At 43.6% G+C, this 72,089-nt stretch overlaps 2 protein-coding genes, 2 long non-coding RNA genes and 1 pseudogene across 10 annotated transcripts; 3 read left to right on the forward strand and 2 right to left on the reverse strand.

Annotated features, from left to right (window-relative positions):
- The first annotated feature begins 6,220 nt into the window (after positions 1–6,220).
- LOC124672112 (purple acid phosphatase 22-like) lies at positions 6,221–7,815 on the forward strand. Its single transcript, XM_047208395.1, has 4 exons — positions 6,221–6,665; positions 6,757–7,340; positions 7,422–7,510; positions 7,584–7,815. Exons 1-4 carry the CDS (start codon positions 6,221–6,223, stop codon positions 7,813–7,815), a joined length of 1,350 nt encoding a protein of 449 aa, XP_047064351.1.
- A 9,989-nt stretch (positions 7,816–17,804) lies between these two features.
- On the reverse strand, positions 17,805–26,126 carry LOC124677721. Of its 4 annotated transcripts, none has more exons than XR_006994209.1 (9): positions 26,052–26,126; positions 25,676–25,768; positions 25,291–25,566; positions 23,975–24,022; positions 22,220–22,329; positions 19,913–20,262; positions 19,251–19,304; positions 17,945–18,139; positions 17,805–17,836 (listed from the first exon to the last, which is right to left on the reverse strand). It is a non-coding gene; the product is annotated as an uncharacterized LOC124677721 (long non-coding RNA). The 4 variants fall into 4 exon arrangements; XR_006994208.1 differs by having other exon boundaries at positions 23,975–24,057; XR_006994210.1 differs by having other exon boundaries at positions 19,251–19,336; positions 23,975–24,057.
- Positions 26,127–29,099: 2,973 nt separating this feature from the next.
- LOC124672113 (purple acid phosphatase 22-like) lies at positions 29,100–30,146 on the forward strand. Its single transcript, XM_047208396.1, has 3 exons — positions 29,100–29,645; positions 29,751–29,839; positions 29,915–30,146. The coding sequence occupies exons 1-3, from the start codon at positions 29,100–29,102 to the stop codon at positions 30,144–30,146; spliced, it is 867 nt and encodes a 288-aa protein (XP_047064352.1).
- Positions 30,147–37,069: 6,923 nt separating this feature from the next.
- On the reverse strand, positions 37,070–48,361 carry LOC124669205. Of its 4 annotated transcripts, XR_006992060.1 has the most exons (11): positions 48,312–48,361; positions 46,188–46,249; positions 42,946–43,296; positions 42,287–42,371; positions 40,991–41,214; positions 40,825–40,880; positions 40,159–40,457; positions 39,985–40,066; positions 38,336–38,617; positions 37,680–37,746; positions 37,070–37,420 (listed from the first exon to the last, which is right to left on the reverse strand). It is a non-coding gene; the product is annotated as an uncharacterized LOC124669205 (long non-coding RNA). The 4 variants fall into 4 exon arrangements; XR_006992063.1 differs by lacking the exon at positions 40,159–40,457 and having other exon boundaries at positions 38,336–38,614; positions 41,011–41,214; XR_006992061.1 differs by lacking the exon at positions 40,159–40,457 and having other exon boundaries at positions 38,336–38,614.
- Positions 48,362–51,991: 3,630 nt separating this feature from the next.
- LOC124672114 lies at positions 51,992–52,930 on the forward strand (annotated as a pseudogene).
- Positions 52,931–72,089: the final 19,159 nt, after the last annotated feature.

Consider the following 72,089-nt stretch of genomic DNA (forward strand, 5'->3'; position numbering starts at 1 on the left):
GACCGGAGCTCTGCTCCCGAAAGGACTAAAGCCATCCGTACTTAGACCAAATCTTAAGTTCCTTGCATCATCCGAAAATGACTTGAACTCTCTGTCGATTTTTCTCCACTCGCGACCCGTCGGCGGGGTGTCTCGAAGCATCACATCTTTCTTACGGTCCTCTTTGTGCCATCGCAACAACTTGGCATGCTCTTTGTTCCGGAACAAACGTTTCAACCGTGGTATTATAGGAGCATACCACATCACCTTCGCAGGAACCCTCTTCCCGGGGGTGGACTCACCCTCAACATCGCCGTGGTCATCTCGCCCGATCTTATACCTCAATGCACTACATACCGGGCATGCATTCAAATTCTCGTACTCCCCGCGGTAGAGGATGCAGTCATTGATGCATGCATGTATCTTCTCGCACCTCTAATCCTAGAGGGCAGACAACCTTCTTTGCTTCGTACGTGCTAGAGGGCAACACGTTCTCCCCCGGAAGCATCTTCTTTATTATTTTCAGCAACTTTTCAAATCCCTTGTCGAAGTACCATTCTCTCGCCTTCCATCGCAGCAATTCCAGCGTGGTACCCAGCTTTTTCTGACCATTTTCGCAATTTGGGTACAACAGTTTGTTGTGATCCTCTAACATTTTCTCCAACTTCAACCTCTCCTTTTCATTTCCGCAGTTCATCTTCGCATCAAGAATGGCCCGACCTAAATCGTCATCCGGGTCATCAAAAATCGGCTCATCGAAAATGAGCTCTTCTTCAGCCTTCGTCTTCCCCCATTCTACTACCACCGTCTTCGGTGAATAAGGGATAGTTGTCACTATCCTCTTCTTCTTCGTTGTCTTCCAATATAACCCCTCTTTCTCCGTGCTTGGTCCAACAATTATAGCTGGGCATGAAACCATTCTCCAGCGAGGTGGACGTGAAGGGTCTTCGAGGTAGAGTAATCCTTCATATTCTTACAGGAACTACATGGACAATACATGAAACCATTCGACCGCCTGTTTGCCTCAGCCACGTTGAGAAAATAATGCATGCCGGTAATGAACTCGGGATGGCACCGGTCACCGTACATCCATTGTCGACTCATCTGCATTTTATATGTATATCAAAAATCATTAAGTACACAACATCATGGATATATGAGTGACCAACTTAATTAATATTCAAGTTCATCACATAAAACTAAGTTTTTTTTATAAAAAAGAAGAGGCTCACCGAGGTTGTACGGTGCCGGCTAGGGGACGACGCTAGCGATCGACGGCGGTGAGGACGGGGATGATACTAATTAAAACCTACAAAATATACCATAATTTCAGCTCAAATTGATTATAAAAAAAGTAAAATCCCTAACTTAGGCATTTCATCAAACACCTTGCTAGCACTAGAAAAATAGTACGAGTTAAACTACCAAAGAAATGAGCTAAATTAGGAACGCCGGAAGAAAGGATGATATTGCTAACCCTTGGATAGATGGAGGTCGTTAATCTTGTTAAAATGGTGGAGAAAAATAAAGATTATTGGAGTGTGAGAGGTGGAGAAAAATTTAGAGTGTGAGGAAGAAGAGAAAAATGAGAGCCACAGCAGGGGGCTCGGGCGATCCGGGCGATTTGATATGGCTGGGTACCCTTTGGTACCGGTTCGTGTTACGAACCGGTACCAAAGGTCCAGCCCGGGCCCCACCACGCGTCTGAATTTTGGCCGAAGACCTTTCGTACCGGTTCCTAACACGAACCGGTACGAAAGCCCCTCCCAAACCGGTACCAAAGCTCCTCGCCCACCTGAGCCCTCAAACCGGTACAAATGGCCCCTTTAGTACCGGTTCGTAAGGGAACCGGTACCAATGGCTTAGATGGATGAGAGGTTTTCTACTAGTGTTAGACGTGTCGGAGACGCTATATATCCATTGGGGCACTTAGAAAAGTGCCACAATAAGTATATGTCTATTAGAGTATTTGGAGAAGTGCAACAAAAAATATATAATTAGGGTCATTTTGCTGAAGTGCCCCTAATTAGTACCTATTAGCCGCACTTTGATATGTAGCTCGCAAGCCGGGGACTCGTGGAGGCGTCACGTACACGTGTATAAAATAATAGAATCAGCCTTGGCGTGCGTATTCTTCTCGATGTGGATGATGGGTAAGAGAAGCTACAATAGGATCCCACGCTCAGGTGTGATGAAAGAAGAGAAAGTCAATACACGTGTAAAAAAAAGTCTTAGTGAAATGGCTCTGGCAATCTCACTTTATAATAACATTACAGAAAAAAAAATCTAAGACTTAAACTCAAGACCCTGAGCACTCATATTGTATCAAGCTTCAATGCTTCATGCACTGGTCAAACCAACTAAAATTCTGAAGTGACGAAATAGGTTTTAGTCACGTTCTAGGTTTTACTCCTTTTTTTTTACTTCACGTCTAGGTTTTAGTTAAATTTAAACTTTGTCAAAATCTAGCAAACATTTATGGTAGAATTTTACAAAATTTGACTTTAACTAAACCCAGAACGCAAAGCAATTGTGAATGGAGGGAGTAGCACATGTGTATCTTGTGATACTGTCTGAAAAATTAAAATCTAGTCACTTGAACATACATAAATATTTGCTTTTTTTTACCCACGTGCGTATCTTTTGATACTGTCACTTGAACATGCATAAATATTTCCTTTTTTTACCCATCGTGCGTATCTTGTGGTACTGTCACTTCAACATACATAAATATCAACCTAGAACGCAAAGTCTTATTTATTATGCTGTAATTTATCTTGTCTTGGGAGTGATATTTTGGGAGTTACATCAAGCATCTCTCTACTTATTTAATGACATGCCATGTCACGCAAATTACTCTCATCGTTCTAAAATAAGTGTCTCAATTTTTTCAAGATATAGATGTATCCGCAACTAAAACAAGTCTAGTTTAGATACATCCACATCTAGATAAAATTAATTCACTTATTTTAACACGGAATAAGTAGTAGATATTACTAGCTGTGTTACTTCCAATACAACTAGAGTTAACGTTGCGCCGCCGCCGAGCTCAAAAGGACTTCACTCGTTCGACTTCACTCGTTCGTCGCGCACATGCACGTATGCACGGGCTAGCTGGATATCGACTGGTCCTTGTTAATCTGAAGCGATCGGCCATGATGCATCTGAGGAAAAGAAGCCAAAATGATTGGATACAGTTTGGGTGGAGAATTAATTGGGAAGCAGGACGTACATGGAGCCGCGCGCGAGCCGGATGATGGCGCGGTTGAAACAGCTGCTCCTGCGTAATTAGGCTCTTGCCTCTTTCTTCTCCCGCTCGATCGACGCCAGGAGCTCAGGACGTCGAGGAAGGACGAACGCAGGGGACAAAAGAAAGGCGATGGGAACGTTGCCGCACACACGTGCATGTGCAGAGATGTGCTATCTATGGGCCAAGGCGTGCTATCTACCTTTCGGTCGGCTCTAGTAGAAGGCTTGGTCGCGCATCTGAGCTGTGAGCTGCAAATCAGAATAACAGATGGGATGGCAGTGGACAGGCGACCAAAAACACGGGAATGGGATAGCCAAGAAAATGGAAATTTTGAACCATGAATGCGTATGCATGACATCTGATCAAAGGTCCAACACAACAGAACGGAGGAAGCTGGGAACAGCCAACATGACCTCCTCATATGTTGACCAGTGCAGCTTCTTGGAAAGTATCCCTCTCCGCCCACTCCAACCGTGTACCTGCATCCATAAAGAGATCTCTATTCTCCATGCCGAGGAGTATAACAATATTATATTTCTTACCAAATACATGAAGCACAGAGCTCCTCCTATTTCCTAGGAAACCAACCAAATGCCATCTGGCAGAAGACAACGACGCCGCTCCACAAAGAGACGGTGAACACGTGATGCAAAATTGGGCATGTTTGGAGATATGAAGACCTCTTCAATAATTCTTCGTAGTCAAATGAGACATTACCAATATCCTAGGTTCTAGTCCTACTGACATCCTCGCTACACTTGAAAGGATACCCCATTTGGCTCATTGTGACATGTTGCCATCTTATGGGAAGTTGAAACTTGATGGACGCTTATTTCAATCACTTATGAAGCTCCCTATGGTCTTCAGGGGAGAATGGATGTTGAATCTGAAGAATGGCCTTTGACTAACATCACTTATGGTTGTTGTTATGTTAAAGTACGGCATTTTCTATTCTAATTACTATCTTGTGAGCTTGTTATTTTTTGCTTGCTATCCTAATAACTTTCTATGTTGTCTGCCATCACTTTCTGAATATTGTATATGAGACTACGTAATTTGTTATGAAGATTATGCATGAGACTTGAATTTTTTATATCATCTTTGCGATGAAGATTATGCCTTGCAGTTGTTAATGTGTTGTGTTGATATATTTTGTAAGACTTTGTTGCTAGTACGCATTGTTTTCAAACCTTTTGCTTGCTTTTTTGTGGAATTATTATTGCTTGTATGGCATTTTATTTACTCAAGTATTAAACATGTTGGACACAATCCATTTTAAAGCATATACAACAAAATATAACAATCTGGTCTTATGATTCACCATCCAAACTAGAATATTGCTAATTGTGGCACCGCTTGATTCCAAGTTACGAAAACATGAACATCCAAACACATGAATTGACATTCAACGTCAATATCATTATTATCCAGTGACAGATGGCATTGTATCCACAACTGCAAAATATGAATACTAGTCAGTCATTGAATAAAAAAAATACATAAGTGCTATTCGGCTATGGACTCGAGTATGTTCTTGCACAACCAAGAACACAAAGAGTGTCTCACATCCTACACTAGTAGTCTTAATGAATATTGTTGGGAAGAGCACTATATTTTTCAATCCACACAATGGTTGAGTTTGGTGCTCGATGATGTGAGGTGATGGGATAAAATTTGAGGCGGTTTCAATACTATAGCATGTGTCATGTTGTAACTACTCATAATTTTGTATTTAAAACATATTATATAATTGTACCACATGTCATGTTCCAATCTCAATCTTCCTGACTTTTGTTCCTCATAGAAGAGTGTAGACTGCGGGATATGATATCTACACCTCTTTTTTCAGTATTATTTCAAGTGTTTAAATATCAGTGTTGTACCGCATAGAGAAACATTATAGATTGATATTTGTAGAATTATCCTATTATACCTGTAGGTGATATATGGATGAATTGGTAAATCAAACATTTTTCATACTTGAATTAAATGGAAATGCCACGAGGAACATGTGAAGATCATCAACATGTAAATTCCTTGGTTAGCACTTCAAGCTTCTCCAGGTCATTTATGGAGTCCTCGAAGATTAGATCATGTGGTAAGAGTTCGCTTTTGGCCGAGCGCATTGGTTCTTCAGACCATGGTAGCCGGACGCCAGATTAATCATGCACTCTCTCCATTCCATAATAAGTGTTCTGACACTTACTATGGATCAGATGAAGTATATGGTTTTGTAAAAGCTCTAGTTTTCTTCAATGGCAAAACACTTGCCTTTTTCAAAAAAGACAACAACTTCTGTGAAAAAAAAGGTAAGCACATACAAATACTGAGCCCACTAGAGCCCAAAAAAACAGCCAGTAATATGGGCTCATATTAATCACACCTTCAGAAGCCCAAGACGTCCAAAGCCAGTTATTTGCTCGGAGGCCCAGCTTTGTGAGTGTTTTTCCATTTTATTGTTCTAACCCTCAAAAAAAATTATATTGTTCTAAAACAGAGCGTTCTCCATTATTCTGTCCAGTCATTAAAAATTTACAACTCAAATTAGTTATGCATACATGATGTGCATTCTTATTTTCTTTTTTCGTAGAGAAACGTATGAGTTCCTGATTTTTTTTTCTTTTTTGTGAATCAGAGTTCCTGATTTTGTCTCGCGAGAAGTAGCATGTCCTGCACTTTCTGTATCGCTAGGTCGTCGCACCGCACCGAGACACGCGAACGCTTGAAGCGAGGGTCAGGTGGGTGGGTCGGCCGGAGAAGTCCCCGCTAAGCAAAGCGTGCCGTGGATCCATGTTTCAGCACCGCCCTGCGGCTTGCTACGACGCTTCAGGCGATCGAAAGCCTGCACGAATACGCAGGTTCCCGTTCCTTGACGCCATTGCCACCCCATCGCCGCTGCCAATGCCATCCCCACCCTATATGGTCCATGCACAACAATGTCGAGTCGATCCTCCCAGCTAGATTAGCTTGCACGTACTTGTGCACGACGCGATGCGGTCGAAGAAGACACCCGCGCGTATCGCATTTCTCCTGCTCGTCGGTACGCTGGTCGTCTCTGTCGCCGCCGGCTCCGAGTATGTCCGGCCTCCGCCGGGCCGGGTCATCCTCACGGAGAACAGCCAACCCCCCTCGCACCCACAGCAGGTCCATGTATCGCTTGTCGGGGCGAACCACATGAGAGTCTCATGGGTCACGGACGCCAAGCACGGGCACTCCGTGGTGGACTACGGCAGGGCCTCCGGGAACTACACCTCGTCGGCCACCGGTGAGCACACCTCCTACCGCTACTTCCTCTACTCTTCCGGCAAGATCCACCACGTCACTATCGGCCCGCTGGATCCCGATACCGTGTACTTCTACCGGTGCGGCATGGTCGGCGACGAGTTCGCGCTCAAGACCCCGCCCGCCGCTCTCCCCATCGAGCTCGCCGTCGCAGGTACATACTACATCCACCCACCGAGGATTGTAAAATGGTTGCACGCTGCCTTGGCCGTCCGATCTTGAAAATGGACGATGTGGTTTTGCAGGGGACCTCGGGCAGACGGAGTGGACGGCGTCGACGCTGGCACACGTGAGCAAGACGGACTACGACGTGCTGCTGGTGCCGGGCGACCTGGCCTACGCCGACACGCAGCAGCCGCTGTGGGACATGTTCGGGCGGTTCGTGCAGAAGCACGCAAGCCGGCGGCCGTGGATGGTGACCGAGGGGAACCATGAGGTGGAGGCCGGGATGCCGGTGCTCCCGGGCGCGCCGGACCCGTTCTTGGCCTACACCGCGCGCTGGCGGATGCCGCACGAGGAGAGCGGCTCGCCCTCCGCGCTCTACTACTCCTTCGACGCGGCCGGCGGCGCCGTCCACGTCGTCATGCTGGGATCCTACGCCGGGTTCAACTCCACCTCGGAGCAGTACGGGTGGCTGGCGCGCGACCTCGCCCGGGTGGACCGCCGCGCCACCCCCTGGCTCGTCGTGCTGCTGCACGCCCCCTGGTACAACACCAACGCGGCGCACGCGGGCGAGGGCGAGGCCATGAGGAAGGCCATGGAGAAGCTCCTATACGACGCCCGCGTCGACGTCGTCTTCTCCGGCCACGTACACGCATACGAGCGCTTCGTGAGTTGCCTCGTTTTCTTCTCGACCACATGAGAGTGTGATGCGCGTCTTGATGTCTCTTGGCATGTTTCACTGTTGCAGACCAGGGCCTACAATAACGAGGCGAACCCGTGTGGGCCGGTGTACATAACCATCGGCGACGGCGGGAACAGAGAAGGGCTTGCCTTCGAGTAAGCAAATTTACATATGAGCAGAACCATTCCGAGATCATGTCCTGATTTTTCTCGTGGTGTCCGCACGCAGCTTTCAGAAGAACCACAAGCTGGCGCGGCTCTCGCTGATGAGGGAAGCGAGCTTCGGGCATGGCCGTCTGAGCGTCGTGAACGCCACCACCGCGCGCTGGGCGTGGCACCGCAACGACGACGTCGACTCCATCATCCGCGACGACCTCTGGATCGAGAGCCTTGCCGCCAACGCCGCGTGCCGGCCGCAGGCCATCAACCTCGCCCATGACTCTTGGAGCGATGAGTTGTAGGCTTGTGACAAACCTTTCTGAATCCGTGGTGCGTAGGAGCACTACTGACGTGCATGGCCGACTACCATTAGCCGTGGACCTGCGCTTAATTTGGCGGTGAAAATATATCTGACAAGGATGCAGAGATGCGCGTACGTTTTGCTTGTTAAGGCTAAAGAGGAAGATTACAGTACTAGAAATCCTTCAGAGGCTTAGAGTTTTCAAGCCTCCCAGCATGTGCCAACTTTCACCATAAAAGTAGACTTTGTTTCGTCGCAGTAAAAAACCTTCCGTTTTTTGCTTCATTGAAGCAAAAAAACGGTTCAACTAAAAATAGAAGGAGAATTGCTGAGGATCCATTCAGACTGCTTCCTCGCAGCAAAAAAAACTTCCACTTTTGCTTCATTGAAGAAAAAAAAACAATTCATCAAGAAATGGAAAAGAATAAGACCAGCTGAGATGAAGCTCGCCTCAGACTCGCTGAAGACCTTGCCGGAGACTTGTAGCAAAAAATTTGTGCTATTGAAGCAATGCCGACCTTGTCGGAGACCTCGCTAGAGGCCTTGTAAAAACAATTGTACTAAAGTAGCAAAACCGCATAGCATTTGCAACCAAACAATTATACTATTGTAGCATCGTCGATTAGAAACCGGAGACCTCGCCGGAGACTCAACATAGACTTAGCAGCAAACAGTTTGTAGTAAAGTAGCAAAGCAGTAGAACAATTGTAGCACATGTATTATAGTATTGGAGCATCACCGAGTCCGACGAGCAACACCGTTGTCCATGACCGTCAATAAAACCAACTCCGACGAGTAGCATCGCCATCCATGGCTGGCTGCATTACCCACTATGGCTGGTAGCATCGTTGTCCATGGCTACTAACGTCGTCTGTAACCAGTTGCAACATCTTGACTCGAGCAAGTAGCACCACCGCCCAACACTTTGAGCACTGGCTTTCATCGCTAGCAGTACCAGCGACCACTGGAAGTAACATTATCGCTCTTTGCTTGAAGCGTCATGATTTCGGTTGGCAGCACCACCGCCTACGGCCGGTAGCGTCATCGTCCATCATTTGCAGCATTGCTGGCCATCGTTGGTAGCACCATGGACCAGCGCTTGCAGCATCTTCCGACTTTGACTCGCCGGAGCACCGCTACTCCTTGCATCCTGAGCCTATGCATCGTTGGGCAGCGACCGATGTTGTTCCGACGGAGGACCTTGCGGAGGTCACGGAAACGGCCATGGTGGCGCGGAAAAACATGTGGCGACGAGCAGGACCTGACCATGGCGGATCGCAGGACCTGGCGTTGGGGAGAGCACCGACGATTCTCCTTGTCGCGGCTACGCTGCAGGGTGCCTCAGCGATACCAGCAGCGGTTGCACGGTGGGGCGCCTTGGCGAGACGGGGGCAGCTCTAGGTCTCGGAGAACACATGGCTCACGTTAATAGTCCATGTGGCAGGTTGAGGAGGAAGTTCGGGGGCGGCGGCCGTCGGAAAAAGGGCAGACCAGGGCACGGACGCGCCTGCGGAGGAGCTAGCCGGGGGTAGGCCCATCGGGAAAGAGTCTGGCGGCAACGCAGTGTGGTGCGCGGTGGTGTGCTGGTGTTCGCTAGCGACGATAATCCCATGAAACGATAACGCCATAGTGGTGGGCCTCCATCCATAGTTGCCTGTCTTCGTGGGACGCGTGTCGCACATATGAGCCGGAGGTTGCGATCGCTCGTGCCTCCGAAGGATAAGAAGCCTTTCCCTTTGGTTATGGCCGAGTATGCGAGGAAGAGACAAGCTTCACATATAATCTAAAGGAGAGAGATGACATCACTAATTTTTCCCACATTCGTGTCAACTCATCGAAGAAAAAATCATACATAGACTAAAACACAATAACAGATGGGTCACAAACCATGAAGATAAGAATACAATCATACAAAGCCATTTCTCATAGGTTATGAAAAACCACTCCAAGAACCACTGATTTAATTTGGGCCAATGTACATTCTGGTTCCGGAGTGCAATCTTTCCGAGCTTGACGGTGACTTCATGGAGGAGGAGGTCAATTGAGCCATCTTTGGGTCTCCAAGTGACAAAAGCCCTGGCCCCAATGGATTTATCAGGGCCTTCTACAAGGCATGTTGGAGCATAGTGAAGCCGGAGATCATGCATGTTTTTCAAAATTTCCAAGGTGTCTCGAACCTTTATTGGATAACCTCCGTGAATATTGCTCTAATTCCAAAAGAAAAGATGGGGCCGAAGACATTTTGGATTTTAGGCCTATAAGCCTCATTCATGCCATCGCCAAATATATTGCCAGGATGATGACCTCTCATCTCTCACCTCATATGGGCTCCCATGTGTCTAATGCTCAAAAATTGCCTTCATCGAGAAGATGAGCATTCAGGTCAACTACAATATGTGAGAAACCTTGCTCCAGGATTCTATCTCTCCAAAACACCTTGCCTCCTATTCAAGCTTGATATCAAAATGCGTTTGATTCGGTAAGATGGGACTATCTTATGGATCTATTCCAACATTCATGCTTCCCAAGGAAATTTTGTGATTGGGTTTGGACGCTTCTATCAACTTCGACCTCGAGAGTTCTACTAAATGGAGTGCATGTCTCCTCAACTGGTTAGTCGGGCTACTGTGTTACCTGTGGGGGTGGAGGTTGGGCCTCCGGCGCCTACAGTGGGTGCTCAGCAGGTGGCCGGGGTGGTGATACTTTGCTAACGTATTTATAATTTTTGATACTCCATGCTTGTTTTACACCAATTTCTACATGTTTTGTTTACACTTCGTTGAACTTTTATACATTTGCCGGCACTAACCTATTGACAAGATGCCACAGTGCCAGTTCCCTGTTTTCTGCTATTTCGTATTTCAGAAAAGTTGTACAGGAAATATTCTCGGAATTGGACGAAACAAAAGCCGAAGTTCCTATTTTACTGTAACGAAGACGGAGTCCGGAGGAGAGACGAAGTGGTACCACGAGGCGGCCACACCAGGCCATGGCGCGGCCCAGGCCCTGGCCGCGCCATGGGGTGGTGTGGGCCCCCCACGCACCCACCAACCTTGCCCTTCCGCCTATTTATTCAAGATCTCGGGGAAAACCTAAATACCCGAGCCTCCATCTACGAAAAGTTCCATCGCGGCCGCCATCGCCGACCCTAGCTCGGGAGGATTCTGAAGCTCTTCCCGGCACCCTACCGGAGAGGGAGATTGTCACCGGAGGCCTCTACATCGCCATACCCGCCTCCGAAGTGATGCACGAGTAGTTCATCTCTGGATTACGGGTCCATAGCAGTATCTAGATGGTTGTCTTATCCAATTTATGCTTCATGTTTAGATCTTTCGAGCTGCCTATCATGATCAAGATCATCTTTACGTAATGCTACATACGGTGTTTGCTGGGATCCGATGAATATTGAATACTATGTTGAGATCGATTATATACTTGCAATATGTTATTTGTGATCTTGCATGCTCTCTGTTGCTAGTAGATGCTTTGGCCAAGTATATGCTTGTGACTCCAGAGGGAGTATTTATGCTCGATAGTGGGTTCATGCCTCTAGTAACCGGTGGAAAGAGCAATTGGCAAAAAGTGTGATGCCCAACTAAACTTGATGGGCTTGAAATTTTGCATCTCGAAAAATTCGCCACCGCCCCAATGTAGTATGGCGATGTTTTTGACTATGGATATATGATAATTGTAGACCTGCAATTTTTTTGTTGTACCACTCAGTTAGGTGTAATATTCATGAAAATCCGTGAGTGTTATGCCAACGACTTGCACAGTACAACATGCAGTGGTGACCTTACATCGCAGAGTAGCGTTGACATAACTACATCACTTTTTCATCAAGCATCCAATATCTCGTTCTTCATAGCGACCTACTTACGTTCCATGTGACCTCATCCGGACATGACTGAATCAGGCGAGCTCTAGTTCGGTTCTCATCTTCAAGGATATCATCTTCCAGCACAGACCAATACATATAATAAGGTACACATTATGAAAGTGTTTCTCATGTACGCATAAGATATTTATTTAGGTTCACACGACTCACCTAGATCATCAACATCCATAACGATGAAGTCAAGGCATTATGGATGAGTTATTAATGATATGGTGGGTTCCCTGTGTTTTCTAAGAAGTGTTAGGGAGTGATTAACTTTCAGTTAAAAGGCAATATGGATCCTGCCCGACCTCCCGAGTCGCCTCCCCCAGGCGGCTCCGGAGGATCCCTCCTTCCTCAACCCTAAGAGCCCCAACTCTCCTCCCTCTTCTGGTCGACGTTGCCGCCGGCGCTGGCGGTGATGGCGGCGCCTATCCGTCCGGTGCGGTGGCAGCACAGAACCAACATTGAGTGAAGGGTAAATAAAATTTAACAAAAGAAGGAACCTTACCTGACTGGACGCAGTAGATTGCGCCCCTCGCTATTTCGCCCCCATTGCCGGAGTCGCGAACGCATCACTGGCACTGTCCTCCTCCGTGAAATCGAGGACTCCATTATCCCCGGACCTACCAGACACCAGGAAGTCGTCACCTCCCCGCTCCATTGGTCTATGTTGATCTAGTATGTGTTGTCATGGGCAGGCTTGGTCCATTTAGCTAAGATGCTGGAGGTAAGGGAAAGTACCGCCCAGTAGCTGCAGGGAGTTGCGCCGTGGAGAACTAACCTTACGATATCAATCCAAATGTTGATGGCGTTGCTGGACTGCAGCTTTGACAGAATAAGAACAAGATCCGCCCGCTGCAGATCATTCATACACGCCTTGATCTCGTCTCATCTCGTCGAGAAGAACGGAGTGGCTGCTCTCCTCGCCTCGCCGACGCCAAAGTCCAAAGTCACAAGTCACGCGATAGCCGACGTGCGGCTGCGTGACAATGGCCTAGTACTTGTAGAGGAGCGACAGGTCTAAGGTTGCTGAAGAGGTTTGAAATTTCGAGAGAATTAAGAGAGATGTGGCGGGAAACAAGATTAATTTCGGTGGGTTCTATTGACATGGCTAGATGCCTTGTGAGACCAAACGACAAGCATGGAAAAGAGGCAAGTCTAGTTAATACGGGGAGGATTCCTATCACGCTTCTGGGATTGATTTGCTATCAATCACGAGACCCTAAAATCCATAGCATCCTATCCGGGGATTTCTAGGATGTGGATCGTGGGAATCCTAAGAGCCCCTCTGCAAACCAAGTAGCCTTCCACTCACTTCTTAATTTGATTGTTCCATCCAATGGTATGGAGTGCGCCTGGAACACATGGGCGGAGCTTCTTGGCTGTACTGGTGTGCTATACATAATCCTGAAAGTTTGACTGTTTATCTTTCTACACCCATTATTTGAAACTTGGCTCCGGCAATGGGCTGAATTGGTATCTCCGTGATTTTTTAGAGCTTCGATTCCTTATGACAATGAATTTTTATCATTCACAAGTGAAGTGTTGCTTCTGGAAAAGAAAAAAAAGTTGTAGAGATCTATGGCTTAAAGCAGCATGTTCGGTGGATACATTGTTTCATGCTTTTCCTAAATACTGATAGGTAGATTGATGATTTCCTTCTGCTTTCCCTAAAGAAATTAGCATTGTGGTGGCTCAAACGTGCATCACATGAAAACTAGCTGACGGTAGTAATGAATGGATGATAATGAATACCTGATCATTTTTACATAAACAATGACGAAAAATGCACATCTGAACCCAAGATCATCGCAAATAATATCAAAAATTCAGATTTTTTTACGACGAACGTGAGGATGTGTTCTAAACTGCAAGTAATATTGTGCTGAGAAATGACAATAGTTCATTGTACAAATATTTCAGAATTCCTTGATTTTATTCGCTACTTTTTCTGAAACTTTTATTGGAGCAGGAGCATGAGTTCGGGAGCAGAAAAACCTTGTCCAAACAATGAATTATAGAGGTTAATGAGCAAAAACTGTAGTTAATCAATTAGATATAAACGAGGGAGATCAGGATTTTCTTCAAAAAAATAGGGTAACTAATTAATCAGCTAGAGGATGATCGGCCTGACCTTTGATGTTTTTCGGACATCCAGATTACACAAGCAATATACATCAGAAAACACTGGAGTGCACACATCACAACTCATTTGACATTCAGTCGTACAATCAACCTCAACCAAAGGAATAATTAAACAAAAATAGTGTAATACCGAACAACAAACATCAATGAAAGTTGGGACAGTTACGTACAACCAAGGTTTAAAATAGCGTGCTAAATGAAATAGCGTCGGTCTCCTTCAAACGCTATGGACGCTATATCGTGTTAATTGCGTGCTATATTTCAAATAGCGTTTTGAAAAAAATATCAAATATAGTCTAAAAATAAAGAATTTCGCTAAAAAGGTTGGATATTTAGTCCAAAAATAACTGAACCATACATATATAACCACACACAACAAATAGATCTCCAATATTTCAGAAGGCTAACATCAGTACCACAAGGCAATAACATAGTATAAATTCTTTATTAAGAATCATCAGCATTAGCGATATTAAGTTCTAATCTAGAAAAGAAATCAACATATTGTAGTTCATTACCACCGAAAAGTGAAAGCAACTTAGCTTGAAAAAAATAGTGCGCTGACGCTATGAAGTTTTAGCACGATATATCATACTATTTCACAAATAGCGTCATAGCGAGCAAAAATACTAAAATTTAGCGTTGACCCTCTAAATATGCTATTGCGTGGTATTAGCGGAGAAATAGCGCGCTATTTTAAACCTTGCGTACAACACAATCATGCCGGGTTACAAGATGCTCTCAAATCTCAAAGCTCGGTTGCAACCATAAATATCGCAGAGATAAATAAGATAGAAAGAAAGCTGCAGCTGCTTAGAGATTGTTCAACGACCAAGCCGTATATATGAAGATGTCCATTGTCCCACGAGTCTTCAAGCTGCCATCCGAGTAAGATGCACCAAGCTGCAGCTGCTACCCTGCCTGCCATCTAGTCCTCGTCACCATCCTTGCACAAGAAGCTATCTTGGTCAGTTCTAGAGCACATCTAGCAAGAATAAATAGATTTCAATGAGGGTTTTGACTAAACAACCCACACGACACAACCAGAGCATTACTCACTGGTTTTCTGTCCATTACAAAAAGGAAAAACAACAATAGCAAATATGATTTCTTTTGGACAAGCCATGTGTCACTTCATGTTCTACTACTAGGTATATGATGATGGAGAAGAACATACTATCTACAGGTCACAACTGCTACCCTGGCTGCCCATCTAGTCCTCCTCATCATCCTTGCACAAGAACAAAGCATCATGGTCTTCTCTAGATCACATCTGGCAAGAACAATTATCTTTTGAGGAGGGTTTCGACTAAGCAACCCACACGACACAATCATCATTACTCACTGGCTTAGTGTCCATTACAAAGAGGAAAGAATAGCAAATATGACTTCTTTGGGCCAGGTCATGTTACCCATGTGCTACTAGGTATAGGATGATGGAGAAGAACATATGAGCCAGTTATTAGTGAGAGACAAAACAACATTCAGATTACCCAATTTTTCTCACTTTTATTTACCAGATAACAGCAGCAAGACCACCAGCATACATAATGCAGCCTCGGCTGGTATAAAGTGGATACAGAGCATAATAGCATGATGATCTAGCTTTAATATATATAATATGAACGTTCTATGCAGCAGCCTGCCACTCTGGATTGTACATGAAGATAGCTTCATATCTCAACTAAAAGACAATTACACCATATCAAAGTTTGAATTTCATTGAGCCCTATCATTAGGATATAATAATGCAAACAGAGAAGTTGCCAATGTACAATAATGCAAATGCTATACTGGAATTCACAATTCACCCTATTCTAATAAAATTATAATCTAAACCACCACACACGATGAGCTTAACCGAAATAGTGTTGGTTGCTCACTATGTTTCTCACCATAATTGTTATTAGTGCAAGGAAGTATAGGTTGCACTCCCACACGATCTGATCCCACACAACACAGAAGGAAGCAACCAAAAACGTATCTAAACTCACAGGCTGCCGGCCGGCTGGATCCAGCGAAAGAGAAAGTGATCAGGAACTGATATGATTCTAAATTTTATTATAAGAAAGAATTACTAAAGCTAGAAAACAATTTCCAATTCTGACGGGAATCAGGGAGCAAGTACGCAACATATTCCTTCAAAGTTGACCCGATGCACTATGAAGAGAAAAACCAAGTATCCTCATGACACATATGTGCTCTCACAATCAGACGCCATCTTAATCTATCTATTTGCTACTCTCTTTCAGAGACGGTCTATTCTAGATTTGTTCTAACATTTAGACATGAAACTGGAACATGCACATCGTACTTTCTTCAGAAAACATAGAGATGGCACACAAGAAATTCTCGAAGTCGATGTATCATTCCATACTACCTGGCATATTTTTTAAGGAATAATAGATGTAACTATTTGCAAAATTAGTTTAACACAGAGAACTAGTTCGTGTCATATACGATCATGTCTACAAGCAGTATAAAAACTTTCCAGAGTTGCATCACATCTAACACTTGTCATCCATAAACAAACTACTAGTTGAAATAGGATAATATCAAATTCAAAGCATGCATATGGCATCAAGCAAATAAGCTCTGACGGGAGACACCTAAGCAAGCACTTTTCCAATACCACGTACACAATTTGAATCTACTGTGGTTTCATTGTCAAATGGAAAAAAGTGACTTCTCAACTAATTTGGAAAACATGACGCTCATTATTCGGATCAACTATGCAGAGTAGGAAACAAAAGTAATAACACAGTGAACAAGCAAGTAGAAAGAAGTATCTTTCTAGCACTACCAGCCCACTAATCCCAAGGTGTTTCACATCCAACACACAAGCAATATGAAAGCCATCATAAGTAAGATCCTCATGACACAGTGTGTTCCTCTAAACCCATCCCCATCCACCGATTAGCATCATCGCCTCCACATGCACAAAAAAGACAACACTTCACCTGAGAGTTCATCTATTTCCCATGACATTCTCTGGGACATCATCTTCTTTTTGATGGGATCCACCTTCGGGTTTGCTTCGTGCTAGGCCAAGTTGGCAGGGTAGCTCATCACTCAATTTGAAGAGAACAAAAAGTCAGCTTACTGTAAGAAAGTCTGTATATCTGAAGCGAGCAAAGCATCTGTATATCTGACACACCACAGTCATATCACAATTCTTTACACACCACAGTATATCTGTAAGTTGAAAATTCATTCAAAATTCTGTACCGAGAACATCACATATTCCATTCCATTCATACTCATGAGCAGACAACACAAAGAATCAATCATGCCCATTAAAAAAGATAGCATCTAGTTCCCAATTCACAACAAATAAACAAAAACTCGCCCTAGTCCACTTGGCTAATGTCCCAACAACAAAAATATATATCAGAGAAGGTAACTTGCAACTACCACTCTAGTCCACTTGGTTAAAGTCCAAACAAGTAGCTCAACAGCAGATAGGTAACCAATTTGATAAATTTACAACACAAATAAAGGTAAACACCAAATCATCCATCATGAGAACGATACGTTGCAAAGTGGTTCACAACGTGTATCAGACTATGTGCACCTCATAGATGCAGCACAATCATTCTAGTTACAGTGCAAAACATTTTAACAACACCTATAGATTATTGGGCTGGGCTGCAGTAGTGGCTTCGAGATGTATGATGCAACACAATCATTCTAGTTCATGTTTTTCACAACATTTAGTTAAACTAATCCACACCTTCCATGATTCGGCTCAATTTCGCACTTAAATACGCCTAATGACCACTCTAGTCTACATCCAGACTTTGCAAAGAGATCACACTACTCATAAGCACATACATTCAACACTTCTTGTCCAGCACCAGGACTTGACCAAAAAGGCTAACTACAGCAAGGAATAGTAGGACAAAATAAACATGGGAACTTTTTCGGTTGAAAACTGTACCATCATGAAGAGCTGCCATAAACTAAGGTCGCTGAATGCCACCATCCGGTAAGGGTCCTGTTCAACAAAGAAAGATGACAGTTAGTTGTATAAACTATGTTTCTCCACTACGAAGTGGGTTATAGGGAACACACGCAACAAAGGAAGATAGGCAGTACGAATTACATTGTGGATGTCATCTATACTGGCCCCCATTCCTCGAGGGAATCCCCTGGAAGATGCACCTCTAGTTGAGCGACTTGATTGCTCCTTCTTTAGTGATTGCGCTCCTGGACAACACCGCCGCGGGAGAGGACTTGATCACTGGAAACTTCTCATCCAGCTCGTGTCCATGCGTTTGAGCAGCCTCGTCACCATCATCTGCACCAGAAAATCGTTCAACTCGATCAGATGGTTATTTAAAGAGAAATGCAAGTTAAAAATAAAATCAAAACTGAGCATAGGAAACAAGTTCACTACTGCACAACGCATACACAGGACCATGATTCCTATGCACGGATATAGCGGATAAATCTATAGTTAAACAGAAAGCGCTACTACCATAAGGAATATCTAAATTTAACCGGCACCATATTTCTATATACACACAGCGGTGTTAGCAACACTCATATCATGTCAAGCGCTAGCAATAGAATCAAACAGTCCATAATCCTAAACATCAACCCAAGAATGACCAAATCCATATTCGATGTCATCTCACAAGGGAATAAGTAGCTAAATAAAGCAGACATGGCAAAGCGGTAACATGAATGAAATTGCCATGATAAGGGCCGACTTCTCAAATTTTGGTCTTGTACACACCATGCATCAGTAGAGCTTGCAAACTAATTCACCTCCCCTGAGACTTTCAAGATGAACACGGCGTATGGTGAATACCACTTGAGATTCCAGCCACTAGTATAGTTCCTACTTAGTTGGAAAGATAAAATATATGCCAAACAATACAAAAACGAATTGATGCAAATTATTCATGTCAGCACAATTTCGTAAATTATGTACACTTATACGGTCATTTTAGTTTTAATAATTTGCATAGGTATTTCAGTTTCATCTATTATGGTGGTAAACAAATCTGAGAGCATTTTTTTGCATCTCGGTCTGAGTCAATATCTAACTAATGTGTGGTCATCTACAAGACATGAAAAGGCGCCAATAAGAAAAAAAAGAACATGTAAGAGGGAGAAGGAACAAATAATTCTAAGCATCGCAAGAGAGTGGCCAATAATAAAGGAGTTCAAACTTTTAATCTTGACCATCCAAAAATAATAATTCTAGGAGTTGATAGTTTTACATGCAATGACAGAAGGTTATCCATACTAGCTACTTATTTTATTTGTTCGAGGAGAGGAACCACCCATGTATGATGAAACCATGCATGAACGTATGATGCCAAAACAATGCAACAGATTTCGACAGTAGCTTTGGATGAAACCATGTTATGATGCCGAATTGCAGATGATGATCAACTGACCTCGCTTCGGAACGCCTGCTGGCACTGCCCGGATTGATCTTCTCGCATACAAGTCTGCCAGTGAGGAGGCCATAGAACACAATAAGCTGCATTGGCAGTAATTAAAAGGTTTGTAATAGGCTCAATCAGAGCAGAAAGTTTCAACCAAACCATGGTTAGGTACCATTAAAAGGCTATTCGTTCTGATATGCAACCTCAGCAGAACTGTAGTCAAAATATGATTCCAATATTATCAAAACATGGTCCCAATGAATCCAAAACATGAAAAAGCAGACACTAGTATTTCACAAATTAAGCAAGCATGGGCTCATTGTAGTTACAACATTGCAAGCTAGTTCTAGAAACGACACCGAATCGGGACAAAATACACAAATTGATATGATTGCATTAAAATTCGATAGTGCTTGTAATAGCAACTGAAAACAAATTATGTTCGAACCAAAAACCATATTGATCTCTGCATGTGATACAACACATTAATTCGAAATGTGTAGAATAATATACCAAAGCGTTTCCAATACAAAATCATAATCATACAGCGACACCACTGAGTCCTAAATAAGTAGATCATCGACTCTTTGGCCAGATCACAGAAGCACCAGTTTTATGACTGAGGTACACAGAGCATGTAGAGGAGAAAGAAGAGGAACCTGATGACTCACCTAGAGCATGGAGACCTAGAAGAAGGCCGCTGCTGCCATAGCTGCGCCATGGTGAACTCGCCTCCATCGCATGGCAGCGAGGGCGGAGGAAGTAGTCGAAACCATGGCTACCTACTGGCCATCTCCATCTTTACTACTCCATTGCTGCTGCATCAGGGCCTCATCTATTTCTCCCCTTAATGGATGCGCCATGGAAATATGCTCCTCTGTGTACTGCTCCAGCGACTACCACTGGTTGAAGAAGCTCAGCTCGTACGGTGTCGCGGCAGGGCTTGCGTCCTCAGCACTCCACAATGACAGTGCCATGATGGCGCTTGATCTGATCTTCTTAGTTGGACAGAGGATAAATGCTGGAAAAATATAATGGGTATGAGAAAACAGAGGAAACATGATTTTCGTTACCAGGACAGGATAAGTAAACGAATAATAGTAATAAATAGTAATGGAACAAATGCGAGAAGAATATGTTATAATCAGTTAACAGAGAAGTGCACAAACGACTACAACATTTCATTACAAAAGTGCACGTGAGGCATTCTCATCCAATTTATAGTTTGCCTTGGCAAAACACGACATTTGCCAACCTCAATAACTACTTAACAAACCCAAATACTTCATTTATGGCACAAAGTAACAAGCTAGGTCTATTTCTTTATAATATCAGTCCAACAGCAACTAAAACAGTTGTACAATGTAAAAGAAGGATGCTTTAATGTTAAATTCATCAATCTATCGTTAATTGTTTCTGTGAATCATGTTTTAACAACATAGATAGTACTCTCTCCGATTCATATTATTTAATGCTAAAATGGATGTATCTACAACTAAAATGTGTCTAGATACATCTATGTTAGCATCAAGTAATATGGATCGGAGGGAGTAATTAATTTCCTCATGGGATATCACTATCATGTTTTTTCACTTACATTAATCACATCAAGAACAAAAACCAGAATAAAAATCACCATTACGCTGCATAATGCAGCCTCAGCTGATATAAAGTGGATAGAGAGCCTAATAGCATGATCAAAACTTTAACATGTAGTACCATTTTATGAAGCATCCTGGCACTCTGAATGAAGCTAGAGAACTAAAGACAGATTCATATTTGAACTAAATGGATATGTACCATCGGACCATCTCAAATTTTGGAATTTCATTGAGCATAACATTAGTATATAATGCAAAAGCCTCATTTTTTATTTTGAAGTATTTGAATTAGAACCCGGATCATGAGTAAAGAGAGCGTATCTTTAGATAAAAACTGAAGTGAAGGCAGGGCGTAGTGGTAACGCTGCGGGGTCTACCTTGGCGGTCCCTGGTTCGACTCCCTAACACGCGCAGTAGTCACAGTACTATTTTTATTACTTTGCTCAAATTCAGTAATAATTTGACAAAATGATGTAAAAATGAAGTGCTGGGGGAGTTCGAACTCGCGATGTCAAGGCGCTGCACTAGAGAGCTAACTCACCACCATTGAGTTACATGTTCTTCAATGTATAAATACAGCTTAAGCGCGGAGTGCTTCAGACAAAATTTGATTTTTCAATTTGCTTGGTAACCGATCAGGATTTCTCGGTTACCGCGGTAACCGGGAATCCCGAGCCCTCTTGGGTTTTTTTTTTATTCGGGAACCAAAACCTTGATCTTGATCACCAAATATAATTAATGAACTAAACTAAAAATGTGCTGAATGTTCATTATGTAAAGCAGCACTTGTTTCAGAGCAAGGACCACCTTAATGGCACTGAAAACCACCTAAAGCACACATCACTCAAAGTTTCTATTCTTGGCTTTTAATGGGTGGAAGACAAACTAACAAATGGCCTTGCAAATTGTGATGTGCCTGCTGTTTGCACTATCCAACTTCACACAGATGATTTCCTGGTGGAAAATATGGTAAGGAATAGATAAGTGAAAGTCAATAGCTCACCCAGGACCCTATCTCTTCCTAAAGAAATCTGCTTCCCAGGACCACGACTGACTTACATGCATCGATACCTGACAAGATTACTTCTAATCATCTCCCCATTAATCTTGTCATATCAGCTAGACCACCTAATCCAGCTCACCTGGACCATGCACTTCACCTTGTGACAAGTGACTCTCGCACCGCCTCACGTCGAGCAACGGCATCACACCCTTTTCGTCAGCCTCGCGCTGACTCCATATAAGATGGAACCACACCACTGATTAGTAACCTACTAGGGCACACAAATTAGTAACCAACTAGTTCACTAGACCTCCACTCCCTAGTTGAGGATGAATGCTCTACTAGCAGAGACCATTAGAGAACATGTGGCTTACCAGACAGAAGCCCAATACTAGCAGAGAAGGGTACAATCAGAAGCTCACTTATAACATGAAGACCAAGAAGAGGCCACCGCTGCCACTGTAAAAGATTTATCCCAGTATATCTGCAGACCCAACAAATAGCAAAGTCAGATAAAGATAGGCAATGCAATGGTAAACTTGACATAGCAACACCAATGGTACGCAGAGAATCTTGGGTGTAGTGATAATACAAAGAACAATATCAGATCTATAGGTCGTATAGTTCAGTTACTATTTGAGAATTAAGGAACTGATGAAATAGACAACAAACATATAAACTAAATAAATTACTGGCTGCATATTCCATTTCATGGCATAATTGTTGTGTTAATAACAGTAAGATAAAGTATTACAAAAGCTCGGTAAAAAGTGCATTGCTAATTGCCAAATTAAATTTCCAGACATGAGGTGAGTGAGGTGAATAACAACATGCATTTGGACACTGATACTAGCACAAACAGAGTAAGTACTATTAAATGTAGACAAGTGATTGAAGCCTTCCGACAGAGCAACCACCGCCAATTTAACTCATATTAAAAATCTAAACAGAATTATTAATTATGTCCAAGACAAGATTGTTTGCAACTCTCAAATCATTCATAACCCAGCAAGACACTGGAAGGAAGCATGCATGGAATTTGCAGTAGCATTTAGAATTCACATTGATGCGATTTGTAGTACTGTACCATTCTTTGAATTACATAAGATCAGCTAGACATCAAAATAAGTACAATAGTACTGATGCACATTTCCGAACGAGAAACAAGCCTACAATATTCAATTCGAAGCCTGCCAGAAATGATAAGGTACATAATAGAAGCATCTTTTCAGTAAGTACAACGACATGAAGGAATTGGATAGAAGCATGGCAGCATCGATATGAGGGCAACCAAAGAAAAGAAAAAACACTTGACCACAGGGTGCCAAAGTTGACAAGTTCTTGAATGGCGGCGGCCAGGGAGCAAACTGGGGGTGAGCTCTTGAATGGCCGTGGACAATTAAAAAGGAATATCATCCCAAAGGGTAGAAATATAGTTGTAATTTACCACATCAGAAGTGAAAAAAGGAAATCCTATGAATCATTAAGAGTAGCAGTGTAAGCACCACCTTAGAGAAAGTTATATATTACATAGAACACATCATAGCTATTAACTAACGGGTTAATATTTGTGATGGGTTTCAGCCTTTCAGGAGCCTGGACAAGAACTGGATAACGTTGTGAAGAAACTTGTACCGATCTAACATACAATACTGACAAAAAAAAAACATGTGTGATTGATGTCCAGATGTTATAGAAACTATAAATGTATCATTTTTTTGGACTGACTTAACACGCCATGAATCTAGCTTATTTTGCACATCACGTGAAAGTTTGGAACAAACCTAAAAAGTTACACCTCTGGATCTACAAGTCACACAAATGGAAACCGAACAAATTAGGCATGCCCCAACCAAGGAATGATCTGATGCCAAACAGGAAAAGCGAATAAAATCTATTTAGCAGCAGAATTTTTCTGTTTTAGACTATATATATACATGATCCCGGCGACATGTACAAACAAATTGCAAACGGATCACAGTGGGACGGTAATGGAAACACCGCCTCCATTTGTACCTCGATTTGGTGGCCAACAATGAAAAGAAGATACATAATCTAACTTGCATTTGTCACAAAAGATATTAGATCCATACTCGATACTTGCCTATGCATGTATAACAAGAACTAACCTGCAGAATTCAGACCTCGGTTTTTCTTCTTTAGGTTCGCCTCTTGGCCTAGCATAAAAGTATGTTTGGTAGTAAATGTTCTCCTATACATAGTTGGACGGATCAGGTAACACAAAGAGAAGATACACACTCTGGGAGAAAACAACTATCTGAAAGATAGCGTTGGTCGAGTAAAAATGTACTAAATACATGAACTACCAGCTCACTCTATCGAAATTACTTGGCGCAAATAATGATATGTAAGTAGTAATACAAATAGAGGACACCAATCACTAGTTCACTTTACACACAAGCAGCAATAAGCCGGAAGTAAGTACGCTGGTCACAATATTCAACAACAATGTAGAAACAAGAGAAAATAAACATGCCAGAACCACGAATGCTAGTGCCCTGGTTATAAAATCGCTATAAAGGTTTACAAGCTTGAGCTTGTTGTCATGCAGTGGCTCCCGTGGGAGACGTTCTCCGACAAATATAATGTACATAAAAAAATCCTGTCTTGCAGATATAAAATGGAACCAGGCTGAACCATACCAGTTCTTAAGTCAACAACAGGCTTCCAATTGATAAATGCTTGAGAGTATTATCTATACATAAGTAGGAGGAATTCTTTTTTGGCAGGGGAAAGTAGGAGGAATTCGTTGTTCCTGACTAGATGCGCCCCTTCAACAGTACCAGTTAAATGCAATTAGTATCTTGAAACTAGTTAACTTGAGGTTGTGTTGTAGTTGACCAAATTAGAAGAATATTAGGGACTCTACCAAACCATGTTTAACTAAATATTTAGGTTTTAATCTGATCGTACATAAACGGTCATTTCGCTTTGTGTGCCTATATGAACATTGGCTTAATTAATATGCAAGAAGAACGAGCTAATTAAGCCGGATGGTACCAAACTTTGAAATGTTATACACGTGCATGACCATTTACCAAAAGTATGTAGTTGTACTTGAGCACCACAAACTCAGGTTACAACTAGATCTCGACACCCTCGAATGCTGCTATGTTAAACACAATACAGCCAACGGCATATATGATACATACATGGAGTCAGTCAGGTTTCAGGCCTCCTCATCGATTACAAGATAGATACATGCAAAGATGAGAAGCAAAGTCACCAAATCAATTTCATCGTCTCATCATATATTCTTATTAGGTCTTACAATAAAAAAGGTTATCATATTTGTGTCTCTACCACTAAAGACCAAATTAATCTGACCCAAATTTAGCACAACACAAAGATCACATACAACAACAGCATCTTAGCATCAACGACCCAACAAAAGTAGCCAACAAGAAAAATGGGTGGTGGCTACCTTCTTGTACTGTGGTGGTCTTGCTCTCGGTGGAGCATAACCAGAATTGAGGGGGTTGCTGCGACGTGCTGGTGGAGGGCCTGGACAACGACTCTTGGTCCGCGTCGGTGAACCATCGTCGGCAGCAAGTCCTTGCAGGCCTCGAGCTTTGCTGCAACCGGATGGCGGCACGGTTGAGCGAGAGCGAGGTCGACGCCTACTCCTTCCCATTTCCGTGTCAGCGTAGGTCAGGGATGACTGTAGGCTGAAGATCAAGTGTACCACATCAATCCCATTCTAAAGAAACAAAGAAACAGAGAATCTTGAATCAGCGAAGACAGAAGTAGGCGGCGGCAGAGCATGGGCAGAGAAGGAAACCAGACTGAGAGTTTATTTTGATACGTACATAGCCAACCTGAGTGGGAAGAAGGGCTCATGCTCTGCCGGCTGGCCGCTGCCTGGTCCTTCATCAAGCCTCACCCTTGCCCATGACAGAGCTCTACAAAAATCACAAATATTTCACGTGACTAAACAAAGAACTCCCCTGCAGATTATAGTAAAGAGCACATAAAGGGTTTTCTGTTTGTATGTGCAAGCTTAACCTAAAATTATACTTCTAACTCACTTACTTGTCAGCTAAATTTTTCTGCGAATCTGAACAAGCTGACAGGGACGGGCAAATCCTAATTTGTCTGAAGCTAATCCTAAAAAAACTCCATAATTTGGGTGGCTCACAAGATTGCTTCAAGTGGGGGAATACATATATTCTGGGAAGAAATTACCTTGTGCGGGGCTGGAGGGCGAGCTCGAGGTTGGACTAGATGGCCTGCTCGTCGGGGCTGCATCGCCCAATCCGGACGGCGACGTCAGAAACTCCTCATGACCAACCTGTTTTCCACCATCCTCCCTGTGGCCGTCCTCCTCTACCTTGTCTGAATCACAGCGCATGCAAGGGGGCGTGAGCAGAGAGGCGATTGAAGACGAAGGCGCACAGGATTAAGGAGGAGGAAAACAGACTGACCGATGAGAAGTCGAGGGGGGGGTGGCTGGGGACGGCTAGGAGGGGCGGCGCTTGATTCCGCGGACGAGAAGAAGACGGCCGCAGACGGTTAATTAATCGTCCGGCGAGGCCCAGCCGGTGTCGTCCTCGACGGGTTGCCTGAAGAGGAGCAGATGGCGGCGCGGGGAAGCGGCGTCGGAGAGGGAATCGGGGGATGGGGCGGCGAGGCTGCGGCGGCCGGGCGAGCGAGCTAGGAGGCGGTCGATTGGGGGAAACCCCCGATTCCGGTGTGTTCTACTTCTACTGATGCATTGGCTTCCTCGCCTTAATTAATGGTGATACATGGGAGCTAGGAGGCGGTCGATTCCTGTGTGTTGTACTGATGATATCTTCCTCGATTGCTAGACTTCCTCGCCTTAATTAATGGTAATGATGATGGAATCGAAGCGTTGGTTGTGTTGCAGCCAAGTGAATGGTTCAGTACTCAGTACTAGTACGTACTTGTTCATGTATACTCACACGCAATGTTGAGGAAATCGCTTATTGGGATCAACTCGATCGGCTAATAATTAGCGATTAATAGGCAAATCGACCAATTAATCGGACGATAAATGAGTTAATCGGTGATAAATGAGTTTATCGGCTAATCGGTAACCACTGAATAGGGATTAATCGGGCGATTAATCGTTTAATCGGACAATTTTTTGAACAGTGCTCACACCTAACGCATTGCCCAGTAATACATGCAATGTCCATTGGTCACGATGGCACTCCGTTCCTTCTAGTATCGCAAATTTATTTAGGTCTACATATATTTTAGTGGGGATGGCGCTATGTGATCCAGGGAGCAGAATATTTATTCTACACCCACCGTCTATCTTTGCGTCACGTAAATTTTTACTTACTTCATTAGTCGAGTATAACATAAGAAAAAATAGACCTTGCAACAAAAAAGTTTATGTGACGTAAAAAAATAGGACATAAAATAAGTATTTTGGTCGATTTTTTACACTACAATTATTCACACAATGCGTTTTTATGTCAATTTTTTTTCTGTTGGGCTCCCTAGCCCGAGGACCATTTTCCCAGCAGCGAGCCTAGAGGAATGAGCAAATATAGGCGAATTTAAACATAACCAGATAAAATACGTTCAAACATAGGTGAAATTTACATGTATTTAATATATATAGGCGAGTTCCTACATATATAGGCTGGATTCGTAATACATTTGAATTTGGCGAGAGGGAATATAAACTAATTAAAAGGAGGGCGTTCTACATGCCGAAATGGCGGTAGAACGCCGTGTAGTAGCCGTCGTCGTCGTCACTGGAGTGGTCGGCGTCGTCGAGCGGCGGCGCCTGCTGGCTGCTCTGGCTGGCGTCTTCGTACCAACGGTTGGAACCCTACCCAGGGTCGCCGTGTGGCAGCGTCGGGTCGATACCACTCATCCTCGCTGCTCTCCTCCAGCTTAATTAGCGGCACGAGTGCGGTGGGTGTGGCGCGGGCGGCGCGGCGCCACGTGGCCGCCAGGTCCAGCAAACGCCTCTACTGCTCCGCTCCTCCCTCTCCCAGTACTGCCCGGACCAGGCGAGCGCCTCGTCCACCGGGAGGGCGTTGTCGGCGGGGACGAGGTCGGTCAACGACCTCGCGATGGCATCGCGGATCGCCGCGTCCTCGGCCCACGCGGCCTCCTCTTCGGTGAGCTGGGACGCAGTTGTGGCCGTTTGCGGCCTCCTTCTTGGCCATCTTCCTCTTGCAGCCGCGCGATGGAGACGACGACGGGAGCCCCCCTCGCGGATGACGAGGGCGCCGCTGCTGCGCCTTCTGGTCGGCGGTGGCGACGTCGGCTCCTTCTTGACGGCCCTCGGCGTCGCTGGTGGAGGAGCCGACCCGCAGGAGCTCGATGCCGACCCAGACGACGACGGCGGCGTCATCCGTCGTGGCATCCACGAGGTTTCGTGCCGGCGTGACACGGAAGGCGCCGGCGGCGGCGGCATCCCCAGTACGGGGTAGTTGCCGCCCTCGATGTGCGCGAGCACGTTCACGAGGGTGCGGCCCGGCGCACTCCACCAGCGGCGGCGGCCGGCAGCGTTGTTGCGCGCGGGTGGAGTGGGAGGGCCATGGTAGGCGGCGAGTTCTCGCTCGTATCTTCGCCGGAAGAAGTCGGTCCGCATTTTTGTATCAAAGGTAGGTTGGCATTTTTGTTGTCCGATAAATATTTTGTGTGGATGACTGTGAAATAGGAGCCGACGGAAATATTGAATTCTCGAAAAATTATTTTCCGCTCACGTCGCTTGATGCGCGCATGCACGCAGCAGATGGCTTGAGAAATTGGTTTGGTTGAGTCAGGAAACAGAAGAAATATGTGTTACGCGGGCTGATGACAAACTAAGATCGAGAGGGTTTGGGTCAGGCGTGACGAAAACCAACAATGTTTGGATTAATTCTTGGTTTGTTCGCGTCGGAATGAAACGACCGAACGAGTGCCTTGGTTGGCATGCAGGTTCCCCGCCGCCGCCTTCAATTAATGAAGCCACTAGAATCAGGATTAATTTAATTCGCAAAAAAAAAGAATCAGGATTGATACTAGCGCCGCCGGCTTATGCTTATGGAGAGAGAAAAAAGAAAAGAAAAGAAAAGAAGGGATTTTGGTTTGCTGGTGGTGGTGGATCGGCCGGAGCAACGTGACGACGTGACATGACAATACTTGTGCAGTCGTCCCGAGATGAATGAGCGCGCGCGGAGAAAAGAGGGAAATACTAGAAAACGTGATCATGACGCGACCATCGGGCCGGCCTTGGTTGACCGTGTGTGTGCTAGTCACGCGCGCATGCATGAAGCGCCTCAGACGGAGTGGATGACGGCAAGATCGAGGGACCACGACGCCTACGCCGACACGCAGCAGCCGCTGTGGGACACGTTCGGGCGGTTCGTGCAGCGGCACGCCAGTCGCCGGCCGTGGATGGTCACCGAGGGGAACCACGAGGTGGAGGCCGGCATGGCGCTCCCGGGCGCGCCGGACCCGTTCTTGGCCTACACCGCGCGCTGGCGCATGCCGCACGAGGAGAGCGGCTCGCCGTCCGCGCTCTACTACTCCTTCGACGCGGCCGGCGGCGCCGTCCACGTCGTCATGCTGGGATCATACGCCGGGTTCAACTCCACCTCGGAGCAGTACGGCTGGCTGGCGCGCGACCTCGCCCGGGTGGACCGCCGCGCCACCCCCTGGCTCGTCGTGCTGGTGCACGCTCCCTGGTACAACACCAACGCGGCGCACGTGGGCGAGGGCGACGCCATGAGGAAGGCCATGGAGAAGCTCCTATACGAGGCCCGCGTCGACGTCGTCTTCTCCGGCCACGTACACGCCTACGAGCGCTTCGTGAGTTGCCTGATTTTCTTTTCTTTTCTTTTCGACCGCGTGAAAGTCTGATCCTGATTTTCGATGCGCGTCTTGATGATGTGTTGCCATGTTTCATTGTTGCAGACCAGGGTCTACAACAACGAGGCGAACCCATGTGGGCCGGTGTACATCACAATCGGCGACGGCGGGAACAGAGAAGGGCTTGCCTTCGAGTAAGCAAATTTACATATGAGCACAACCATTCCGAGATCATGTCCTGATTTTTCTCTTGTGGTGGCCGCACGCAGCTTTCAGAAGAACCACAAGCTGGCGCGGCTCTCGCTGATGAGGGAAGCGAGCTTCGGGCATGGTCGTCTGACCGTCCTGAACGCCACCACCGCGCGCTGGGCGTGGCACCGCAACGACGACGTCGACTCCACCATCCGCGACGACCTCTGGCTCGAGAGCATTGCCGCCAACGCCGCGTGTCGGCCGCAGGCCATCAACCTCGCCCATGACTCTTGGAGCGATGAGTTGTAGGCTTGTGACTTGTGTCTTGTCGCGTTACACGGATCCTGAATTTTTTGCGACAAACCTTTCTGAATCCATGGTGCGTAGGAGCACTACTACTGACGCGCGTTGCCGATTAAGTTTGGCGTGGACCTGCGCTTAAGTTGGCGGTGAAAATATATCTGACAAGAATGCAGAGATGCGCGTACGTTTTGCTTTTTAAGGCTAAAGAGGAAGATTATTGGTTTGCTTATGGGCGAGCGTGCGAGGAAGAGAGAGAGATGACATCACTAAATTTTCCCACATTCATGTCAACTCGTCGAAGAAAAAAAATCATACATAGACTAAAACACAATAACAGATGGGTCACAAACCATGAAGATAAGAAGGCAATCATACAAAGCCATTTCTCATAGGTTATGAAAAAAGGACTCCAAGAACCACCGATTTAACTTGGGCCAACATTCTGGTTCTCGAGTACGATCTTTCCGAGCTTGACGGTGATTTCATGTAGGAGGAGGTCAAGTGAGCCGTCTTTGGTTCTGCACGTGACAAAGTGCTGGGCCCCAATGGATTTATCGGGGCCTTCTACCAGGCATGTTGGAGCATAGTGAAGCTGCAGATCATGCATGTTTTTTAAAATTCCACCGTGTCTCAAACCTTTATTGGATAACCTCTGTGAATATTGCTGTAATTCCAAATGAAAAGATGGGGCCGAAGACATCTTGGATTTTAGGGCTATAAGCCTCATTCATGCCATCACCAAATATATTGCCAAGATGATGGCCTCTCGTCTCTCACCTCATATGGGCTCCCTTGTGTCTAATGCTCACAAAATGCCTTCGTCAAGAAGAGGAGCATTCACGACAACTACATATATGTGAGGAACATTGCTCAAGAATTCCACCGCTCCAAAACACCTTGCCTCCTATTCAACCTTGATATCAAAAAGGCGTTCGATTCGGTAAGATGGGACTATCTTATGGATCTTTTCCAACATTCTGGCTTCCCAAGGAAATTTTGTGATTGGTTTGGACGCTTCTCTCAACTTCGACCTCGAGAGTTCTACTAAATGGAGTGGCATGTGACCCAATAAAGCATGGAAGTGGTCTTATGCAAGGAGATACTTTGCCCCCTCCTCTTCGTCTTGGCCATCGACCCCGTCATCCATCTCCTTAGCAAGTCAACCAAGCAAGGTCTCCTCCACCCTCTCTAGGGAAGGATTCCGTTGGCACGTACCTCTCTATATGCCGATGATGTGATGGTTTTTGTGGATCCAATCAAAGAAGACATGGTTTCCCTTGCATGAATTCTTGACAACTTTGTAAATGTTACCGATTTAAGCAGGGACGGAGCCAGCAGGGGGCTAACTGGGGCCATGGCCCCCCTCATGGTAATTTTTTTTGTTAAAAAACCTTGGTTAATCTATATATTTGACCTGCAAGTTGCCTAAATTTACATATATGACCCCCTCCAATAAATTTTACATGCAATTGGCCCCCCTTGTGTTACTTTTCTGGCTCCATCCCTGGATTTAAGTGCATACTTCCAAAACAAAGTCTTGTGGATCCCATCTGATATGAGAATATTGATCTTGATGACATACTCCAATCCTTCCTAGCTACAAGAGCCACTTTTAAATCCGTTACTTGGGACTCCCTTTGAGTGTCCACCGTCTTAAGAGAGCGGACCTTCGACGCTTTGAAGATAACATCACCAGCAAGTTTGCCTATGGGGACTGGAAAAATATAAATATGGTTGGCCAAAGAGTTTTGCTAAAAGAGGCCTTAGGATTGAAAATCCCAAGCTATCTACCATATAACTTGCATTGATTTACCTAAACACCTAAAGAGCTCATTAAGAGAATCATTGCACTTCTACGAGCTTACTTGCTGGCAGGTTGTGACAACGTTACCGGTGGAAAGTGCAATTGGCAAAAGGTGCTCCGCCCAACCAAACTTGACGGGCTTGAAATTTTGCATCTCGAAAAATTCACCACCGTCCCAAGGTTAGGATGGAGATGTTCTTCACTATAAATATATGAGAATTATATACCTGCGATGTTATTGTTGTACCACTCAGTTAGGTGTAATATTCGTGAAAGTCCGTGAGTGTTATGCCAACGACTTGCACACTACAACATGCAGTGGTGTGCTGGGTCACCGCACAAGGGGAGGCCTCACCCCATGTGACCTTACATCGTAGAGGAGTGTTGACATACCTACATCACTTTTTCATCAAGCATCCAATATCTCGTTCTTCGTAGCGACCTACTTACGTTCCATGTGACCTCATCCGGACAGGACTGAATCCGGTGACCTCTAGTTCAGTTCGATCTCATCTTCAAGGAGATCGTCTTCCAGCACATACCAATCCAGATATACTGGTTTTATCAAGGGGAGGCAAATTCATGATGGGACCGTGCTGATTGAAGAATTGCTGCATGAGCTGTCAAGAAAATTCTTGGCATTGTGCTTAAATTGGATTTTGAAACCTATGAGAGAGTGTCCTAGGATTTTTTCGAGGAGGTTCTGATGAAGAAAGATTTTGACTATGTGTGGATTTCATGGGTTATCAGGGCCTTCTGCAAGGAATGTTGGAGCATAGTGAAGCCGGAGATGATGCATGTTTTTCAAAATTTCCACCGTGTCTTGAATCTTTATTGGATAACCTCCATGAATATTGCTCTAATTCCAAAAGAAAAGATGGGGTTGAAGACATCTTGGATTTTAGGCCTATAAGCCTCATTCATGCCACCGCCAAATATATTGCCACGATGATGGCCTCTCGTCTCTCACCTCATATGGGCTCCCTTGTGTCTAATGCTCAAAAATTGCCTCCATCGAGAAGATGAGCATTCAGGTAAATGATGGCTGTGAAATACGCCATATTTTCTCGTGTTTAAACCCCTAGCTAAGTCAAGAAATTGACTAAGTTTGCCTCTCAACTTGACATTAATGCCTAATCAATGCAAAGATATGCAATCTCTTCTATTTTTGGATATTGTGCATGATATCACGTCATAATGGCAAATGGACCTGCAATTAATGAAGAAAATCACGTCAGGCGCATGGCGAAGTCGACTACGCTTGGAAAGGCTGTTCCAGGAGCTTTAACGTGCATCAGTACGTGGAAGCCCCGCCTGTACCATCCGTGCGTACCATGTGTCGCTGTGTTCCCGAGGTCAAACTCTATAAAAGTCGTGAAGGGACCGATGCCAAATAGAGAGCCATATATTCATCGCCAAACAGAGCCGCCATCCACCAGATCCATCTGCAATACACCGAAGGAGATCCATTCCCCTAGTTCATCCATTCCATCCTCCATCTCCTTCATAGCCATAGCCATCACCATTGTAATAGAAATCTCCTTGAGATTTGCGACCATTGTAAGAATATTATGATTTCAATCTAAATATTTTGCACAATGATTTCTATGTTTGATCTTGATCTCCATATTATGTGTGAGTATTCCTCACGGGCTGCGAGTTGGGGTGAATCCTCGCAACAACTATGTGCATCTAATCTTATATTTATGTGTAAGGATTTAATATGAGTTTTGCGAGCTTGTATCCTTGTCTCTTTGCCTCGTCTTTGATGATCTGCAGGTACCCGTGTTGTTAGAGAGGATCAAGGGAAGAGGTGGGATGAGTGGAGAACGGCGTGTACACACGAAACCTCAGTGACAGAAAGGGGGAAGTACCGGTACATGTTTAGTGATTCATTCGAGATCATAGCACAATCATCTAGCTTAAGGGTTTGGTCTGTATTTACTTAGAAACTGTTATTGCTTGCTGCTGTGAGGACAATGGTTGGACCACTAGGATCTTGTCACCTCTGGCTTTAGGGGCAAGGGTATTTACGGATGTGCTACCCACATATCACTTATCTATATTTTATATGTTACACATATGAGCTTTATTTATATACGTATGCATAGCTGTGATACGTCTCAAACGTATCTATAATAGTTGATGCTCCATGCTTATTTTACACCAGTTTATATATGTTTTTCTTACACTTCGTTGCACTTTTATACATTTTATGGCACTAATCTATTACTAAGATGCCACAATGCCAGTTCTCTGTTTTCTGATGTTTTGTATTTTAGAAAAGTTGTACAGGAAATATTCTTGGAATTGGACAAAACAAAAGCCGAAGTCAATATTTTACCGTAACGAAGACAAATTCCAGAGGGGGGACGAAGAGGCGCCACATGGCGTCCAGGCTACCCCATGGCGCAGCCAAGGGCGGGCCCGCGCAAAGGGGTGGTGTGGGCCCCCTGGCCTCCACTGACCTCGCCCTTTCGCCTATTTATTCACGATCTCCGGAAAAACCTAAACACCCGAGCCTCCATCCACGAAAAGTTCCGCCGCGGCCGCCCTCACAGACCCTAGCTCGAGAGGGTTCTGAAGCTCTTCCCGGCACCCTGCCGGAGAGTGAGATCATCATCGGAAGCCTCTACATCGCCATGTCTGCCTCCGAAGTGATGCGTGAGTAGTCCATCCCTGTACTATGGGTCCATAGCAGTAGCTAGATGGTTGTCTTCTCCAATTTGTGCCTCATGTTTAGATCTTGTGAGCTGCCTATCATGATCAAGATCATCTTTATGTAATGTTACATGTTGTGTTTGCTGGGATCCGATGAATATTGAATACTATGTTAAGATCGATTATATACTTGTCATATGTTATTTATGATCTTGCATGCTCTCCGTTGCTAGTAGATCGATACTCTGGCCAAGTAAATGCTTGTGACTCCAAGAGGGAGTATTTATGCTCGATTGTGGATTCATGGCTCTAGTTTTCTGGAAGAGTGACAATAACTTCTAAGATTGTAGATGTGATGTTGCTACTAGGGAGAAAACAACAATGTTTTATCCAAGGATAATTCTATTTTTTACTTTACACACATTACTTAATGCGATAATCCCTTGTTTGCAACTTAATACTGGAAGGGGTTCAGAAGATAACCGGAAGGTGGATTATTAGTCATAGACGCAGTTGGATTATGGTCTATGTATTATGTTGTAATGCCCAAATGAATCTCATAGTAATCATATTGTCATGTATGGTCGGTATTCTGTCAATTGTCCAGCTGTAATTTGTTCACCCAGCATGTTATTTATTTTTATGGAGAGACACCCGTAGTGAACTGTGGACCTCGGTCCTTTCTTTTACACTGATAAATTCATCTACTGCAATCCTGTTCTGTTTACTTACTGCAAGCATTATTCTCTTTAATTCCACTGCAAACAATCATCATCTTTCCACACTATACATTTAATCCTTTGTGTTCAGCAAAACCGGTGAGATTGACAACCTCACTGTAAGTTGGGGCAAAGTATTTTGGTTGTGTTGTGTGCAGGTTCCACGTTGTTGCTGACGCCGGTAGTGCGCCCTGCCAATAGTCAGCTAGCAACACCTTCAGAAGTCACAAGTCACGCGCAGCCGACTGACGCGGCATTGTGACACTGGACTCGTATAAATAGATACATGAAGGTTGGAGGTAAATATGAGCTACATGTTGAGAGGGAGCCTGATGCACAGAAGGATGGATAGACGGTTGAGATGAGTGCTGCCACGGATTGATGACCTGGATTCTTGTAGTTAATTGCCTCTTTCATGATTACGAACAACCCACTATTTTCAATTCGTGCCGTATTGATTCCTAGGAGTCTGGCAAAAGCCAAAGGATCTCCCTTCCGTATTCCTAGGAGTCCCTTGGCAAACCAAGTAGTCTCATTGAGTTCCGAGTCTCATTTCCTTCTTAATTTAGTATGGCATGGTGTGCGGCTGAATATGGTCACTTGGGTATAGATGTACACCCAATATCTTGAGGGAAAGCTTTTCCAGTGTAGCAGAGTACATAGTACATGATAACGTGCCATACTAAATCCTAAAAGTTTGATTGTTATTTCAATCTTTGTGCACCCATTAGTTGAACCTGACCTGCCAAGCTGGATCGGAATCGCCATCAATTTTTTACAATCTTTCTATTTAACTACCTCTTTCTATTTAACAACTCACTCCACCGGCCTGGTAATCCGTGTCCTATTATTCCTAGGAGCCTAGCGAGCCAACCAAGTTTTCCTTCCTATTCCTAGGAGTCCCCAGCAAACCAAGTAGGCTTCCTTCACTTCTCAATTTTGGTGCTACATCCAACGGTATGGCGTGCGGCTGGAACATAGATGGAGGCCACATGGATACTTGCCTATACGGCTATATTTAGGGGAAACTTTTCCAATATGGTTGTGCTGGTATCGCCATGAATTTTGACAACTTTGATTCCTTTTGACAATTAATTTGTTTCGTACACCAGTGAAGTGCTGCTTCGAAAAAAAGTTAATCCCCTCTGTCTAAAAATAACCTGCTCAATTTTACTTAGATTCAGAAATATATAGAAACATTTTAGTTGTAAATATATTCATAGCAGAAATAGTTGAGCTAATTATTTTGGGACAGAGAGAGTAATTTTTCCATTCCCGTCAATCCATGCATTGAAAATATTGTTCAAATCAGATAAGAGAATTATGGCTTTCAGCAACATGTATACATGTTCCGTGGTTATATATTGTTTGATGCTTCCTCAATAGTGATAGGTCGAGTGATGCTTTCCCTCAACAATGATAGGTTCTGTTTTCCTTAAATAATATTTTTTCGCACTGTTGTGGCTCAAACGTTCATGTACATGAAAACTAGCTGATGGTGATAATGAATGAATGAAAATGAATAGCTGATTATATTTAGATAAACAATGAATGTTGCATAGAGGTTAAGGAGCAAAAATTGTATTTTATCAGCTAGAACGAGGGAGATCAGCAGGATTTTCATTAGAAAATTAGGGTAGCTAATTAATCAGCTAGATTTTCATCCACTCGAAAATTCGGGTTGACCTCTGCTGTTTTTCAGACATCCAAAAGACACAGCAAGTAATATGAAGCAAAAAAAAGACTAAAGTGCACACAACACAACTCTTTTGACATTTAGTCATGCAGTCAACCAAACGACAAGTAAAAACATCAATGAAAGCTAGGACGGTTACATACAACACACTCATGCCAGGTTACGATGCTCTCGAATCTCAAAGCTCGGCTGCAACCATATATATCGTAGAGATGATTAAGGAGCTAGAAACAAAGCTGCAGCTGCTTGAGATTGTTCAACGACCAAGCCGTATATATGAAGACGTCCATTGTTCCCAGAGTCTTCGACGTCCATCCAAGTAAGATGCACCAACCTGCATCAGCTACAGACCACAGCTGCTACCCTTGTTGCCATGTGCCATCTAGTCCTCCTCGTCATCCTTGCACAAGAACAAAAGCATCATGATCTGCTCTAGATCACATCTAGCAAGAACAAAGCATCATGATCTGCTCTAGATCACATCATTGTTACTTTCACATGCAATGCCATAAGGTTATCCATACCAGCTACGTATTTTATTTGTGCGAGGAGTGGAACTGTGCATGTATGTATGTATGATGTCAAAACCATGCAATTGATTTCGGATAGTAGCTTTGGATGAAACCATGCAACTGAATTGCAGATGATGATCAACTAACCTTGCTCCGGACCGCCTGCTGCACTAATCGGATTGACATTCTCGCTACAGGTCTACCAGTGAGGAGGCTGTAGAACACAATAAGTTGTATTGGCAGCAATTAAAAGGTTAGTGTTAGGCTCAATCAGACCATAAAGTTTCAACCAAACCAAGGTTATGTAGCTTTAAAAGACTGTTCATTCGGATATGCAACCTCAGTAGAACAATAGTCAAACCATGATTCTAGTATTTTGAAAACGTGATCCCAATGATTACAAAACATGAAAAGGCAGCCTAAAATATTTCACAAACAAGCATGGGTGGTTCATTACAGTTACGACATTCCAAGCTAGATCTAGAGAACAACACCGAACCGGGCCAAAATACACAACTTTATATATGCTTGCATTAAAATTTGACAGGGTCTGTAATAGCAGCTGAAAAAAGAATTATGTTGCAACCCAAAAAAAACATATAGACCTCTGTAGATGATACTACACACTAATTCGAAATATGTAGAATAATAAACCAAAGCGTTGCCAATGCAAAATCATTATCATACAACAACACCATTGAGTCCTAAATAAGTTTAATGACCGATGTACACAGAAGAAACAGTTTTATGACCAAGGTACACAGAGCACCTAGAGGAAAAATAGGAGGAATCTGATGACTCACCTAGAGCATGGAGGCCTAGAAGAAGGCCGCCACTGCCATGGCTGCGCCACGGTGAACTCTCCTCCATCCCATGGCATCTAGGGCTGAGGAAGTAGTGGAAACCATGGCTACCTCCTGGCAATATCTAGCTTACTACACCACTACCATGGCAATCTGCTCCTCTGGGTACTGCTCCAACAACTACTACTAGTTTAAGAAGCTAGGCTTGTCCGCTGCCGTGGCAGGGCTTGCATCCTCAACGCTCCACATTGAAAGTGCCATGGTTACGCTTGATCTGTTCTTCTTAGTTGGACAACGGGTAAATGCAGGAAAATATATTGGGATATGAGAAAAGAGAGGAAACATAGTTTTTCTTACCATAACATAAGTAAACAAATAATAACAATAAATAGTAATGGAAGGAATGCGAGAAAAATATGTTCTAATCCGTTAAAAGAGAAGTACACAAACAACTAGAACATTGCAATTCAGGCGGCAATCAAGGAGCAAATAGGCAACATATTCCTTCAAAGTTTACTAGATGCACTATGAAGAGCAAAATCAAGTATCCAGCCGATTGTACCAGTCTGTCAGGCTCACTTATGTGTGCCAGACCTATGTGTTCTCACATTCAGACACCATCTTAAGTTATTTATTTGCTGCTCACATTCAGAGACAGTCTCTTCTAGATTTGTTCTAGCATTCAGACATGAAACCAGAACATGCACCTGGTATTTTCTTCATAAAATGTAGAGATGACACACAAGAAATGCTCAAAGTCGATGTATCATTCCATACTACCTGGCATATTTTTTTAAGGGATCATAGATGTAACTATTTGCAAAATTAGTTTAACACAGAGAACTAGTTCTTGCCGTACACCATTATGTCTACAAGAAGTATAAAAAACTTCCCCAAGTTGCATAATCACATCTAACACTTGTCATCCGTAAACAAAGTAATAGTTCAAATAGGACAGTATCAAATTCAAAGCATGCACACGACATCAAGCAAGTAAGCACTGACAGAAGACACCTAAGCATGTACTTTTGCAATACTGCATACACAATTTGAAACTACTCTGGTTTCATTGTCAACTGGAAAAAAGTTTAAGGACTTCACAACTAATTTGGATAACATGACGCTCATTACTCGGATAAACTATAGGGAGCAGGAACACAAAGTAATAACACAGTGAACAAGCAATTAGAAAGAAGTACCTTTCTAACACATCCAGCCCACTAAGCCCAAGGTGTTCCACATCCAACACACAAGCAATGTGAAAGCCAGCATAAGCAAATCCTCATGACAAAGAGAGTTTCTCTACACCAATCCCCATCGACAAAAAAGACGACACTCTTCACCTGAGAGTTCATCTACTTCTCATGACGTTCACTGGGATATCATCTTCTTTATGATGGGACCCACCTTCGGGTTGGCTTAGTCCTAGGCCTAGTTGGCAGGATAGCTCAGCACGGTAGGCAATTTGAAGCGAACTAAAAATCAGCTCCCCGTAAAGAAAGTATATGTCGAGTAGAAAAATGTACACTACACCTCGCCAATTTATTCATTCTACTTCACCAATTTTACTCCATCCATCCAGGAACTCCACTCACCCACAACAACACACGTTAATCTGCATGGAAGGAAATATGTTGTTCCTTGTCTACCTGTAAGCGGGACCAAATGCTCCCAAGTCCTCAATACATGTCTAGCTGCTGCTCTGGTCGTCCAGTCGATGTGTATGTATATCTGACACATCAGAGGCATATCATAATTCTTTTCGAGTAAGAAATAAGTTGAAAAATCATTCAAAATTCTATACTGAGAACATCACATATTACATTTCATTCATATTCATGAACAGCCAACACAAAGAATGCATGCCCACTAAATAGAAACTCGCCCTACTCCAATTGGCTAATGCCCCAAGAACAAAAATATATATCAGTGAAGGTAACTTGCAACTCCACCCTTGTCCACTTGGCCAAAGTCCAGGCATGTACCTCAACAGCAGATAAGGAAACAATTTGATAAATTTCACAGCACAAATATTAAAGGTAGACACGAAATCATCCATTAAGAGACCTATACCTTTCCAAGTGGTTCACAATGTGCATCAGACTATCAGTATCCAGTGCACCTGATAGAAGCAACACAATCATTCTAGTTACAGTGTGCCCAATTTACTGAAAATAATTTCTTCTATTTGCAACACCTATAGATTATTGTGATGCACTAGTGGTTTGAAATGTATTATGCAACACAGTCATTCTAGTTCATATGTTCACAACATTCAACTAAACTAATCCACACGTTCCTTGACTCGGCTCAAATTTGCACTTATATACCCCTTATGACCACTCTAATCTACATCTAGACTTTGCAAAGAGATCACACTACTCTTAAGCACTTCTTGTCCAGCACCAAGACTTAACCAAAAAGGCTAACTATAGCAAGGAAGACTAGTATAAAGTAAACAAGGGAACTTTTTCGGTGGAAAACTGTACCATCCTGAAGAGCCGCCATAACCTCTTTGTCAAAAGGGCCGCCATGAGGTAAGGTCCTGTTCAACAAAGAAAGATGTCAGTTAGTTGTATAAACTATGTTTCTCCACTATGAAGAGTGTGTTATAGGGAACACACACAACAAAGGAAGATAGGCAGTGCCAATTACATTGAGGATGTCATCCATACCGGCCCTCTTTCCTCAAGGGAAGCCTTTGAAAGATATACCTCCAGATGAGAGACTTGATTGCTCCTTCTTCTTGGACTTCTCATAAGCGCCGCCGAGGACAGCACTTGTGCTACTGGACAACACAACTGCGAGACAGCACTTGATCATGGGAAGCTTCTCATCCAGCTCATGTCCAAACGTTTTGGCACCCTCGTCACCATCATCTGCACCAGAAAATCTTTCAACTCAATCAGATGGTTATTTAAGAAGAGATGCAAGTTAAAAATAAAATCACAAATGTGCAAAGGAAACCAGTTCACTATTGCCCAACGCATACACAGGAGCATGATTCCTATGCAGGGACATACCACATAAATCTATACTTAAACAGAGAATGATACTGCCATAAGGAATATCTAAATTTCACCGGCTCGATATTAATATATACACACAACGGTGTTAGCAACACTCAGATCATGCCAAGAGCTAGCAATAGAATCAATCAGTCCATAATCCTAAACATCCACCAAAGAATGACCAAATCCATATTCGGTGTCGTCTCACAAGGAAATAAGTAGCTAAAAAACCAGACATGGCAAGCAGTGTTACGAATGCAATTTCCATGATAAAGGCTGACTTCTCAAATGTTGGTATTGTACACACCATGCATTAGTAGAGCTTGCAGACTTCTTCAATACCTCCCCTGAGACTTTCGAGATGAACAGGTCGTATGGTGAATACCACTTGAGATTCCAGCCACTATTACAGTTCGTACTTAGTTGGAAAGATAAAACATATGCCGAACAATACAAATACGAATTAATGAAAATTATTCATGTCAGAATAATCTTCATAGGTATTTGAGTTTCATCTATTATGGTAGTAAACAAATCTGAGAGCATTTTTTATGCATCTCGGTCTGAGTCCATCTCTACTCAATTTGTGTAGTCAACTACAATACATGAAAAGGCGCCACTAAGAAAAAAAAAGAACATGTGAGAGGGAGATGGCCCATATAATTCTGGGCATCGCAAGAGAGTGGCCAATAATAACAGAGCTCAAACTTCTAACCTCAACTATCCAAAAGTAATAATTCTAGGAGTTGATGCTTTTACATGCAATGGCAGAAGTTTATCCATACCGGCTACTTATTTTATTTGTCCGAGGAGAGGAAGCGCACATGTATATGAAACCATGCATGTATGTATGATGCCAAAACCATGCAAATGATTTTGGACAAGAAGCTTTGGATGAAACCATGTTATGATGCTAAATTGCAGATGATGATCAACTGACCTCGCTCCGGACCGCCTGCTGCACTGCCCGGATTGACCTTCTCGCATACAAGTCTACTAGTGAGGAGGCCGTGGAACACAATAAGCTGCATTGGCGGTAATTAAAAGGTTTGTGTTAGGCTCAATCAGACCAGAATTTCAACAAAACCTAGGTTATTTACCATTAAAAGGATGTTCATACTGATATGCAACCTCAACAGAACTGTAGTCAAAACAAGATTCCAATATTTCCAAAACGTGGTCTCAATGATTCCAAGACATGAAAAGGTAGCCTCCAATATTTCACAAACAAACATTGCTAGCTCATTGTATTACAACATTGCAAGATAGATCTAGAGAACAACACCAAATCAGGACAAAATACACAACTTTATATGCTTAAATTAAAATTCGACAGGGGCCTGTAATATCAACTGAAAAAAAATCATGTTGGAACCCAAAAATCATATAGATCTATGCAGATGATACTACACAGTAATTCGAAATATGTACAATAATATACCAAATCATTGCCAATACAAAGTCTTAATCAAACAACGTCACCACTGAGTCCTAAATAAGTACATAATCGACTCTTCGGCCGGATCACAGAAGCAACCATTGTATGATCGAGGTACACATAGCATGTAGAGGAGAAATAAGAGGAACATGATGACTCACCTAGAGCATGGAGTCCTAGAAGAGAGCGGACGCTGCCATGGCTGCGACACAGTGAACTCGCCTCCATCACATGGCAGCAAGGGAAGTTGAAGTAGTCGAAACCATGGCTACCTCCTGGCCCTCTCCATCTTTAATACTCCACTACCGCTACTGCATCAGGGCCGCATCCATTTCTCCCCTTCATGAATGCCATGTCAATCCTCTCCTCCTTGTACTGCTCTAGCGACTACCACTGGTTGAAGAAGCTCGGCTCGTACGGTGCCACGGCAGGGCTTGCGTACTCAACGCTCCACAATGACAGCACCATGGTGGAGCTTGATCTGTTCTTCTTACTTGGACAGAGGATAAATGCTGAAAAAATATAATGGTTATAAGAAAAAATAGAATACATAGTTTTGCGTACCAGAACAGGATAAGTAAATGAACAATAATAACGATAAACAGTAATGGAACGAATGCGAGAAGAATATGTTCTAATCAGCTAACAGAGAAGTGCACAAACAACTACAACATTTCATGACAAAAGTACACATGAGCCATTCTCATCCAACTTGTAGTTTGCCTTGGCAAAACACAACATTTGCCAACCTCAGTAGGTACTTAACAGACCCAAATACTTCATTTCTGGCCCAAATTAACAAGCTAGGTCTATTTCTTTATAATATCAGTCCAACAGCAAGTAAAACAGTTGAATTGTGTGTTAGAAGGATGATTTAATGTTGATTTCATCAATCTATTGGTAGTTATTTCTGTGAATCATGTTTAACAACATAGATAGTAATCAATTTCCTCATGTTTTTTCACTTACATTTATCACATCAAGAACAACAGCCAGAATAAAAATCACCATTACCCTACATAATGCAGCATCGGCTGATATAAAGTGGATAGAGAGCCTGATAGCATGATCAAAACTTTAACATATAGTAATGTTCTATGAAGCAGCCTGGCACTCTGAATGAAGCTGATAAACTAAAGACAGATTCATATTTGAACTAAAAGGATGTATATCACCAGACCATCTCAAAGTTTGGAATTTCATTTAGCATAATAGTAGTATATAATGCAAAAGCTTCTTCTGTTCTGTTCCTCTTCGGAGGCATGTGACAACAAACCTTCTACATATTCAAATAAATAAATGAGACGCAAAAGCTCTATGCGTTTTCTTGGAAAAAAAACTATAAACTTGCCAAGACAAGTTCTATTTATCTAGAATTCAGGGGTGAGAATCTCGAAGGGCCTTAGGCCGAACTTCATTAAGATAGAAGAGAAAGCTTTTTACAAGAGAGCCACAGCGTGGCAAATGACGGCCGAGATGGCCGAGCAAAAGAAGACCTATCCTGGTCCCAACAGAACTCTAGATGAAGAGACAGAGGCAACAAACTACATCAACAGCAAAAAACCTCAGGAGCCTAAAACTCAGAAATACAGCCGGCAGCCTTCCAGGAATGAATATCCTCAATGATTAGCTCAACCACACGGTCAGCCGTGCTACACTCCTGCTGGAAGATGCGTGAATTCCGGTCCTTCCAGATCCTCCAATGCACCAGAATTGCCACAGTGTCGAAGTCGCGACGTATGTTCTTCGGCGCCCTCTTTCTTGCCATAAGCCACCATTCCTTGGTGCTGCCAAAAGTATCGTCAGGAATTGGGAAGTTGGCCCTGGACCAGGTCCGAACACGCTCCCAGACTTGCTTGGAGAAACGGCAGTGCAAAAAGAGATGGGTGCAGTTTTCATTAGCAATAGTGCACAGCGGGCAGAAGGTATTATGTGGCCACCCTCTGCGAGCAAGGTTGTCTGCTGTGAGGCAGCGCTAGTGCACCACTAACCACATGAAGAACCTGCATCTCATGGGGGCCTTGGACTTCCAAATAGGTTTTGCACAAGCGAATTGCATGTTCGCGATGAAGAAGAGCTTGTAGGCCGAGTTGACGGAGAAAGCACCATCGTGCGAGGGCCGCCAAACCACCTCATCTTGTTGGCCGACAGTTAAGGTGGTGCCCTCTAGTAAATCCCAGACAAATACTGAGCAAGCGCCAGCGAAGAGAGGCCCCCTGTTATGTCTCTAACCCAATGATTGTTTTGCAGTGCTGCTGCCACAGTGATGTTTGATTTCTTGACGAAGGAGTGCAGAATAGGGACCACATCCTGCACTGATTTTCCTCCAGGGAGCCATGCGTCAGTCCAGAACAACGCCCTAGTCCCATCGCCAATGCGAATGAAAGTTGCAGCTCTGAAGATGGCCAACGCTTCCAGGTCGTCCTCAGCCGGAATCAGCGCCCATGGACGCGGTTCCGAGAGCCTCAGGGGTGAGAATCGAAACTAGTATCTATGAGTATTCTAAAAGCTAAACTTGTATTCAGAACTGACCCTATTCTAGTAAGACTAAAATCTAGATCACCACATACAATGAACTTAACTGAAAATGTGCTGATTGTTCATTATGTAACTCACCAGAACTGCTAGTGCAAAGCAGCACTTGTTTCACAGCAAGGACCACCTAAAATGGCACTGGAAACAAGCTGAATCACACAGCAATCAAAGTTTTTATTCTTGGCTTTTAAAGGGTGGAAGACAGACTAACAAATGGCCTTGTAAACTGTCAAGTGTTTGATATTTGCACTCTGCAGCTTCACACGGATGATTTCCCAGTGGAAAAAAATGATAAGGAATAGATAACTGAAAGTCAATGCACGATACTTATATAAACTGAAAGAAGATAAATAATAATTCTACCGAGGCATTTCCACTTTCAGCTACTACGTACTAGCACTGATACAACAGTTACATGATAGTGACAATTATTATTAAACTACCACTAATTTGTTTACTTTGTAGCAGTACTAATGATTTCGTTGAATGACCCTAAGAACTATCAGTAGGTAGATAAGACTGCCGGATTCCGCTATCAAGACCCTAGTTTGCATAAATTTTTTGGAACCTGTGCTCAAAACATGTGTTGTAGTAAAATAAGCACTATGGAATCCTGAAAATTAACCAAGAATAATTACAAAATAAAATGTGGTAAATCACATATAAAAGCTCCTGTTGAGACTTGAGACCGGGAAGTCCAGAAAACTTTTGCTCCCAGCTAGGGCACACAAATTATTAACCAAGTAGTTCAGAAAACCTCCACTTCCTAAATGAGGATGAATTCTCTACTAGCATAGACCATAGAAAAACATGCGGTTACTAGAAATAAGCCCAATACTAGGAGAGAAGGGAACAATCAGAAGCTCACCTACAACATTAAGACCAAGAAGAGGCCACCGCTGCCACTGGCAAAGATGTATCCCCGTATATCTGCAGACCCAACAAACAGTAAAGTCAGATAAAAAAAGACAATGAAATGGTTAACCAGACATAGCAATACCAATGGCACACAGAGAATCTTGGGTGTAGTGATAATACAAAGAACAATATCAGATCTATCGAATTGTTTAGTTACTGTCTGAGAATTAAGAAACTGATGAAACAGAGAACAAACAAATAAACTTAATGAATGACCGAATACATATTCCATTTCATGGCATGATTGTTGTGTTAATAACAGTAAAGGTAAATAATTACAAAAAAATAGCAAAAAGTGCATTGCTAATTCCCAAATTAAAATTGCCAGACATGAGGTGAGTGAGGTGAATAACAGCATGCATTTGGACACTGATACTAGCAAAAACAGAGCAAGTACTATTGGATGTAGACAAGTGATCGAAGCAATCCGACAGAGCAACCACCACCAATTTAACTCGTATTAAAAAAAGTTGTACTATGAAACAATGATAACCATTCAACAAACTTAAGCCTGAGAGGACTAAGTCGCTAAACACAATTATTAATTATTTCCAAGACAAGATTGCTTGCCAGTGTAGATTCATTCATAACCCAGCAAAACAGTAGAAACAACCATGCATGGAATATGCAGTAGCATTAGAATTCACATTGATGCAATTTGCAGAAGCATTTTTCGAATTACATAAGATCAGCTATTCAATACTGATAGACACGAAAATAATTATAGTAGTACCAATGCACATTTCTGAACAAGAAATAAGCCTACAATATTCATTTCGAAGACTACCAGATACGATACATAATAGAAGCATCTTTTCAGTAAATACGACATAAAGGAATTGGATAGAAGCATGGCAGCAATCGATATGAGGGTAACCAAAGAAAAAGAAAATTGGGGTCGAGCTCCTGAATGGCGGTGCCCAGTTGCAAAGGAATATCATCCAAATGGATAGAAATATAGTTGTAATTTAGCACACATCAGAGGTGAAAAAAGGAAATCTTCTGAAGCGCTAAGAAAAAATAAACAAGTAGTACATAACCATTCTTCTTGCCGGTCACAGCATTGACCAAGAAGAATTGCCGGTCACAGTATTCAACAACAACGTATGAACAAGAAAAAATAAACATGTCATAACCATGAGTGCTAGTGCCCTTGTGATAAAATTGCTAACAATGTTTACAAGCTTGAGCTTGTTGTCATGCAGCAGCTCCCGGGAGACCTTCTCCAACAAATAACAAGTAGTACATAAGAGAAAATTTCTATCTTGCAGATATAAAATGGAGACTCGCTTCCGATAGACAACTGCTAGCTAGGTTGAACCATACTGGTCCTTGAATCAACAACAGGATTACAATTGATAAATGCTTGAGAGTAGTCTCTATACTTAGGTACAAGGAATTCGTTGCACCTGACTGGATGCTCTCGTAACACAGCTTCAACAAAAGCAGTTAAATGCAATTAGTACCTGAAAACTAATCAACTTGAGGTTATGCTGTAGAGGACCAAATTAGAAGAATATTAGGGCCTCAACCAGTTCCATGTTTAATAAATATACTCAGGTTTTAATCTGATCGTTCATAAAAGGTCATTTTGATTTGTGTGCTTATATGAACATTGGGTGGATGTACAAGTAGAACGAGCTAATTAAATCAGACCATACCGTACGTAGTCTGAAATGTAGCATATGTTATACACATGCATGGTCATTTACCAAACATATGTAGTTGTACTTAAGCACCACAAACTCAGGTTACAGCTAGGTCTCGACACCCTTGAATGCTGCTATGTTAAACACAGCACGGACAACGGCGGATATGATACATACATGGAGTCAGTCAGGTTTCAGCTCTCCTCATCGATGACATGATAGATGCATGCAAAGATGAGAAGCAAAGTCACCAAATCAATTTCATCGTCTCATGATATATTCTTATTAGGTGGTACAACCGTACAACTAAAGACCAAATTAATCTGACCCAAATTTAGCACAACACAAAGCTCACATACAACAACAGCATCCTAGCATCAACGACCCAACAAAAGTAGCCAACAAGAAAAATGGGTGGTGGCTACCTTCTTGTACTGTGGTGGTCTTGCTCTCGGTGGACCATAACCAGAATTGACGGGGTTGCTGTGACGTGCTGGTGGAGGGCCTGGACAACGACTCTTGGTCCGCGTCAGTGAACCATCGTCGGCAGCAAGTCCTTGCAGGCCTCGAGCTTTGCTGCAACCGGATGGCGGCACGGTTGAGCGAGAGCGAGGTCGACGCCTACTCCTTTCCATTTCCGTGTCAGCGTAGGTCAGGGATGACCGTAGGCTGAAGATCAAGTGTACCACATCAATCCCATTCTAAAGAAACAAAGAAACAGAGAATCTTGAATCAGCGAAGACAGAGGTAGGCGGCGGCAGAGCATGGGCAGAGAAGGAAACCAGTCTGAGAGTTTATTTTGATGCCAACCTGAGTGGGAAGAAGGGCTCATGCTCTGCCGGCTGGCTGCTGCTTGGTCCTTCATCAAGCCTCGCCCTTGCCCATGACAGAGCTCTACAAAAATCACAAATATTTCACGTGACTAAACAAAGAACTCCCCTGCAGATTATACTAAAGAGCACATAAAGAGTTTTCTGTTTGTATGTGCAAGCTTAACCTAAAATTATACTTCTAACTCACTTACTTGTCAGCTAAATTTTTCTGCGAATCTGAACAAGCTGACAGGGACGGGCAAATCCTAATTTGTCTGAAGCTAATCCTAAAAAACTCCATAATTTGGGTGGCTCACAAGATTGCTTCAAGTGGGGAAATACATATATTCTGGGAAGAAATTACCTTGTGCGGGGCTGGACGGCGAGCTCGAGGTTGGACTAGATGGCCTGCTCGTCGGGGCTGCATCGCCCAATCCGGACGGCGACGTCAGCAACTCCTCATGACCAACCTGTTTTCCACCATCCTCCCTGTGGCCGTCCTCCTCTACCTTGTCTGAATCACAGCGCATGCAAGGGGGTGTCCCGGGCGTGAGCAGAGAGGCAATTGAAGACGAAGACGCACAGGATTAAGGAGGAGGAAAACAGACTGACCGATGAGAAGTCGAGGTGGCTGGAGACGGCTAGGAGGGGCGGCGCTTGATTCCGCGGACGAGAAGAAGACGGCCGCAGACGGTTAATTAATCGTCCGGCGAGGCCCAGCCTGAAGAGGAGCAGATGGCGGCGCGGGGAAGCGGCGTCGGAGAGGGCATCGGGGGATGGGGCGGCGAGGCTGCGGCGGCCGGGCGAGCGAGCTAGGAGGCGGTCGATTGGGGGCCGTGTGTTCTACTTCTGCTGATGCATTGACTTCCTCGCCTTAATTAATGGTGATGATGATGGAATCCAAGCGTTGGTTGTGTTGCAGCCAAGTGAATGGTTCAGTACTCAGTACTACTCCAGTACGTACTTGTTCATGTATACTCACACCTAACGCATTGCCGAGTAATACATGCAATGTCCATTGGTCACGATGGCACTCCCTTCCTTCTAGTATCGCAAATTTATTTAGGTTTAGATGTATCTACATATATTTTAGTGGGGATGCGCTATTTGACCCCAAGGAGCAGAATAGTTATTCTACACCCACTGTTTATCTTTGCAATCGTAAATGATTTTTACGTCACGAAAAAATAGACCTTGCAAAAAAAATGTTTATGTGACGTAAAAAAATAGGACATAAAATAAGTATTTTCGTCGATTTTTTACACTACAATTATTCACACAATGCGTTTTTATGTCAATTTTTTTTGTGTTGGGCTCCCTAGCCCGAGGACCATTTTCCCAAAGAATGAGCCTGAAGAATGAGCAAATATAGGCGAATTTAAACATAACCAGATAAAATACGTTCAAACATAGGTGAAATTTAGAGATATTTAATATATATAGGTGAGTTCCTACATATATAGGCTGGATTCGTAATACATTTGAATTTGGCGAGAGGGAATATAAACTAATTAAAAGGAGGGCGTTCTACATGCCGAAATGGCGGTAGAACGTCATGTAGTCGCCGCCGTTGTCGTCACTGGAGTGGTCGGCGTCGTCGAGTGGCGGCGCCTGCTGGCTGCTCTGGCTGGCATCTCCGTCCAACGGCTGGAACCCTACCCAGGGTCGCGCCGTGTGGCGGCGTCGGCCGATACCACTCATCATCGCTGCTCTCCTCCGGCTTAATTAGCGGCACAGGCGCGGTGGGTGTGGCGCGGGCGGCGCGGCGCCACGTGGCCGCCAGGTCCAGCAAACGCCTCTACTGCTCCGCTCCTTCCTCTCCCGCATACTGCCTAGACCAGGCGAGCGCCTCGTCCACCGGGAGGGCATTGTCGGCGGGGACGAGGTCGGTCAACGACCTCGCGATGGCATCGCGGATCGCGCGGCCTCCTCTTCGGTGAGCTGGGACGCAGCTGTGGCCGTTGCGGCCTCCTTCTTGGCCGTCTTCCTCTTGCAGCCGCGCAATGGAGATGACGACGGGAGCCCCCCTCGCGGATGACGAGGGCGCCGCTGTTGCGCCTTCTGGTCGGCGGTGGCGACGTCGGCTCCTTCTTGACGGCCCTCAGCGTCGTTGGTGGAGGAGCCGAGCCGCAGGAGCTCGATGCCGACCCAGACGACGACGGCGGCGTCATCCGTCGTGGCATCCACGAGCTTTCGTGCCGGCGTGACACGGAAGGCGCCGCCCACGGCGGCATCCCCAGTACGGGGTAGTTGCCGCCCTCGATGTGCGCGAGCACGTTCACGAGGGTGCGACCCGGCGCACTCCACCAGTGGCGGCGGCCGGCGGTGTTGTTGCGCGCGGGTGGAGTGGGAGGGCCATCTTAGGCGGCGAGTTCTCGCTCGTATCTTCGCCGGAAGAAGTCGGTCCGCATTTTTGTATCAAAGGTAGGTCGGCATTTTTGTTGTCCGATAAATATTTTGTGTGGATGACTGTGAAATAGGAGCCGATGGACGGAAATATTGAATTCTCGAAAAATTATTTTCCGCTCACGTCGCTTGATGCGCGCAGCAGATGGCTTGAGAATTTGGTTTGGTTGAGTGAGGAAACAGAAGAAATATGTGTTACGCGGGCTGATGACAAACTAAGATCGAGAGGGTTTGGGTCAGGCGTGACGAAAACCAAGAATGTTTGGATTAATTTTTGGTTCGTTCGCGTCCGAATGAAACTCCCAGATCCAGTATTAAATATTATTTATTTCCACGCGCCCGTTTGAGTTGAATGGATGGAGCAATGCAAAAAATAAAAAAAGATGTGGAAGTTGAAGGAGATGAAAAATGAATTGCAACCATTTGATTGGGCGTGGCATCGGTACGTGTACTCCAATCCCGCGCGCGGGGGAGTCCGATCCAAGTTGGGAATCGAATCGATCGACCTGATTAATAATTATTACCTAGTAGTAGTACTCCACTAATCGCATGGCCCACCAAAAAGAAAAAAGAAGGGATCAATTAATTGGACACTCGATCGTGTATAGTACAGTACAATGCAGCAGAGTCGATGGTGCAAAGAAACGACCGAACGAGTGCCTTGGTTCCCCGCGCCGCCGCCTTCAATTAATGAAGCCACTAGAATCAGGTTCCCGAGATTAATGAGCGCGCGCGGAGAAAGAGAGAAATAGAAAACGTGATCATGACGCGACGTCGCGACCGAACGTTCCTTGGATGACCGCGTCACCATCGGGCCGCACCGTGTGCTAGTCACGCGCGCATGCATGAAGCGAGCGAGCGAGCGTGGCCCGCCTCAGACGGAGTGGATGACGACACGCAGCAGCCGGCGGCCGTGGATGGTCACCGAGGGGAACCACGAGGTGGAGGCCGGCATGGCGCTCCCGGGCTCGCCCAGCCCATTCATCGCCTACACCTCGCGCTGGCGCATGCCGCACGAGGAGAGCGGCTCGCCCTCCGCGCTCTACTACTCCTTCGACGCGGCCGGCGGCGCCGTCCACGTCGTCATGCTCGGCTCCTACGCCGGGTTCAACTCCACCTCGGAGCAGTACGGCTGGCTGGCGCGCGACCTCGCCCGGGTGGACCGGCGCGCCACGCCGTGGCTCGTCGTGCTGGTGCACGCGCCGTGGTACAACACCAACGCCGCGCACGCGGGCGAGGGCGAGGCAATGAGGAAGGCCATGGAGAAACTCCTATACGACACCCGCGTCGACGTCGTCTTCTCCGGCCACGTCCACGCCTACGAGCGCTTCGTGAGTTGCCTGATTTTCTTTTCTTTTCGACCGCGTGAAAGTCTGAGACTGATTTTCGATGCGCGTCTTGATGTGTTGCCATGTTTCATTGTTGCAGACCAGGGTCTACAACAACGAGGCGAACCCATGTGGGCCGGTGTACATCACAATCGGCGACGGCGGGAACAGAGAAGGGCTTGCCTTCGAGTAAGCAAATTTACATATGAGCAGAACCATTCCCAGATCATGTCCTGATTTTTCTCGTGGTGGCCGGCCGCACGCAGCTTTCAGAAGAACCACAAGCTGGCGCGGCTCTCGCTGATGAGGGAGGCGAGCTTCGGGCATGGCCGTCTGAGCGTCGTGAACGCCACCACCGCGCGCTGGGCGTGGCACCGCAACGACGACGTCGACTCCATCATCCGCGACGACCTCTGAATCGAGAGCCTTGCCGCCAACGCCGCGTACCGGCCGCAGGCCATCAACCTCGCCCATGACTCTTGGAGCGATGAGTTGTAGGCTTGTGACAAACCTTTCTGAATCCGTGGTGCGTAGGAGCACTAATGGCGTGCATGGCCGACTACCATTAGCCGTGGACCTGCACTTAATTTGGCGATCTGACAAGGATGCAGAGATGCGCGTACATTTTGCTTGTTAAGGCTAAAGAGGAAGATTACAGTGCTAGAAATCCTTCAGAGGCTTAGAGTTTTCAAGCCTCCTGCTTGCATGTCAGTATGTGCCAATTTTCACCATAAAAGTAGACTTTGTTTCGTCGTAGTAAAAAACCTTCCGTTTTTGCTTCATTGAAGCAAAAAAACGGTTCAACTAAAAATAGAAGGAGAATTGCTGAGGACCCATTCAGACTGCTTCCTCGCAGCAAAAAAAACTTCCACTTTTGCTTCATTGAAGAAAAAAAAAACAATTCATCAAGAAATGGAAAAGAATAAGACCAGCTGAGATGAAGCTCGCCTCAGACTCGCCGAAGACCTTGCCGGAGACTTGTAGCAAAAATTTTGTGCTATTGAAGCAATGCCGACCTTGTCGGAGACCTCGCTAGAGGCCTTGTAAAAACAATTGTACTAAAGTAGCAAAACCGCAGAGCATTTGCAACCAAACAATTATACTATTGTAGCATCGTCGATTAGAAACCGGAGACCTCGCCGGAGACTCAACATAGACCTAGCAGCAAACAGTTTGTAGTAAAGTAGCAAAGCAGTAGAACAATTGTAGCACATGTATTATAGTATTGGAGCATCACCGAGTCCGACGAGCAACACCGTTGTCCATGACCGTCAATAAAACCAACTCCGACGAGTAGCATCGCCATCCATGGCTGGCTGCATTACCCACTATGGCTGGTAGCATCGTTGTCCATGGCTGCTAACGTCGTCTGTAACCAGTTGCAACATCTTGACTCGAGCAAGTAGCACCACCGCCCAACACTTTGAGCACTGGCTTTCATCGCTAGCAGTACCAGCGACCACCGGAAGTAACATTATCGCTCTTTGCTTGAAGCGTCATGATTTCGGTTGGCAGCACCACCGCCTACGGCCGGTAGCGTCATCGTCCATCATTTGCAGCATTGCTGGCCATCGTTGGTAGCACCATGGACCAGCCGCTTGCAGCATCTTCCGACTTTGACTCGCCGGAGCACCGCTACTCCTTGCATCCTGAGCCTATGCATCGTTGGGCAGCGACCGATGTTGTTCCGACGGAGGACCTTGCGGAGGTCACGGAAACGGCCATGGTGGCGCGGAAAAACATGTGGCGACGAGCAGGACCTGACCATGGCGGATCGCAGGACCTGGCGTTGGGGAGAGCACCGACGATTCTCCTTGTCGCGGCTACGCTGCAGGGTGCCTCAACGATACCAGCAGCGGTTGCACGGTGGGGCGCCTTGGCGAGACGGGGGCAGCTGTAGGTCTCGGAGAACACATGGCTCACGTTAATAGGCCATGTGGCAGGTTGAGGAGGAAGTTCGGGGGCGGCGGCCGTCGGAAAAAGGGCAGACCAGGGCACGGACGCGCCTGCGGAGGAGCTAGCCGGGGGTAGGCCCATCGGGAAAGAGTCTGGCGGCAACGCAGTGTGGTGCGCGGTGGTGTGCTCGGTGTTCGCTAGCGACGATAATCCCATGAAACGATAACGCCATAGTGGTGGGCCTCCATCCATAGTTGCCTGTCTTCGTGGGACGCGTGTCGCACATATGAGCCGGAGGTTGCGATCGCTCGTGCCTCCGAAGGATAAGAAGCCTTTCCCTTTGGTTATGGCCGAGTATGCGAGGAAGAGACAAGCTTCACATATAATCTAAAGGAGAGAGATGACATCACTAATTTTTCCCACATTCGTGTCAACTCATCGAAGAAAAAATCATACATAGACTAAAACACAATAACAGATGGGTCACAAACCATGAAGATAAGAATACAATCATACAAAGCCATTTCTCATAGGTTATGAAAAACCACTCCAAGAACCACTGATTTAATTTGGGCCAATGTACATTCTCGGTTCCGGAGTGCAATCTTTCCGAGCTTGACGGTGACTTCATGGAGGAGGAGGTCAATTGAGCCATCTTTGGGTCTCCAAGTGACAAAAGCCCCGGCCCCAATGGATTTATCAGTGGCCTTCTACAAGGCATGTTGGAGCATAGTGAAGCCGGAGATCATGCATGTTTTTCAAAATTTCCAAGGTGTCTCGAACCTTTATTGGATAACCTCCGTGAATATTGCTCTAATTCCAAAAGAAAAGATGGGGCCGAAGACATTTTGGATTTTAGGCCTATAAGCCTCATTCATGCCATCGCCAAATATATTGCCAGGATGATGACCTCTCATCTCTCACCTCATATGGGCTCCCATGTGTCTAATGCTCAAAAATTGCCTTCATCGAGAAGATGAGCATTCAGGTCAACTACATATATGTGAGAAACCTTGCTCCATGATTCTATCTCTCCAAAACACCTTGCCTCCTATTCAAGCTTGATATCAAAATGCGTTTGATTCGGTAAGATGGGACTATCTTATGGATCTATTCCAACATTCATGCTTCCCAAGGAAATTTTGTGATTGGGTTTTGGACGCTTCTATCAACTTCGACCTCGAGAGTTCTACTAAATGGAGTGCATGTGACCCAATAAAGCATGGAAGTGGTCTAATGAAAGGAGATCATTTGCCCCCCTCCTCTTCGTCTTGGCCATCGACCCCGTCAGCCATCTCGTTGGCAAGGCAACCAAGCAAGGTCTCCTCCACCCTCTCTAGGGAAGGATTCCGTTGGCACGTACCTCTCTATATGCCGATGATGTGATCCTTTTTGTGGATCCAATCAAATAAGACTTGGTTTCACTTGCATGCATTCTTGACAACTTTGTAAATGTTACCGATTTAAGTGCATATTGCCAAAAAAAAGTCTTGTGGATCCCATCTGATATGATAATATTGATGTTGATGACATACTCCAATCCTTCCTAGCTACAAGAGCCACTTTTAAAATCCGTTACTTGGGACTCCCTTTGAGTGTGTCCACCGTCTTAAGAGAGCGGACCTTCGACGCCTTGAAGATAACATAACCAGAAAGTTTGCCTCTGGGGATTGGAAAAATGTCAATATGGTTGGCCAAAGAGTTTTGGTTCATGTTGTCCTCACATCCCAAGCTATCTACCATATAACTTGCATTGATTGACCTAAACTTCGAATGAGCTCATTAAGAGAATCATTGCACTTATAAAAGCTTACTTGCGGGCAGGTTGTGACAAAGTTACCGGTGGAAAGAGCAATTGGCAAAAAGTGTGATGCCCAACTAAACTTGATGGGCTTGAAATTTTGCATCTCGAAAAATTCGCCACCGCCCCAAGGTAGTATGGCGATGTTTTTGACTATGGATATATGATAATTGTAGACCTGCAATTTTTTTGTTGTACCACTCAGTTAGGTGTAATATTCATGAAAATCCGTGAGTGTTATGCCAACGACTTGCACAGTACAACATGCAATGGTGACCTTACATCGCGAGTAGCGTTGACATAACTACATCACTTTTTCATCAAGCATCCAATATCTCGTTCTTCATAGCGACCTACTTACGTTCCATGTGACCTCATCCGGACATGACTGAATCAAAGCGAGCTCTAGTTCGGTTCTCATCTTCAAGGATATCATCTTCCAGACACAGACCAATACATATAATAAGGTACACATTATGAAAGTGTTTCTCATGTACGCATAAGATATTTATTTAGGTTCACACGACTCACCTAGATCATCAACATCCATAACGATGAAGTCAAGGCATTATGGATGAGTTATTAATGATATGGTGGGTTCCCTGTGTTTTCTAAGAAGTGTTAGGGAGTGATTAACTTTCGGTTAAAAGGCAATATGGATCCTGCCCGACCTCCCGAGTCGCCTCCCCCAGGCGGCTCCGGAGGATCCCTCCTTCCTCAACCCTAAGAGCCCCAACTCTCCTCCCTCTTCTGGTCGACGTTGCCGCCGGTGCTGGCGGTGATGGCGGCGCCTATCCGTCCGGTGCGGTGGTGGGCACGGGAGGTGGTATTTCTCGGCCGCTGTTCAGGGGAGTTGGTGGGGCTTACGTCCATAACGTATCTACTTTCCCGAACACTTTTGTTGTTGTTTGCCCTCTAATTTGTGTGTTTTTAATGCAACTAACACGGACTAACGATGTTTTCATCAGAATTGCTCTAGTATCTCGTTTTTGTGCAAAAATCCAACTTTCAGGAAAATTCCCGGAAAATGTCGAAAAATCCATATTTCACCCGAAGACTCACGGAGCCAGAAGACGAGACGGAGGAGAGCCACGAGGGTCCCACACCTACCCTAGGCGCGCGCCAGGCTTGGCCACACCTAGAGGTGGTCTGGCCGCCTCGGCCACCACCTCGACCTCTCCTCCTGACTATATTAAGCCTCTGACCCTAAAAACAAAGGGCGGTTCGAAGTTTTTCCAGAAAGAGTTCCGCTGCTCCGCGCCACCAAAAATACCCCAATTCGGGAACCAGAAACTCCGTTCTGGCACCCTGCCGGGACGGGGAATTGGAGGAGATCATCGCCATCGCGATCACCGACGCCTCTCCATCAACCATCCATGATTCCCCCATCCATGTGTGAGTAATTCCCCGCTGTAGGCTGTAGGGGATGGTAGGGATTGGATGAGATTGTTCATGTAATAGCTAAAAGATTATTATGGGCATAGTGCCTAGTATCCGTTGTTAGTATTTTTGACATTGTTGCAACTTGTTATGCTTAATTCTTGTCACTTTGGGCCCGAGTGCCATGATCTCAGATCTGAACATGTTACTGATTCATGAGGATAACTTTTTTTTGATCATATCTGCAAGTTGTATACACATATCGTTGTCCGGAACCCGAGGCCCCAAAGTGAAAATAATTGGGATAACCTGAGGGAATGGCTTTGATGTGAGGATCACGTGTGTTCACGGAGTGTTAGTGCTTTTCTCCGGTACTCTATTTAAAGGAGTACCTTAATTACCAGTAGTTTCCCTTGAGGCCCTGCTGCAATGGGCTGGTAGGACAAAAGATGTCGTGCAAGTTTCTCATTGCGAGCACGCACGACTAAATAGGAACACACGTCTATGGTTATTTTATACTAGGATGATTTTATCATTGTTACCTGCAAATGCCTATGTCTTGCTTATTATATGAACCATCTCATTCATGCAGCGCCCGTTTATCCATCCCTGTGCCTACAATATTTTTATCATGTTGTCTATTGCAGTCATCTCTACTGCTGTTTTTATTTCATTACTGTTGTTACTTCACTACTACCACTGCTATAAAACGGGCACTACTGATAAACTATTGCGAGCAAGTCTATTTCCAGGTGCAGGTGAATTGACAGCTCAACTGTTAAAGCTTATAAATATTCTTTGTCTCCCCTTGTGTCGAATCAATAAATTTGGGTTTTACCTCCCTCGAAGACTGTTGCGATCCCCTATACTTGTGGGTCATCAAGACTATTTTCTGGCGCCGTTGCCGGGGAGCATAGCTTTATTTATAAGCCCACTTGAAGTTGATATTGCTCGATGTAATTTATTTATTATGGGGAAACCTCCTGAATCGAAGTTCCCTATATTTCCATCCACTACAAGAAGAGGTACAACTCTGAACACCTCAGTTGCTCTTGATTCGCCATCTGTTATGAGTAAGCTTCTTACTCCGCCACATCCACATGCTACACATACTGCTACTTCTGCTGAATCTGAAAATGCTCTTGATGATTTTGATGATGCTTCTACTGTGCTTGATAAGAGTGGTTCGTTTGGTCCTTTCCTAGATACTACAATTGCTAGATCTAAACAAATTGAAAATGCTGAAAATACTATTACACCTGTTAGTTCACCTGAAGCTAGAGGGGATCCTAGTGATGATCTTGATAAAACTTATATTGAACTTGATGATGACTTCATTGAAGAATGTCATGCTACTAGAGATGCAAGTGTTATTAAAAGTTTCTTTCAAGACGAGCTGTTAGATATAAACTGTCTCTTGATGCTGATTTTGCCACATCTCCCATAAACATTAGAGATAAGGATTGTGATTTCTCTCTGGATTTATCTTACATGTCTATTGTCGAGAAAGAATCTTTCTGTGGTACTGAAAATGAAAGTGCTATGAAACATATGAATGAACTCTCTACTTTGAGCAATTTATTCTCTGATGATATTAAGATACGCACTTACTTTGACACTAAATTTTTTCCTTTTTCTTTGAAAGGTGCAGCTAAAATTTGGTATGATAATTTGTCTCCTAGATCTATTGATAGTCCTATTAGTTTGGTTAATGCTTTCTTTCAGAAATATTTCCCTGCTAGTGCCCAACAAGCTGCTTTGCAGATTTTTTTTGACTTTGTGCAGGAAGAAGGAGAGAAATTGCCTGAATCTTGGGCAAAATTTTGTTCTTTAATTAGAGCACTACCTAGACATCCACTAGCTAAAATTAACTCCTTGACATATTCTATAATGGACTAACTGTTGAATCTAGGACATACCTGGATAGTTGTGTTGGTTGTGTTTTCAGGAAAAGAACTCCTACTGAAGCTGAGGAATTATTGGCCAAAATAAGCAAAAATTATGATGATTGGACTACACCAGAGCCAACACGAACACCGAAGAAAAGGGGAATGATTGAATTAAATTATGAAGTGGTGAGGGAAGCCAAGAAATCTCTTAAGGAGAAGGGTATTAAATCTGAAGATGTGAAGAATCTACCACCTATAGAAGAATTATGTAAGCCAATCCCTCGACCTTCCACTATTGAGGTACACACTCTCCAACGTTTTGATAGTAGATATATTCCCTACGCCAAACCTCCTGATCAATGCTTAGATGAATTTGATAATTATATTGTTAAGCAAGATAATTTTCATAAGAGAGTGGAAAATCATATAATGGAAAATTCTAGAGCTATCAATAATTTGCATGATATTATGGAAAGAATCTCTAATGATGTTAAAATGCTTGTTAAATATTTCTATATGGTTCAAACTCAAATGGATCAGCTCACTAAAGTGCAAAAATATTTGCTAATAAATGCTTGTAGGGAAAAACATGCTTATGAAATAAGAACTAGAAGTGGTGTTTCTACTCAAGATCCTTTATATCCTGAAGGACATCCAAAGAGAATTGAACAAGATTCTCAACGAGTTAATGATACTAGGACTAAGTCTAAGAAAAAGAAGAAGAAACATAAAACTGTTGTAGAATCCTCTGAACCTGCTAAAGATCTGATACGTCTCCAACGTATCTATAATTTCTTATGTTCCATGCTAGTTTTATGACAATACCTACATGTTTTATTCATACTTTATATCGTTTTGATGCATTTTCCGTAACTAACCTATTAACAAGATGCCGAAGTGCTAGTTCCTGTTTTCTGCTGTTTTTGGTTTCAGAAATCCTACAAAGGAAATATTCTCGGAATTGGACGAAATCAACGCCTAGTATCTTATTTTTCTCGGAAGCTTCCAGAGCACCGAAGAGGGGCCAGAGGGGAGCCAGGGGGGCCCCACCCCACAAGGCGGCGCGGCCAAGGGGGGGGCTCCCCCTATTGTCTGGCTCCACCAGGACTCCTCTGAGGCTGCCCTTCCACCTATATAAAGCCTCCGTCGCGAAAACCCTAAAACAATAAGCCACGGGACGAAAAATATTACGCAGCCGCCGCCATCGCGAAGCCAAGATTCGGGGGACAGAAGTCTCTGTTCCGGCACTCCGCCGGGACGGGGAAGTGCCCCCGGAAGGCATCTCCATCGACACCACCGCCATCTTCATCGCCGCTGCTGTCTCCCATGATGAGGAGGGAGTAGTTCTCCATCGAGGCTAAGGGCTCTACCGGTAGCTATGTGGTTAATCTCTCTCTCATGTACCTCAATACAATGATCTCATGAACTGCCTTGCACGATTGAGATCCATATGATGAGCTTTGTATCACTATTAATCTATGCGCTACTCTAGTGATGTTATTAAAGTAGTCTATTCCTCCTTCATGATGTAAAGGTGAAAGTGTGTGCATCATGTAGTACTTGGCGTAGGTTATGATTGTAATCTCTTTGTAGATTATGGAGTTAACTATTACTATGATAGTATTGATGTGATCTATTCCCCCTTTCATAGCTTAAAGGTGACAGTGTGTATGCTATGTTAGTACTCGGTCTAAATTGCAATGGTCTATTATGCTCTAGAGGTTACTTAAATATGAACTCCGAATGTTGTGGAGCTTGTTAACTCCGGCTTGAGGGAGCTCTTGTAGCCCTACACAATGAATGGTGTTTGTTATCCAACAAGAGAGTGTATGTAGCACAAAGGAAGAGAAGTTATTTATTTATGTGATCATTGTTGAGAGTGTCCACTAGTGAAAGTAGGATCCCTAGGCCTTGTTTCCGAATAGAAAAGTTACACCACAGAGAATTGCCTCCCACGCCAGCAAGCTATTTTCTGGCACCGTTTCTAACAAGTTCCGCTACATGTTTACTTGCTGCCATATTTATTTCAGATTGTTATTACCACTCATATTCATCTATATCACTTGTATTTCACTATCTCTTCGCCGAACTAGTGCACCTATACATCTGACAAGTGTATTAGGTGTGTTGGGGACACAAGAGACTTCTTGTATCGTAATTGGAGGGTTGCTCGAGAGGGATATCTCTGACCTCTACCTCCCTGAGTTCGATAAACCTTGGGTGATTCACTTAAGGGAAACTTGCTGCTGTTCTACAAACCTCTGCTCTTGGAGGCCCAACACTGTCTACAGGAATAGAAGCGTGCGTAGACATCAAGCTATTTTCTGGCGCCGTTGCCGAGGAGGTAAGGTAAAAGGTATTCACATCCTCCGACTACTAAGCTATTTCCTAGCACTGTTTCTGGTGTGTGAGTGCTCGAAGATATTTCCTTTAGATCCTGCAATTATATCTTTTTGTTTCTTGTTTTCACTAGTTAGGATTAATGGAAAACAACAACAAAATGAGAGATCTTTATGAATTTTATCTTGAATTAGGACATGATTTGTTTGAAGAGAGAATTAAAAAACCCATGGAACTTTATATGCATGCTAATGGGAATGTTATTAGTATGAATGCTTTGAACACCATTGTTGCTAATGCTATGGAAAATTCTAAGCTTGGGGAAGGTGGTTTTGATGAAAATGATATTTTTAGTCCCCCATGTTTTGAGGAGAAAATTTTCTTTGATGATACTTTACCTCCTATTTATGATGATTATAATGATAGTGGTATTTTGGTGCCACCTACTATGGAGGATAAAGGTTATTATGATTATACCATGCCTGCAATTTATGATGATTACAATGATGGTTATGGTAGTTTTACTCCCACTATTACTAATAAAATTGATTATGCTTATGTGGAGAGTAATGATACTTTTATGCATGTGAATAAGAATGCTTTATGTGATACTTATATTGTTGAGTTTGTTCATGATGCCACTGAAAGTTATTATGAGAGAGGGAAACATGGTTATATGCATCTTAATAATATTAAGTTTCCCCTCTTTATGTTGAGAATATTGAAATTGCGCTTGTATTGCCTTCCTATACTTGTTGCATTATGCTTACATGACTTGTTTATTTACAAGATTCCTTTTCATAGGAAGTGGGTTAGGCTTAAATGTGTTTTGAATTTGCTTCTTGATGCTCTCTTTTGCTTCAACTCTTATTTCTTGCGAGTGCATCATTAAAATTACCGAGCCCATCTTAATGGCTATAAAGAAAGCACTTCTTGGGAGATAACCCATGTTTTTATTTTGCTACTGTTTTGTTGTGTCTTGGAAGTTGTTACTACTGTAGCAACCTCTCATTATCTTTATTTTATTGCATTGTTGTGCCAAGTAAAGTCTTTGATAGTAGGGTTGATACTAGATTTGGATTACTGCGCAGAAACAGATTTCTTACTGTCACGAAATTGAGCAGCCCCGTCTGTAGGTAACTCAGAAAAATCTGCAAATTTACGTGCGTGATCCTCAGATATGTACGCAACTTTCATTCAATTTGAGCTTTTTCATCTGAGCAAATTAAGTGCCCCTGAAAAATTCGTTTTTACGGACTGTTCTGTTTTGACAGATTCTACCTTTTATTTCGCATTGCCTCTTTTGCTATGTTTAATGGATTTCTTTGTTCCATTAACTTCCCGTAGCTTTGGGCAATGTCCAGAAGTGTTAAGAATGATTGTGTTACCTCTGAACATGTGAATTTTTGATTATGCACTAACCCTCTAATGAGTTTGTTTCGAGTTTGGTGTGGAGGAAGTTTTCAAGGGTCAAGAGAGGAGGATGATATACTATGATCAAAAAGAGTGAAAAGTCTAAGCTTGGGGATGCCCCCGTGGTTCATCCCTGCATATTTCAAGAAGACTCAAGCATCTAAGCTTGGGGATGCCCAAGGCATCCCCTTCTTCATCGACAACTTATCAGGTCACCTCTAGTGAAACTATATTTTTTCAGTCACATCTTATGTGCTTTACTTGGAGCGTCTGTATGTTTTTGTTTTTGTTTGAATAAAATCGGATCCTAGCATTCTTTGTTTGGGAGAGAGACACGCTCCGCTGTTTCATATGAACACTGGTGTTCTTAGCTCTATCTTTAATGTTCATGGCGAAGGTTGAAACTACTTCGTTCATTGTTATTTGATTGGAAATAGAAAATGCTTCATGTGGTAATTGGTATAATGTCTTGAATAATTTGATACTTGGCAATTGTTGTGCTCATATAGATCATGTTTAAGCTCTTTCATCATGTACTTTGCACCTATTAATGAAGAAGTACATAGAGCTTGTTAAAATTTGGTTTGCATGATTGGTCTCTCTGAGTCTAGATATTTTCTGGTTAAGGTGTTTGAACAACAAGGAAGACAGTGTAGAGTCTTATAATGCTTGCAATATGTTCTTATGTAAGTTTTACTGTACCGGTTCATACTTGTGTTTGCTTCAAACAACCTTGCTAACCTAAGCCTTGTATTGAGAGGGATTACTTCTCGTGCATCCAAATCCTTGAGCCAAAAACTATGCCATTTGTGTCCACCATACCTACCTACTGCATGGTATTTTTCTGCCATTCCAAAGTAAATTACTTGAGTGCTACCTTTAAAATTTCATTCTTTGTCTTTGCAATATATAGCTCATGGAAAAATAGCTTAAAAACTATTGTGGTATTGAATATGTTGCTATGTATCTTATTTGTTATAAGTTGCTTGTTGAGCGGTAACCATGTTTCTGGGGACTTCATCAACTTTTACACCTTTGTTGAATATCATGTGAGTTGCTATGCATGTTCGTCTTGTCTGAAGTAAGGGCGATTTATCATGATCAAATGGTTTGAGTATGCATATTGTTAGAGAAGAACATTGGGCCGCTAACTAAAGCCATGAATCATGGTGGAAGTTTCAGTTTGGACACTAATCCTCAATCTCTTATGAGAATATTATCTGTTGTTGAATGCTTATGCATTAAAGAGGAGTCCATTATCTGTTTTCTATGTTGTCCCGGTATGGATGTCTAAGTTGAGAATAATCAAAAGCAAGAAATCCAATGCGAACTTTCTCCTTAGACCATTGTACAGGCGGCATAGAGGTACCCCTTTGTGACACTTGGTTGAAACATATGTAATGCAATGATAATCCATGTAAATCCAAGCTAATTAGGACAAGGTGCGAGCACTATTGGTATTCTATGCATGAGGCTTGCAACTTATAGGATGTCTTATGCATAACACATATGAATTATTACTACCGTTGACAAAATTGTTTCTATGTTTTCAAAATAAAAGCTCTAGCACAAAAATAGTAATCCATGCTTCCCTCTGTGAAGGGCCTTTCTTTTACTTTATGTTGAGTCAGTTTACCTACTTCTTTCTATCTTAGAAGCAAACACTTGTGTCAACTGTGCATTGATTCTTACATACTTGCTTATTTGCATTCATCATATTGCTTTATGTTGACAACTATCCATGAGATATACATGTTACAAGTTGAGAGCAATTGCTGAAACTTAATCATCCTTTGTGTTGCTTCAATGCCTTTTACTTTGAATCTATTGCTTTATGAGTTAACTCTTATGCAAGACTTATTGATGCTTGTCCTGAAAGTACTATTCATGAAAAGTCTTTGCTATATGATTTAGTTGTTTAGTCATTGTCTTTACCATTGCTTCGAATCACTTCATTCATCTCATATGCTTTACAATAGTATTGATCAAGATCATGTTGGTAGCATGTCACTTAAGAAATTATCCTTGTTACCGTTTACCTACTCGAGGGCGAGTAGGAACTAAGCTTGGGGATGCTTGATACGTCTCCAACGTATCTATAATTTCTTATGTTCCATGCTAGTTTTATGACAATACCTACATGTTTTATTCATACTTTATATCGTTTTGATGCATTTTCCGGAACTAACCTATTAATAAGATGCCGAAGTGCCAGTTCCTGTTTTCTGCTGTTTTTGGTTTCAGAAATCCTACAAAGGAAATATTCTTGGAATTGGACGAAATCAACGCCCGCGATCTTATTTTCCCGGAAGCTTCCAGAGCACCGAAGAGGGGCCAGAGGGGAGCCAGGGGGCCCCACCCCACAAGGCGGCGCGGCCAAGGGGGGGCGCGCCCCCCTATGGTCTGGCTCCACCAGGACTCCTCCGAGGCTGCCCTTCCGCCTATATAAAGCCTCCGTTGCGAAAACCCTAGAACAATAAGCCACGGGACGAGAAAAGTTACGCAGCCGCCGCCATCGCGAAGCCCAAGATTCGGGGGACAGAAGTCTCTGTTCCGGCACTCCGCCGGGACGGGGAAGTGCCCCCGGAAGGCATCTCCATCGACACCACCGCCATCTTCATCGCCGCTGCTGTCTCCCATGATGAGGAGGGAGTAGTTCTCCATCGAGGCTAAGGGCTCTACCGGTAGCTATGTGGTTAATCTATCTCTCATGTACCTCAATACAATGATCTCATGAACTGCCTTGCACGATTGAGATCCATATGATGAGCTTTGTATCACTATTAATCTATGTGCTACTCTAGTGATGTTATTAAAGTAGTCTATTCCTCCTTCATGATGTAAAGGTGACAGTGTGTGCATCATGTAGTACTTAGCGTAGGTTATGATTGTAATCTCTTGTAGATTATGGAGTTAACTATTACTATGATAGTATTGATGTGATCTATTCCCCCTTTCATAGCTTAAAGGTGACAGTGTGTATGCTATGTTAGTACTCGGTCTAAATTGCAATGGTATATTATGCTCTAGAGGTTACTTAAATATGAACTCCGAATGTTGTGGAGCTTGTTAACTCCGGCTTGAGGGAGCTCTTGTAGCCCTACACAATGAATGGTGTTTGTTATCCAACAAGAGAGTGTATGTAGCACAAAGGAAGAGAAGTTATTTATTTATGTGATCATTGTTGAGAGTGTCCACTAGTGAAAGTAGGATCCCTAGGCCTTGTTTCCGAATAGAAAAGTTACACCACGGAGAATTGCCTCCCACGCCAGCAAGCTATTTTCTGGCACCGTTTCCAACAAGTTCTGCTACATGTTTACTTGCTGCCATATTTATTTCAGATTGTTATTACCACTCATATTCATCTATATCACTTGTATTTCACTATCTCTTCGCCGAACTAGTGCACCTATACATCTGACAAGTGTATTAGGTGTGTTGGGGACACAAGAGACTTCTTGTATCGTAATTGCAGGGTTGCTCGAGAGGGATATCTCGACCTCTACCTCCCTGAGTTCGATAAACCTTGGGTGATTCACTTAAGGGAAACTTGCTGCTGTTCTACAAACCTCTGCTCTTGGAGGCCCAACACTGTCTACAGGAATAGAAGCGTGCGTAGACATCAAGATCCTAATAGTATATCTACCTCTGATGGTGAAACTGAAAGTGGTAATGATAAAAATGATGTTTCTGATAAAGAAGAAATTGAAGAGGAGCCTAAAAACAATACTAAAAATACAAAGTACACTAAGGAAGATTTCATTGCTAATAAACATGGTAGTGAAAGAGAACCTTGGGTGCAAAAACCCATGCCTTTTCCTGATAAGAAACATAAATAAAAGGAAGAAGAACACTATAACAAGTTCTGTGAATGGATGAAACCTTTGTTTTTGCAAATTCCTTTGACTGATGCTATTAAATTGCCTCCTTTTTCAAAGTATATTGAAAGATATTATCTCTAATATAAGGAAGATTCCAAATGAGAAATCTCCACTATGCTCACTAATTATTCTTTTAATGGTAAGGTTCCAAAGAAGCTTGGTGATCCAGGTATACCCACTATTCCATACTACATTAAAAATAATTATATTAGAACTGCTTTATGTGACTTGGGAGCAGGAGTTAGTGCTATGTCTTTTTCTCTCTATAAGAGACTTGATCTATAAAAATTAATACCAACTGATATATCCTTGCAAATGGCTAAAAAGTCTACTACTATTCCTGTTGGTGTATGTGAGAAATTTCATGTTCAAGTTGCTCATAATTGTATTATATTAACTAACTTTGTTGTGCTGGAAATTCCTGAAGATGATAATATGTCTATTATTTTTGGGAGACCTTTTCATAACACTGCAGGGGCTATTATTGATTGCAACCAAGGAAAAGTAACTTTTAATTTGTAATAAAGCTGTCAACTTGCCTTTTGATGATTTTTGTCCAGCCATTAGAGTGCCACAATGGGGATCGTGCGAAAGGATGAAGGAGCGACCCAAGCTATTGCTGGACCTCTACAAAGAAATCTGCCAGGGGAGAAGTTTCTCAGATGCGAATGGTAAAATCTGAAGTATTCAACTTCCATCTATTAGGTTTTTTGCCTATTTCATTACTAAGTGTGTTCTAGCTAGAAAGAATGCAAATAAATTATCCTCTTATGATTTAGTTTTCCTAGCTGCTGCCTTGAGACGAGATAGAACTTATAATTTGGGTGCTTTAATAATTTCCCGTCTTACTACTAACCGCGAGAAAGGAGGAGTATGTGGAGGCCTCATTGCCTCTCGTTTATTAGCCTTTCACGGTCTAGTTCCACATGATTTAGACATTAAATTTTAATTCGAGATGCTTGATCTTAACTCCATGATGCAACATAAATTTGTTTCTTTTCAATCCAACATGGACAATCTACCTTATGAAATAACCTTTTTCAAGAAATCAACATGAAGGGTAGCTAAGTCCGATCGTTTAGTCCATTTACCTGCGCCTCTTTTGTTTAACCTTGATGTCAGGGGAGGATGGTCACTCACAGAGCATGAGCTTGACTCATACATAGAGGAGCACTACCAACATGTATAGGATGATGGAGGGGAGGCCGAACAGAATTTCGTCCATCCCTCCAACACTGCTGGGTTCCCATACCAGCAACCTGACTATGACTATGGGCCTTCTGCTTCTTTTTCCTTACGAGTGCCAGGGTACGATCGTGCTAGGGATGACCCACCATCCTGGAGCTACCATCTACGCTGGGGATTATCTCCACTTAGACCAAAATCCTAAGCTTGGGGGAGGTATACCGACATATCACTCATCTATACATCATATTCCGTTGGAACTTTGTATATCCATGTTTCGCTTTCTTTTGTTCTTGTTTAGTTTATTTCTGTAATTTCTCTTTTATTGAATCTTGGAAGTTGTTACTACTGTAATAACCTCTCCTTAGCCTATTTATTTCGTTTTTATACCAAGGATAGCCTCTAATAGGAAGGAGGTAAGAATTGGGGAAGTTGCTGTCCAAAAACAGATTCTATGTTGTTCCGAAAAAATTCGTACTCCCAGCCAGAATGGAATTTTTAGCTGCCAATTTTTGAGCGTATGCCCCAGATTGTTATATAACTTTCGTTAGATGACCACTTTTCGATTTGAGCTACAGAACATTTTCTAAAAAATCAATCTTTGCCTACTGTTTTGTATTGACAGATTTCTGCTGCTATTTGCATTTGTGTGTCTATGTTAGTTTTTCTTTCTTTTGTTGTTCTCGTTTTATTTATACTTTCCAAAACAGAAAAGGATCAAAAATAATTCGGTTGTTTCTCTTCATTTTGTTCTTTAGTTTGTTTCATTCTCTCGTTATGGTTTGCTATTTGAAAATCCAAAAAGATTTTGCTTTGTGTGTTGATTAAAAATCGAAAACCCAAAAATATTTGTTGTTTCTCTTTGGTTTCGTAAAGTTGCTACAGGGTTCAACGGTCTTCTGTGACTTCATTGGAGCTTGGTTATCATTTCATATTATTCAAGCCACACAAGTAAAGAGCAATAATGACGGTCACGACAACCGAGATGTGGTGAGAGGCTGGTATGAACTCTATTTGTTTTCGTTTTTGTACATATACTCATTTATGTGGACATACTTAGTTTGTTTGTGTAAGGTGTATGATATGTAATGATGCTCGAGAGTTTTTGCTCTCTCATGGTTAGTTCCAATTTACTAATAGTAGGTAACATGTCATATAGATGTTTGCTCGCATTGCTCTATTCATATAACGGTATGACATTGTGGTATCCTCCTCTAAATGTTTTATTTGAATCGACATGGCACATGCTCACGCATGCATAAGACTAAATAAAAGTCATTTAAGCCTTAATGACTCATCTTGCCTTGGAGTTCTTGTATCACTCATGCAGCTTCCGTTAATTATGTCCGTCACAAGCATGATTATGACAATTACTGTTTTCTTGATTGTCGCTTCCCAGTCTATTGCTAGCCTTCACTTGTACTGAGTATGAGCTGTACTCGTGCATCCAACCACCAAAAACCAAAGTGCCAATTGTGTCCACCATACATACCTATACGTGGTATTTTACCGCCACTCCAAAGTTAATTGCTTGGGTGCTACCTTTAAACCTTCAAAATTACCACATGTTGTGTGTTTTGTTTTAGCTCATGAGGAAGTATTGAGTGCTTTATTGTTCTTTCATGGCTTCATACCGTGACTAGCATGCATAATGTGCTGGTCCATAATATTGCAAAAAGAGCAAGGCAACCGGGTGCCCATCCCAAATAAAATATAAAATGAACAAATAAACAAACACTATTCCGCACATTATGTACTGGAAATATCCTAAATAATGGTGTGCATTGGAAAACTACATGGGAGCCACTCTTGAGGTCACTATATGAAAGGAAGATAAATCACTCAATGCCAGTCGTTGACATAGACATGCATACCTCTCAAAATATATTTTTTCAACACTCCTATGGCATTTAAAATGAAAAGCTCTAGCACATGAGTAATCTTGCTTCCCTCTGCGTAGGGCCAATCTTTTACTTTTTATGTTGAGTCACCATCCTTTATTTGAGCACCTTCTCGAAAGCATAGCTATCATTCTTAGTGCAATGTGCTTGTCCCGGAATAAGATTAATTGTGGTATAACTGTTATGCTTGAATCTTTCGATATTTTACTTCTAGTCTTCTCTTGAACTTCAGAGGTGTCCTGGCATTTATGTTTTGCTCCACAAATAAGGGCAAGCGAGATACCACTTTATCATACCATGTTATGAGCATTGCAATCCTGCAGATACTTATGTTTCATGTTACTTATTTTTGTGTTGGTACCTTTTCATAGCTTGCATAACTATTGAGTAGCCTTAGTTGCATACTTCTTATTATGAATTGACTTAGTATTTGATCATGTAATGACAATATATACATCAGATGAAGCAAATAGGTTCGTGAAAGTTTTTTTTATCGCACTCAGTTGTCACTGAATTGCTTGAGGACAAGCAATAAGCTAAGCTTGGGGGAATTGATACGTCCAAAACGTATCTACTTTCCCGAGCACTTTTGTTGTTTTTTGCCCTCTAATTTGTCTGTTTTAAATGCAACTAACACGGACTAACGCTGTTTTCAGCAGAATTGCTCTGGTGTCTCTTTTTTGTGCATAAATCCAACTTTCAGGAAAATTCCCGGAAAATATCGCAAAATCCATATTTCACCCAAAGACTCACGGAGCCAGAAGACGAGACGGGGGAGGGCCAAGAGGGGCCCACACTTGCCCTAGGCACGGGCCAGGCTTGGCCGCGCCTAGGGGTGGTTTGGCCACCTCGGCCACCCCCTCGACCTCTCCTCCCGACTATATTAAGCCTCTAACCCTAAAAACAGAAGGAGGTTCAATGTTTTTCCAGAAAGAGTTCCGCTGCTCCGCCGCCACCAAAAAACCCCAATTCGGGAACCAAAAACTCCGTTCTGGCACCCTGCCGGGACGGGGAATTGGAGGAGATCATCGCCATCGCCATCACCGACGCCTCTCCATCAACCATCCATGATTCCCCCATCCATGTGTGAGTAATTTCCCGCTGTAGGCTGTAGGGGATGGTAGGGATCGAAGAGATTGTTCATGTAATAGCTATAAGATTGTTATGTGCATAGTGCCTAGTATCCATTGTTAGTATTTTTGACATCGTGGCAACTTGTTATGCTTAATGCTTGTCACTTTGGGCCCGAGTGCCATGATATCAGATCTGAACATGTTATTGATTCATGAGGATAATTATTGTTTTTGATCATATCTGCAAGTTGTGTACACATATCGTTGTCCGGAACCCGAGGCCCCAAACTGACATTAATTGGGATAACTGGAGGGGATAGCTTTGATGTGAGGATCACGTGTGTTCACGGAGTGTTAATGCTTTGCTCCGGTACTCTATTAAAAGGAGTACCTTAATTACCAATTGTTTCCCTTGAGGCCCCACTGCAACGGGCTGGTAGGACAAAAGATGTCGTGCAAGTTTCTCATTGCAAGCACGCATATGGTTATTTTATACTACGATGCTTTTATCATTTTTACCTACTAATGCCTATGTCTTGCTTATTATATGAACTATCTCATTCATGCATCGCCCGTTCATCCATCCATGTGCCTACAATATTTTAATCCTGATGTCTACTGCAATCATCTCCACTGCTGTTTTTATTTCATTACTGCTATTACTTCACTACTACCATTGCTATAAAACTGGCACTACTGATAAACTGTTGTGAGCAAGTCTATTTTCAGGTGCAAGTAAATTGACAACTCAACTGTTAAAGCTTATAAATATTCTTTGGCTCCCTTTGTGTTGAATCAGTAAATTTGGGTTTTACTTTCCTCGAAGACTATTGTGATCCCATGTACTTGTGGGTCAACAGTGGGCGGTGGCGGAGGGCCATGGACGGCGCGGCTGGGC

Source organism: Lolium rigidum, chromosome 7, assembly GCF_022539505.1.
Source record: "Lolium rigidum isolate FL_2022 chromosome 7, APGP_CSIRO_Lrig_0.1, whole genome shotgun sequence".
NCBI classification, from domain to species: domain Eukaryota; kingdom Viridiplantae; phylum Streptophyta; class Magnoliopsida; order Poales; family Poaceae; genus Lolium; species Lolium rigidum.

Bases quoted from the DNA above. Each gene is read 5' to 3' on its own strand.
- LOC124672112 (XM_047208395.1), top strand. From the start codon at position 6,221: ATGCGGTCGAAGAAGACACCCGCGCGTATCGCATTTCTCCTGCTCGTC. The intron at 7,341-7,421 runs GTGAGTTGCCTC...TCACTGTTGCAG, and splicing joins TACACGCATACGAGCGCTTC to ACCAGGGCCTACAATAACGA. The intron at 7,511-7,583 runs GTAAGCAAATTT...GTCCGCACGCAG, and splicing joins AGAGAAGGGCTTGCCTTCGA to CTTTCAGAAGAACCACAAGC.
- LOC124672113 (XM_047208396.1), top strand. From the start codon at position 29,100: ATGCATGAAGCGCCTCAGACGGAGTGGATGACGGCAAGATCGAGGGAC. The intron at 29,646-29,750 runs GTGAGTTGCCTG...TCATTGTTGCAG, and splicing joins TACACGCCTACGAGCGCTTC to ACCAGGGTCTACAACAACGA. The intron at 29,840-29,914 runs GTAAGCAAATTT...GGCCGCACGCAG, and splicing joins AGAGAAGGGCTTGCCTTCGA to CTTTCAGAAGAACCACAAGC.